General features: G+C 46.5%; 1 protein-coding gene, 1 long non-coding RNA gene and 1 gene segment (V, D, J or C); 2 read left to right on the top strand and 1 right to left on the bottom strand.

The window, feature by feature from the left end:
* The first annotated feature begins 2095 nt into the window (after positions 1-2095).
* On the top strand, positions 2096-3385 carry LOC136372335 (uncharacterized). The gene is made up of 3 exons (XR_010745472.1): positions 2096-2149; positions 2492-2608; positions 3226-3385. It is a non-coding gene; the product is annotated as an uncharacterized lncRNA (long non-coding RNA).
* A 13386-nt stretch (positions 3386-16771) lies between these two features.
* On the top strand, positions 16772-62487 carry LOC136372331 (T-cell receptor alpha chain constant-like). The segment is given in 5 exon segments: positions 16772-16820; positions 58631-58894; positions 60039-60086; positions 61126-61235; positions 61694-62487. Coding segments are annotated over 5 exon segments (462 nt in total).
* A 6644-nt stretch (positions 62488-69131) lies between these two features.
* The window catches only part of DAD1 (defender against cell death 1), a 2084-nt gene continuing 313 nt past the window's right edge, over positions 69132-70902 (bottom strand). Inside the window, exons 2-3 of the mRNA XM_066336638.1 lie at positions 69830-69980; positions 69132-69319 (exon numbers count right to left, since the gene is read on the bottom strand). Coding sequence (XP_066192735.1) covers positions 69850-69980 — 131 coding nt within the window. The 3' untranslated portion in view covers positions 69132-69319; positions 69830-69849. The remainder of the gene's footprint in view (positions 69320-69829; positions 69981-70902) is intronic.

Genomic DNA, 70902 nt, shown 5'->3' with positions numbered 1-70902 from the left:
ATTACATGTGAAATATTTTATATATGTTATGTACGTTATACATTATATACTAAAATATTGTTGCTTTTTTTTTTTTTTTTTTTTTTTTTTTTTTTTTTTTTTTTTGGTTATTAGGCACTTATACAAATACTCCTACATCAACATGACATAAAATAACAACCATTACTGTCACTGGGATATTCCAGGCATATTCTCTTGAGGGCTCAGTCAAGGACAAAGAAGGTTTTTCGTTTGGTTTGGGTTGGATTCTTCCAGATTAAACATTCATTGAGAATGCTAAGGCGCACAACTTTCTGTGATTTAAGACTCTTCTTGGGACATGATAAGACTAAAGGGAATTACAACCTTCTATCCAAGTCAATTGTCAGAACAGAAAACACAAATCCCTTCCAGAAGCAGGCAGTGGTAGGAATTCATGGCTATATTGTCAAGTATTGCAAACTAGTGGGTCACAGGTGAGGCATCTGGGCTCAGATAAAACAAATCCTCTGCTCTCTCAACTACAATTACATTGTGTACATTATTTCTTGCTGGTGATCTTGCCCAGAGAGTCATTGCAGAGAAGCAGCTTGTTTGTATTCTGGCTGTTTGGAAAGCCTGGCAAGGAGACCACATGAAAAGCCTTTCGAGGTTTTCTCACAGAATGCACAGGACTGACAGGCTCTGGCCAGCCATGGTACAGCACCTGGGAAGGAAATGTTTGATATCTCTTGGCTGTCTGGTTGCTGTAGGTGTGGACAAGTGTGTGGTTCTGCCTGTTTGGTCAGGAGAGCCGGGCCATGAAGTTCTGGCAGAGCACCATTTGGCTTTCACCTCAGGTCCTCAGCAGTGGCATAGGGCTGATGGGGAAAGGGTGTCAAATCAGAGCCCCTTGATCAAACTTCCAGCAGTACCCTGGGATGGACAAAATGTTAGAGCTGAGAGATCTCTTGACCTGACTGCAAGGCAGACACGGTGCAAAATGAAAAGCCTAATGCTCCTCTCTTTACCCAAGAGACCTCTCAGGATGCTCCTGTCAAAGCAGAGACATGTAAATCTTTGTGAATGTGTCTGACAACCTTTCATAAGGATTCTGAAGGATTCTGTTCCATTCCACGTTTTTATACTCTAAATCAAAATTTTAATCAGTGTTAAGCCCTGACATTGTTGTGACATTGTTGTGACATTGTTGTGATCTCCATTGATTCTCCAAAAAGGACATGAGCTAGAGGCAAAGGTATTTAGTTGAAAAAACAAGTCATGGTGCCACAATAAGTTATTGCATTCTAAATACTTTTGACACCAATAGTTTTCTTGTAAGACAGCTGATGCAAGTCAAAGCAATCTTCTTTCCTTATTTGTACTTTTATGGCAAGGGATAATGACATAAAAGACAGTAAACGAGAATATTACAAATTAGTCTCACCTACAATAAAAATGAATTTTCTTTCACTCAGCACTTGGGCAAGCTTGCAGTAAAATCAATCATGACCAAACCATGGGGTTTTTACACATACAATCCAAAAACTTCTGTCCTAGAGGTCCTTGTGGAGAAAACACCTAAATCAAAAAATCGTGGCACCACTAGGAAAACAACTCCTTTGCCAACAATTTTCCATACAAAGAACATCAGCTTGGAGATGTCCCCTAAGGAACAGAACACATCTGCTTCGACCACACAGCTGATCTGCACGGACAGGTTCGACAGCAGCATGATAACAATACTGCCAGGTACAGTTTGGTGGCACAGGTGCAACGTATTTCTAGGGACAGTGTCCTGTGGTGCTTGGTGTTCTCCTGCTAGTCAGCTTTGTCCTGGGCAGGCAGCAGAAACGAGAAGCAAATCTGGTATTTCAGCAGGGAGAGATGACAGATGTTTCGAAGTGTGTTAAAGTAATGGCTTCTACTGTTTAATAACTTTGGGAGGAAGAGGGAAGATACAATAAATGTGTTTAAAGTGTGGATTTCCTTATGACTACATATTTCACCCTGTAGCAGCAAACCTCCTGCAGCACAACTGGGAACAGCCTTTCCAACATCAACAATAAAAGTGTGGTGTGCTTTTGAGCTTTTTTCTACTAAATCACATTTTATACTTTGTGGGACTGTTTTTGTAGTCCTGATGGAGCCAGTAAGAGGGTTTGCAACAGCAGAGACCCCTCAGCACAAGGTGAGTGACCCAAACAGGCTATGAAGTTACATTGCTATCTGGGGGATAGAGACATGGAAATGTATTATCTCCAGGGCAGAGGAATGAGAACACAACACCTTCAGCAGACACAAGCTGCTGTTCCAAGGCAGCTCCTGCAGTTACACACAAGCCCCAGGAAGCAAAAAGCCATGCAGACAGACCCTGGGCTCCCCTGTTGTTGCTGTGTTCTCTATCGTCTGTTCCTTTGCTGCTCTTCCTTTCCCTTAAACTGTCACCTGTGGATTTTCCCACTTTGTGCCAAGATCACAACATCAAAATCTAGACCATGATCTCTCCCCTCTTGTTTTTGTCACTGAGCAGATGCTGAAGGGCAGAGGGTGAACATGCTGTCCATGGCTGTGTTGGGTTTGAGAGTCCTGCTGGCAAAGAGCATCGCCATCAACACCCTCATGAGTATCAAGTTGTTTCTTTTCTGAGGTAAGCAGGCACACAGCCTGGTTTGTAGAAGGCCTGGAAGCACATGGCAGCAGTGACTGCCTGTTCCTGTGTGTGTCCCTAGCCCCACAAGGAGCCATGCCTATTCATCTGCTCCTGATTCCATTTAACAACTCTTGCAGGTTTATGGGGAGAAAGACAAAAACAATGACCAAACCATACACAAGAATACCAATTTTCCTGCAAAAAAGCAATTAAGACAAGTCCACTCTGCCTCCCAAAGGACAAAGGAAACAGCATTTTTCTGTCTTCAAAGCTCAGTTCTTGGAGGCTGCCTCCCAATTTTGTTTGCCAAAGAAACTCAGGTATTGCCTGAACAGCCGAAGAGATATCTCATTGACTGTTTCCACTGGCAGAATACAAAGCCTGGAGTAAAATCCAGACAAAGAAGGATTCAAAGGCAAGCAACTCAAAATACAAGCATGGGGGAGTAAACACAGGAAAGGGGAGGATTTTTAAACTAAAGTATCCAAAGAAGCACAAAAGATAGTCCAGCCAAACTTTTGTGAGTGCCTCTCTCCTGATCTGACAGAAATCAAACAGTGGTTCTTAGGACCAATTCCATGAAATGTAGTTTAAAAGCCCTTTTGCTTTTCCAGTCATGGGGAATGAAGGCAAGAGGAACCTGAAGCAGAGCAGGAAAAAAGGTGAACCAGCAGCACAAGGGGCTTGAACAAGCAGGGGCAGAGCTGCTGACAGAGACCACCCAGGACACAGGGCAGCACCTTCCCCTGAAGACATTGAATACTGATCATTCCTGCCTGATGTACACTGAAGAGTTTTTAGGGCTTTTGCTGTTTCCTCTCCTCTGAGAATTGAGCAGAGTGCATTTATCCTCATCCTCCTGCTCAACAGATCTGCCCACTCTTCTGGCATTTGCACACACACAAGTGTCCAACCTGCTTCAAGAGCTTTGAAAACTCCAGTGCTCACTCTACATACATGGCCTTTGAAGAGCTCCTTTCCCAGGCATGTTGTGTTACTGCCTGGAGAACTGCAGTATTACTGCTGAGGGAATTCAAGCCCAGGAGTTGCCATATAGCTATTGGGTTTAGACCGCTTCAATTACAAATAATGTGTATTGGAGATGAGAAGAGCTGTGTAGGATCTGAAGTGATTCAACTCAACCAGATAATGTTCATTTCTTTATTAAGCCTATATTTGTTCTGCCAAATGGATTGCGCTTGCATCTTTGGTTTCTGTAGTAATGACAAAAATAAAGTTGTTCATGGCCAAAATGCTGTGGGTTTTCTGTGCTCTTTCTTCCGAAGCTGGAGGTGGCTGAAATCCAAGTCACCTAAGGCTCACAGGAATTAGCAATACAGCTTGATAATGTAGATTTCCTGTTGGCTGAATTTGTCCTTTCCAGACTCTGTGCAGGGAAGTGTCTCTCTGGCACATTCAAGAGCCACAGTGAGGAGAGTCCTTGCTGAAGGCATGAGGCAGGAAAATGCTCCTATCAGCAGAGAAGAAACCCTGTTGTTGTTTTGCACTCCGTGATAGAAGGAAGGGGCCACCAAAAATAATAGGAAGTGGTTTGATGGAGTGATAGTTCCCATGGCAACTTGGTTCTTCCCAGCACACACCTTCCCCAGCTCATGGCCCTCTCACAAGCTACAGGCAGGATGCTGTGGTCACCATTTCTGACTCAGTTACCCCAGGCAGGATTAACCCTCCCCTGCTTTTGAAAAAAACAAGTCAACCACATCCTGAGGGGAAAGAAGGCTTTTCTCCCCGTGGCTGGGTTCCTGCTAGCTTTAATAGAGTCTCTGCAAGAGAGGACACAGCAAGGTGTGCTGCATTAGAGTTTGTCAGGTCAGACCCTCAGGCCCTGCAGACACCCAGAGAAGACCCTCAGCCCTTGCAGAAGGTGTGTGAAATTTCCATGGCAAATGCAAATCATATAAAATGTTCATTCAGTGCATTACACCATCATAACATAAATCAAGGGGAACAGTTCATCAGTATTTTTATCTTGAGTTTCCAATGATATCTAGAACTTTTTTTCTCAAGCACTTCACACCTTTTCCCAATCTCTCAGGGAGGTTTGTATTCTGAGAATACTCCCTTAGACAAAACCAGTGGAATCAGATGTACAGGAGGGAAAGGTCAATGATGAGGTGTTGTTATAATCTGCAAATCAAAAAATCTTGTTGAAGTCTTAGGCTAGGATTGGATCTTCCCCCACCTCCTCTGAGAAGCACTTTAAAAGCAGGGGGGTCCTTTATGTACCTCATGGCTCAATGGGAGGGACTTCCTTTTACAGCTCTACCCCTTTCTTGGTCCTGATCTCTATATCAATCTTTCCAAATTCTATTTCAATGTTCCTGTCCTTGATTCATCCATGGAAAAAAAGCTGCAGAATGAGCATTGCTGTTGGACTGTGCCACACTTGGGCAAATTGGTATTAACTTGCTTTTGCTGACACCTCTGACAGTGAGTGTTTCACTGACCTAAAGCCCTCATTTCATGTCAGGGCCCAAGACTAAACAGCCCCCACTAAACAGTGGCTTTTGACTTTACATGTGCAATGAAGAACATGCTGCTGAAGAAAGCTGGAGAACTGAATTGTTTCCAGACCAATAGTAGGATTGTGTTTAGTGTGGTTAATTCCACCGAAAAGGACAGGATCTGCAGCTCTCCCAGCTGATATCAGCTGAGGAAAATATTGTAGAGAAACTGTGCTCCACATTAAAATACCTTCCCTTTAAAAAAGCACATTTGCATGTGCAAGAATCACAACATCTGAAAAACCAATATTGTCCTATAAAGAATCCCATGATAATAAAATAATGGAGGGTGATTAGAAGCAGTGTTCTTTGACACAATACGTTTTACATTTTAGTACTTCCTCTATTCTTCTGCAGTTTCATTTGTGTCCGTATTTCATTGTGCTCAGATAGCCTTTGAAAATCTCCAGGGCTTAAGGCACTCCAGTCCCTGCAGATACTCAAAAGCTACCTGGACATGGTCCTTGGCAAACAGCTCCAGACAATCCTGGTAGAGCAGGGGAGACCCAGTCACCTCCAGAGGTCCCTTCCAACCTCAGTCATTCTGTATTGCTGTGACACCTTTCTCATACTGTGGGAAATGATATTAAGAGGAATGACAGATTTGCCTTTACAAACAAGTGGTGAGTCTGCTGGTAGATAAAACTGGCACTGAGAGATAAAAGAATCAATGGAAAGGATTCCATTGATTGATGAATGGAAAAAAAGATATTTGCCTTTACAAACAAACTGCAGGTTTGCTGATAAATGAAATTGGACATTGAAAGATGAAAGAAACAATGGGGAAAACCCATAAGTTCCATAAATTAAAAATAAAAGGTGAGTCATATATTAAAGGGGAACCTTAGGTATTAGGCATTCGAGGAAGCCTGTACCTCTCAAGTACCTCAGACAGTGGGGGAAGAGGGAGGGAAATGTGGCCAGGAAATTGGGATAAATAGGAGGCTGCATCCTCCAAGCACTCAAGAGACCCCAGGGGAAACCTCCCATGGCCTCTCCCTTTATTTGAATGAAGCAAAAGAACTCATCTGTCTCCTTATTTGGACACATAAACCTCTGGTGTTTGTGGATTAATATTCCTAACAATAAGAAGTTTAAAAATTCTATATATATCTTTAGCCAGGGGATTTGTTCAGCTTTGCCCAGGAGGAAAGGAACTGAAGTTTCTTTTCAAAGGACAGTTTCAGCATTCAAGGGCTGATGAGGTCAACACTCTTGCTGGCTGCACTATCATCTATCTAAGGGGTATTCTCTTGGGAAGTGCAGAGATACATCGAGATTTTGGGCTGGGGGAAGGAGTTGGGCACAGCTTCCATCTCTCTCTTGCTGTCAGCATCGGAGGAGGACAGTCGAGCTGTTGCTTGCTGTGGGAAGAATTAATTCACTGCCACCACTGGAGCCCAGCCTGGGACTGCTTCTTCCTTACTGAGTGTGAGCTTTTGCTCGTTAGAGTAGTTTTTGGGCTGGGAACTCACTACAAAGGGCACTCACCATCCACTCAGGTGCCTCAGGGGAGAATACGGGACTCCAAGCCCCTGAGCCGCCTCCGAGGGACATTCTCCTGGCCATGTTTAGGCTGCTGCTGCCCAGCCCCTCCACTTCTCTGCCACTGCTCCTGCACCAGGACCAGCTGTTACTGTGGGTTTGTAAAGGAAGCTCCTTCTCCATCTCTCCTGCTGGCTGGGCCCACCATTACCCACACGCAGAGAGGAGGCCCCTCCTCTCTCACTGCCTGGGCCGCCATTACCGCGTGAGGAAGACGTGGCTCCCTCGTGAGGGCGAGCTCCCGCCACAGCGCCCCCTGCAGGCTCGGAGGAATCAGCGCACCCGCCCTGCCCGGCCGGGAGCCACCAGCGCCCCTGCTGGCTGTGACCGGAACTGCACCAAAGGGAAAGTGCCTGCAGCCGGGAGAAAGCTGTGACTGCGTGTCTGGGTCTGGTTGTGGTTGTCACTGGTGTTGTTTGTTTGCCTTGTTATACATACACATACCGGTAAAGAACTGTAATTCCTTTTCCCATATCTTTGCCTGAAAGCCCCACAATTGCAAAGTTATAAAAATTCAGAAGGAGGGGGGTCATACTCTCCATTCTGGCAAGGAACGTCCTGCCTTCCTTGGCAGACACCTGTCTCTTGCACCAGTCTCACACATTGAGTGTGGTATCTGACATCTGTCCTGCTGAGCAAGTCAAAATGCTGAGAGCTCTCTCCAGTGGCAGACAACATTAAAAGCATCCTGAAAGAATAAATCTCTTTCCAAGAGGTTACATGAGAAAGCATCAGGGAGAAGAAGGAAATCTGAATAGCAGGGAGAATATTTTGCATTTTCTCTCACATTTTTATTTATATCCAGGGAGAGGAGTGTTTATGCTCCCAGCCTGCATCTTTCTTGTGTTCCCACATATTTCTTGCTTCTGCAGAAATGTATGGGAATGATCCAAGCAAGATGCAATATCTGAAAGGTTTCTGTTCCCAAGACACAAAGGATGGAGCCAGAAAGGCTCTGGCAGCACCAGGCAGGACTCCCAGTCTCATTCCTTCACTGGATTGGCTTTCCCAGAGCCAGCAAGAATATGACAGAAGGAGAAGATCAGGATAGTATGAACATCTCTGCATTACTAAATCCCTTTGTACCTCAGCCCCTTGAAGGGGCACAGATCAACACCTCAGCCTTGCCCCTGCAGAAATCCTCAGGGTTTTTTCCCATATAGTGCCCCACAGTTGGCCCCACATATGGCCAGAATTACTTAGTCCCTTGACTTCCTCTGGCACAGCACAGACTCCTGACCTGAGCTTTATTTAGTACTTTCCTGCCCAAGGGGGACAGGGAAGGTGCTGCCAGTTGCAGTTCAGGTGGGTGTGGAGGGGATGTGGCTGATGCTCTCCTTTCTTCCTGCTGTAAGACTGAGCTGGGTGTCAGAGCTCTGTGTGTGACCATCACTGCAGCTGCTGCAGCCCCAGCTGCAAGGCTTGTGTTTGGGAGGAAGGGTGAGCATATATTTAAATGGATACTCAAAGCAAACCTCAAAACTTCTCTGAGTTTTAATTTGCTATAAGTAATTCAAATGGAATGATGTTAAAAATATGTCCTCCCTCTGTTTTAAAATTTTGATTTCCTCATAATATTCTTTTTCATTTGAACTTTTTATTTGAGAGGGCAAACCAGACTGTGCTTCAGTTTCTCTTCACCTAAACCTTTTGACATGTTTTGATAAGACAAGAAATGTATTCTTTTCTTGTTTTTTTAATCAAACAGTATTGAACTCAAAAAGAATGAACAATATTAAATTGCTTTTTGTACCACTGAATCCTTCTGTTTTCTTATAAAATACATATATTAAAATACATGAAAAATAAAAAGCACTAAAATTAAAAATTAAAAAGCATTAAAAATACAATTTAATAATCATATTCCCACATCTGCTGGGTATATTCTGACTGGCGTGTTCTGTTTCGCCCAAATTCTAAAAAGTTTCTGGTAAAATTCCATCTACTGATGTAAACTGAACTTCTTTCTCTAATCTCTCTCGCCACCTTCTGGTCAAAGTGTTTATCGTTCACACACCATTTTCAAATTCATGAAAACCAGCAAATAGCGCAAACAGAAGAAAGAAAACCAAAAAAACCAACCAATCAAAGAAACCACCTAAACCTCACAAGAAGTATTGTGTTTGCACATGCCACAGATTAAATTTCTTTGCTCTTCATTTGCATTCTGCCCCTGCCAACAGGTGCAGTTGGAAATTCTTGCTAAGGGATACAGAGGCTTTGGAAAATCCAGAATCAGGAAGCTGAAAGAGCTGAAGAACTGAAGGTAGATTCAAAGAAGCTTCATTTGAAACTTCAAACTAAAGCAGGGTGAGAGATGGAAATTATTTGTAACAGAAGAAATGGAGTAGAAGTGAGAAGCACTTGCAGCACTGCTTTCAAAATTCCTCAGTATTTCTAAAAGAGTTTTAAACTCTAAATTATTCAAGAATTTTGGTAGTCAAAATTTCCTGGGCTGGAGGAAAGATATCTTGATGGAATTAAGGGATGCATTTGTGCCCCAAATAAGCTGTTATACCTGGATCAGGTCTTCCAAAGGTAGAGATGTCTGGCTAAGCAAGCAGCAAGCCTGAACCAGCACGGAATGCAGCCCAAGCTTTCTGGCATCAGGCAGTGAAGAGGCTGATAAGAAAATGAGGGAGTGTAAGTGCCAGAGTGCCTGGTGCCTGGGGATAAGGATATTGTGGGGAAGTTGTTTCCCACAGGAAACTGCAGCTGAGGTGCCCTCAGGAGCTCCAGTCCTTGGATGAGGTGTCTGCAAAGGGGGTTCTCACTGAGGCTTCTCACATCACGTTCTGCTTGTGGACCTGGCTATTTCTGCCAACAGGTGAGTCTTTTTGCATGGCACAAACCTGTGGATATAATAATACTTCTTTAATTTAATCCAGCTGGGAATTCACGGGGCTGTGCTTTGGAGTGATCTCCTTTAGGCATCAGGATTTCAAAGGTGTCCTTTGAACAGCTGTAAAGGGTCTAATGGAACAGGCAAGAAGGGGAGGGTGGGTCTCAAAGGACAGCCTTAGATATGGTCACTTGCTGTGGGACTCTGGGAAAATGACTTATCCTTTGGTGGATAATTCACTCTGTGAAACAGGAGAGAGAAATTAAATTTCTTAAATCTTGTTCTGTAGCAAAGTGGTGCAGGGACTTGGAAGAAGATTGAATGATTTAAATGCACAGAACAGGCCTGATCTTGTCTTTAAATTAATTTGAATCAATAAAAGTTTATCTATTTTATAGAAATATATAAAATTTTCCAATTATATATGTTATAGTAGCATCTGTGGGAGAGTTCCCATTTGTTGAGCAAGTTTGTGTATTTGTAAATCTGGGTGAGATGTTTAAAACTGTTCATTGATGAGATCTGCGGTTTTTCCTTCCTCATCTCACCCAGCTTTCAGCTGAAAATATTGGTAGGGATTGCACATAAGGTATGGGTTGGAAAGGTTGTAGTGAAATCATTCGTGCACGGGCAGGAACAAAGGTTTCCAATCACTTAATTTATAATTTGAACAATAGTTGTTCCTCCCTCCCCTCCTTTACTTCCTTCCTTCCTCAGTGTGCTGTCCAGTAATTTTGGGAATGGCACTTGGGAAAATTCCAAATTCCTGTTGTGCTGTGGCTGACTTCCAGAGAAAAACTCACCTGGACATCGTAAGTAGGGGTTATTTTGTGAAGTGCTGTTACACTGACACTGGGAGTTACTGCTGTGCAGGAACCACAAATACTTCAATTTAGCTGTGATAACTCTGAGTAAAGACAAAATCCTGGCTGTTCTTGACAGCCAAGAAGAACATATCATCAGCTGCTGGTTCTAATTTTTTTCCTTTTTGTTGTTTGCTGCAAGTAAATGTACTTTGAGACTGCTTGATTGGAGTGGAAGTGATGGACTGAGCTATTCTAGAGGGGATGTCCAGATTTTTTTCCTCTGATCCTGAGTATCCATGCAGAATGTTTTTCTTCTGTATTGAAGAAGGAGACTCAGGACTCAGAAAGAGAGATTGTATTCCTAGGAAAAGTTAAAGTTTTGAATACATTTTCTTTTTGTTCTAAGGAAAATCTGCATGTATTCAGTTATTTTAGAATCCAGCACAGAATTATTGATTTCATCACAATCATGTCAGTAAGCATAGTTACCATACTGAGGAAAGTGTGGCTGGTTTTAGAGATGCTGATATTTTCATGGATTATTCATGGCATTAAATATGTAATCTCTGTGTATAATTTTCAAATCACTTTAAAACAAATATTATCAATACTTCTATGTGATAAGGAATAGTTAAAAATCATAACATGTCATGGAAACATCTTAAATCTCACGAGAGGAGGGAGCAGGGGTTTTTGTAAAGGGCTGAGCTGCTGTGGGCATGCTCATTGAGATGTTCCATTTTGTGTCTGGATTTCGGCTGACAGTGCTCTCAGGTGAGCTGCTCCTCTGTGGCTGGAGGGATGTGGGGATGATATTTCCATTTACTCCCATTTACAATTCCAAAATGTGGAAAAAAAATGACAGAAGCACAAATAACTTCTCTGCCAACTACAGCAGCCAGTTTGGGAAAGTAAAATGAAGGTAATCAGTAAAATTCTGCTCACGGCAATTGCTTTCAAAGCTTTAATCTAATATAGCAACAATGCATCTCCCTAGAGATGCCATTCAGAACAGAAAATGAAGCTGAGTAAGAAAGACTGGAAAATACAATGCATGGATAGGAGCAAATTATATCACATTATCACTTGTGCATTTAGATGAACTTAATACACAGAGATGGCCGATTTAATTTCCTTTTTATTACTTTATCATTTATTTTATTTAATTTTTTATTTATTTTAAAATTCCTTTTTCTTTTTATTATTTACATTTTATTTTAATTGAAGTTCATTTAACTTTTGAAGGCCAGTAGGAACTGAGCTCCTTATATTAAATCAGATGTTTTCAGATTGATGTCATTCTGCAAATTCAGACCTGTTTCTGACCTGACAAACTGGTTGTGGTTGTCAGTCCAGTGTTATATGATAAGGGGTTGGGAAGCTACTGCCTGTTCAGAGACAGAGACACCATGAAGAATTGTTTGTCCTGTGTGGAAGGGTTTGAAGTTATATTTGAGAAAGGAAAATTGTGATGAAAATCCTATGAGGCTTTTTTTTTTTCTGTACAGCACCAATTTGAAAAAGATCTAGAAGCAGTGCATGAGATGAAAAATTATTGATATGCATCAGTCTGCTTTCCTTCACTTCTTTTTTAAATATTTTTTTTTACAAACCTTTTTATGGCTCTGAAAACACTTGAGATAAATACCAGTATAGTTTGTGTCAAGGGATTAGATCTCATACTAAAACACACTCAGCATAAGAATGTATGAGCTTGGTTGGAGGGTTGTTTTTAATCTAAAATGGTTTTTCTCCTTAAATATGAGCAATGCACAGACCAAGTCCAAATGGGGAAAACATCTCCATGAAATCTCTTGGTTTACAGCCAAACTAGATAGGAGCCAATCGGTCCTCAGTAAATCATCAGCAGTAATCCAGTGTCCCTGAAGCCAAAGTGACCAATTTACACTGCTTTTAGCACAGGTTGGTGGTTTATGTCTCAGCAGCATTAGAGCAGCCCCTACAGCCCATCGGGTGAAAAACATCTGCTCTTGTAGTTTTATAGTGAAAGTCTAATGGAGAATTCTGAGAAAGGACAATGGTTGGAGCAGAAGCGTGTGGTTGTCTCAAACAGCTGCTCTACATGAAGATCTTGGAATTAATACTCAAAGTGCCTTAAAGAATGGGGTGTTTCACACCAGGCTGAAACAAGTGATTCTTTGTGTTCTAGTTGACACAACTCAGCAAGTTTCAAGTTCAGGTTTTTGCAAAATTTCTTGCATTTTGTGAGGTTTCTTACAGTTGTGATATACCAGTTTTGAGAAAATAATTTTTGGTCAAGGAAGAGCTTAATAATAATAGAGTCAAGGAATTGTGAAGAACAGTAAAGAATCTGATCATTCCAGAGCAGCTCTGAAACAACAGTGAAAGGTTCCTGGAATTGTGTGGCTTCCACAGATTTTTAAATTAGAGTTCAGCCTGGAATTTTGAGGTCGTCTTGGGCTAACTTCCATATCAGTGGGAATGTTGGAAGTGGCAATTCACTCAGCTTGGGGACAAGGACCGCTCTGAAGGTAAATCCAAGTGAGTATAATAGAAGAGGAGTAAGGAAAGCCAATGTGAAGAAAAAATAATTTTCTGAGTATGTGCCACTCTTCTGTGGCACTCTTCTTACGTGCATGTAAGTTGTCAGAGTTAGTGATGTGTAGCTGGTCTTGTTTAGGCCAGAAAGAGAAAATACTGAATTTGAGGACTGCAGTGCTAGTGTCTAGAAATCTCTGTGCATCTGTTGAATGAAAATAGAGGCCGAAAATGGAACTGAGTTGCTCTATAGATTGCCTGTCTATAGTTATACAAGAAGATTATAGAAGTGTTTGTGGTTTTGTTGGTGTTGTTGGGTTTGGTTTGGGGGCTTACTGTTGTTTCATTGTTTGGGTTTGAGTTTGTTTTTTTCCCCTCAAAACTGTAAATGTGAGAACAAAGGCAAATTCATATCTTAGAGAAGAATAAATCCTTAAGGCTTCATCATAATTTTGGTGCTGTTCAGGGGATGGGGGACACTTGGATGAGGAGTTTAGACAGTTTTGATGTGAGATGCCTGATGTTGCAGGCTGGTGTAAACTGGGATAAGATAAGCACTCACTGAAGTGGAAGGACAAATGGTGTGGGAAAATTTCACTCCTGTCTTGCTTTTTCTTGTTCATCTTCATGCTCACAATTAATTATTCTGATTTCTACAGTTGCTGCTATCACAGGAGGATGTACCACAATCTCCTCTATGATAGATGTGAGCTGGGCTGGTGAGATAGGATCCCACAGCTCTGGGATTCACTGTGTGGAATTGTCATGAGAATTTTTTGAAGCATCATAGAAAGGTTTGGGTTGGAATGGACCTTAAGGATCACCTCACTCCAACCCCCTTCTTCTAGACTTTGTCCTCTTCTTTAGATCAGGTTGCCCCGTTTTGACCTAGGAAACTTCAGAAGCAACACCCTGAGAGATCTGTGAACACACATCAAAGCTGAAAATCTGCTTTTACTCAAAAGCTACTGCCAGCAGTTTTGGTAAAGCTCTTTGTCACCGTGAAACTCCGGAGGTAGCTACAGGCTGACTTTTGGAAAAGGGACAAAACTCTCTGTTCATCCAAGTAAGTGCCAGAAATAAGCATAAAACCTGAACTTTATAATACTGAGGTGAGCTTTGGCCCACCCTGGAAGTGTTCAAGGCCAGGTTGGATGGGGCTCCAAGCAACCTGGGATAGTGGGTGACATCCCTGCCCATGGCAGGAGGGTTGGAGTGAGATGACCTTTAAGGTCCATGTCAACCCAAACCATGCCAGGTATCTGTGATTCAGGGGTTTAAAGATAATTTTTTCCCTAAATTATTATCTTTTCAACTACCAAGAGTTAGTGGATGTGGCACCTTCCAGATACAGAGTAAGTGAATATTCATCTTGAAACTGGTCAGATTTGTGAGTCCAGTTTACTCCCTTTCATGCAAAATATTCAAGGTCAAATCTGCCATCCCAAGGGAATTTTGCTGCCATCTTGTTCAGTGCTTTTTGAGGTGGTTTTTTTTAGAGTTAATACCCCCACGATGAGAACTGTACTTGAAAAATGTCCACGTTTTCCTATTGGTTATAAGGGATACTAGGACTGTAGTGAATTTAGACAGCTCATATGTGTAGGACATGTTTCTGGTCTCTCAGGATACCTCATTTCCCTGAACTGGCACTTCAGAGTGTCAATTTCTTTCCAAATCAAATCTTTTCAATCTTTCCAAACTTTTTTACAAGTTTTACTTTTAGAAATTGTAAAAAGCATGTGACAATTGCTCCTTTTTCAATAAGTAGGGAGAAAGACTGTTTCTTCTGGATCAGAAGTTTCCATGGCCAGGATTTTGTAAAGGTTTGCCAAGGTGTAACTTTGGAGGTGGAAATCAAGGGCTTAAATGTGAATGAGGAATGAGCATAAAAGTAAATCCAGAAAGAATCATGAGTCTTTAGGAAGGAAGTGCCTGTGGTTTTGAGGATTGCAGGCAGGTAAATCTGGGCAAAGATGTCCAGTACTAGTTCCCCATGGTGATTAACTGATGATTTGAGAAATTTCTTATTCTAAGTTTCCAGAATTGAACTGGGGAATGCTATATGAATACTTACATTTCAATATTCCAAGAAATTTGATGATAATTTATATCTAACATAGGCTTTAAAATCACTGGGATAGCAAAGGCTGTGAAGAATTTATGCATGTCCTAACCTGACCTGAGTGACCCTGATCACTCAAATCTATTGATGGAAATTTTCTTGAGCGTCTTTATCTTCCAACGTGTTTTCTTGGGGTTTTGGTTTGGTTTTTTGGGTTTTGTTGGTGTTGTGGGGTTTTGTTGTTTTTTTGTTTTGTTTTGTTTTTTGTTTGTTTGGTTGGTTGGTTGGTTTTTTGTTTGTTTTTTTGTTTGTTTGGGGGTGGTTTTTGTTTGTTTTTTGGTTTTTGTTTTGGGTTTTTTTGTGTGTGTGTGGGGGGGTTGGTTTGGTGTTTTTTTTTGTTGGTTTGGTTTGGTTTGGTTTTTTGCAACCAGCAGTTTTAGTGTTCAGAAAATATCAGTATCTGTGGATTTTCATCCTGAGGCAGACTATAAGACTATCAATAGGAGCAGGTAAGAACTTGGTGTTTTTCAGAAATACCCAACTTTCACTCATCTGAGGGTGAAATAAATGCAAAGCAGCTTTCATTTCAACTGTGGTAGCTCAGTGTTTTGGATGAGACTATTCCTGCCTGTCAGACTGGATGTGGAACAAGCCTTTAACACAAGGAGAAGCAGTCTGCTACAGCACGTTTTGGCAGTGTTCACAGGCAGCAATTTCTTTTAATTTTAAACCAGGTATGTTTGCCAGCAAATGAGGTACCAGTAGAAACTGAGTCCATTAAGGCTTTTATTACTGCACACATCAGTATTCTGAGTTCTCTCTGCACCTGGTAATTCACCTTCACAAATGGAAATAAGTTATTGGGAAAAAATATGTTGGGTTTTTTCCTTGTGAAGGATTGCCTTGTAATTGTTTTTATGGCTGAAAGTAGACATACAGTTAAGATGGAGTGATAATTACTGCTTGGTGAAAAAAATCAGTTTCCAGTTTAAAGGAGAAAGAAAAGGGAGGGATACATACAATTAGGTGTAACAGGTTGATAGTGACGTCTCTAGTTAAGCCAAGAGTCCTATTCCACAATAAACTATGGATTTTATAATTTACTACTCCCAGTTTTGCTCAGTTGGCTTCTCTTCTAGGAAAGGAGGAGTTAAAAAGACAAATATACTTGTTTGGATGGTTTTTGCAAAGCACTTTCTGGCTGTGTGAACACAGGAAACCTTGGGAAATTAACTTTTGGGCAAGGAACAAGAATTATTGTAAAACCAAGTAAGTGAAGACAGATAGTTTAATAACTACATTTCTGTGTTATTTTTTTTCCTAAATATTTAATTTGTTTGAAGGTTTAGGAAATTTTGTCTCTGTTTTGGTGAGCGTCCATAAGACTGAAAACCTTTTCATAGATCCTTCTCAAATGTATTGTGTTACCAGGACAGTGGCACGGAACGATTCAGACAAATCTTTTTTGTTCTTTTATAACAGATATATTGACACAATAATGGTTGCAGAGAAATGTTGCAATACTAAATACTGTCTTTTTGTACCCATGAAGTACCTTAAATGGGAGAAAAAAAGGTGAAATAGAAGACTTGTTTGCTTTTACAGACCCAAAAGATATACTGATCTGGGCAGGAAAGTTTTAAATACTGCCACTTATAGTTAGATTTAGTTCAGCAAAATTTTAAGCAACAGAAGTAAATTGGTGTGGATGCTATCATCAGCACAGCAAGATATTTTGCTTCGTGCTGGCTTCCACAGGTTTGGGAGAGTTGTTATTTCAGTCATTCAGCAGCCATTGAGGATCTGTTCATCTGCAGAGGTTTTTATAAAGCCCCTTGTCACTGTGTGTTTGGCGGTGACAGGAAGGTTACTATGGGTAGAGGAACGCTTCTGACTGTGCTTCCAAGTAAGTCTTCCTGGAAAAGCAGTGCTTCAACATTTGTTTGCACTCAAAAATGGTGTTTTTTCATATCCCAGAACCAGTGAGGGATCTGTGCTACTCCTGAGTTCTCAGCAGAGCTGGATGCAGAAATGTTCTTGTGCTTTGCTCCTAGAGATCTTCTCCCAGATTCAGCTGGAAAGATGAATCCAGATTCCTCCTAGAGCCTTGCAGCAGTATAAACAGACAGGATAACTGCAAGTGTCTGTTAAATTCTGTTCTGCCCTTGCAATTTCAGTGAGGTGCTTTCTATTTTGTATTTGAGTTTGTATTCAAGTCTCCACTGCCAGGTTTTCACACCCAAGCCAATATCTGACAAAGTGCACAGCCTTTTTCAGGGGCCTGTGACACTTTCCCTACCCATTCACAGGTTATGGCAGTGCTAGTTTCAAAACTGCTGCTTTGTTTGGTCAAGTTCAACAATCAATGTGTAACTGGAAGTTATTAGACTTCCAACCTGAAATTAGCTCGAATATCCGAGCCTCCCTCTGAGGCTTAGGTACTGGAGCTAATTAAAATTTATCTTGTTCTACCAGGCTGAATAACTTCATTTTCCATTGAATGTCTGGGATCAAATGGGCATTTGGGAGGCAGATATACATGAGAAACAGAAATCTGTAAAGTAAAATGAACTTTCTTTTCACTTTGTAGAAAGAAATCAGAACAAAGATTTGTTCATATAAAACCCTCCAATTTGCAATCAAATTTTAACTAAAATACCTGAGGTAAAAAAAGGAAGAAAACCAATCCAGACAGCATTTCCCATAAAATTTTTAAGTACATCTGACTGGTTGGTTCTGGGTTTTTTTTTTTTTTTTCCATTTTTAACTGTGAAAGGCACAACTTTTTCTTTATAGGCAGGTCCTGTGATTCACCAGCATGCTTTTAGCTGAGTTCAAACTTCAGAGATGACTTTTGTAGAGAACTCTCAGGCAGTGCAACTGCAGGAGGAAGAAAGCAGATATTTGGACAGGGGACACAGATACTTGTGACAACAAGTAAGTGTAATCTGGTTAAGGGAGCAGCTTTTTTTACCTGTTTACCTTCCTACTCTGCTAGGAAGAGTAGATACGTTTGAGGTATTTTTCAAATATTTTGAGATATTTTGCAAATGTACTCAGCTCAAATTACTGTTTCATCATGCAGTGTAATTCTTCTTCAGTTGTAATGGTCTCAAATACTGCAGCAGTCCTAACTTGGGCTTCCTGCCTGTGTTCTGTAGAGATCAGGCTGAATCTCTTAGTGAGTCCCCATGCCTGACTTGTGATCAGAGTGGTGTCTTCTGACAGATTTTGCCTTGGATTCACAGGTGAGAAACTGTGGTTTTGCTGAACTCTGGAACAAGCATTTCTCCTTGCCAAATGTCAGGAAATAGAGGAGGGAAGGAGCATGGTGGCAATGAAAAGTGGTATGTAGAAAATGTCAGGAGGAAACCCAAGGCAGAGCCAAGTGAGCACCACAACGTCTCGGTAATTGAGTTACAGCCTTGCTTTGATCTGGATCTTATTCAGGATGTAGTGAGTGATGTGTGCCCTGATTGGGTGCGGGAAGGAGAACTGTGTGTGGTTGCATTCATGGCATCTTCATAACTGCGTTTTGGAAAACTTCCCATAAGCAGGGCAGCCACTTAAAAATGTGCAGAACAGCTCAGGAGAGGCAACAGAGAGCTGAAATGGGCATGTCCATCGCAGAAACTCATTAGGAGGATGACTAATTACCTGACTGCAAGGGCAAGTTCACTTTTTCTTCTTTATATTTTGGTGAGCAGATGTTACCTGAATTCTTAGTGAGGAACAAGGAATGGAGGTTTGCAGTTAGGAAGTATTTTCCTGTCCGGGTAGCTTAAAGAATGGAAACATTTTATTGAAATGCCAAATATATGCCTCGATTTCCTTTGCCAGGTTCAGTAAGTCTGGGAGGGGATGATTTGAGTTTGCTCCTCTCCAAAAACCATCACAGAGCAGCAGTTTTTCCTGTTTTGTGTGCATTTGCAGAAAAGGAAAGGTTTTTACAAAGGTATTGAATGATGTGTGAATTCAGGAAGCAGCTACACAAAGTTGCAGTTTGGCAAAGGAACGAGGCTCAGTGTTCAACCAAGTAAGTGCATGACCTGAACAAGAGTATTTTGAGAAATACTGGGGAATCAGAGGCTTGGAATCATTAGTTTGGAATTACCCTGGGAGGGGAATGTCCTTCCATATCTACCGCTTCTGGGGCTGAACTGAGAGTGTGGCTGGAACATTTGGAAGAAGTCAGGGCTTTTTTTGTAAGGTCTGAAAGTTCATGAAGAGTAGGTGTTAGGAGAGGAGTCCCTCCAAGAATTACATTAATTTATACACAGACAAAAGAAGGAAAGGACTAAATTCCCAGCAAAATGGAAATCATGGAAATCAGCATGGAGTGTCAGACAGATGACAAATGTTTCACCACGCTAGAGAGCTGTCTCCATTCTCAAGTTGCTTGACTTTCATGGTATTCCTCAGTAGAAGGAGATACTGCAGACAGTGTAAAAGAATGGATTTTCCTTGTGCTTTTCACATTCTGCCCTTTTGAAGAGCATCATAGGGTCTTCCCAAAAATGGAATTCCATTAGCAAGAAAGGAGAAGATGGCTCTTCAGAGAACTGGAAAGTCTCTGTCCTAAAAAGAAAGTGATTTAGTGTATTAACAGGTATAGAAAAACCTGCTGAAGTTCTGCTTATGTGAAGTACTGAGCCAGCTGTCCTGGCCAGATGTTGTCCCTCAGCCACATCTTCCCCTGCAGAACTGCTCAGGCCAAGGGAGTGCAGAGCTCCTGGGAATGTCTGTCTTTCCAAGGCACAGCTTTGAAAATATATGTCAAATCTGGGATTTCTCTAGGGAGGGCCTTGGCTGATTCCTGGCTATGCCAAAGCCTCCCACGATCTGGGCACTTCATCGTTCTTGACCTGTGAAAAGTATTGACACCAAAACTGCAAGGGGCCAGAGTAGAGACAGACCAGCCTTCAGTTTGTGGGGATCTCTCTCACAGGAATTGTGCACATAGAGTTTCATATTGATGACAAAGGAGGTCTCCTGCCCTGGAAGCTGAAATGTGCAGGAGAGCATGGGGGTTTTTGTAAGGGACTGTTTGACTGTGTGAGCTCAGGATTTGCAGGAAGACTGACCTTTGGAAGTGGAACCAGACTGCTGGTAAAGCCCAGTAGGTATCTCCTCACCAAGGACTAACACAATCTTTTGGGTTTTTTATTTGATATTCCTTAGAATCCAGAGGGGGAAAAGCTTCTTGAAGGGAAGAGGGCATGGGGGAGGAGATCACATTCTGAACAATTAGCTTCTAACAATTAGCTCTGCAACTGCTCCTGTGCTGAAAATCAGTGAATGTGTTTGTGTTGGGCAGCACCTCAGTTGCAGGAACCCTCTGGGGAATGTATTGGAGATTGGCACAACATGAATAGGCTTTGCTTACTCAGAAGATAAGATAGAGCTGCTTTCTGGGACTTGGGTTTGCATCCTTCACTGGATTCATTGTCAACTAAACAAACGAGAAAGATTAGGACCTTGGACTGGTTTTCTCTGGAAGTCTCTGTTTAATTTTCCTTTGCTTCTTTCTCTGATGGGTCTTGTTCCTTGCTTAACTTCTGAGATTGATCAGCTGCCTCATCTGCCTGACTCCTTCTTTACACCATGGGAAGTTTTAGAAACAGCTCTGTTAGTTGTTTTACAAAGTGGTGGGAATTTCATCCCCTTTGGAAATGTCAAACAGTGAGTGCTGGCTGCTAAAGGCTGAGGCTTTTCTCCTTGACCGTTTGTGTACAAAGGTTGATTGCTGTGGGATAACTGAGTCTTCCTGGAAAATCACCTTTGGGAGAGGCACAAAACTAATTCTGCAATCAGGTACATCTGAAACAAAAAGTTGTTTTACACTGCAAGGGCAACTCTGAGATTCAGTTCTCTCCTAAACATTACAAAAATTCTCCAGGAACTTCAACTGTGTCATGCTAATAGGGTTTGGATTTCTCCTGCATTCAGAACTGTTTCTCTCTGGAAAGATCAGAGCTATGCAAAACAGCCTAATTTAGATTCAAAAGTACGTGATAAGGGTGGCATCTGTTTTCCCCTCGGTCTTTTGTGGAAAACACACCTATTTGTGTGGCCCCCAAGTTGTCTGTGGTTTTTGTTAGTGAGTGTGTCACTGTGTGAATTCAGGAGGTAACTGGAAGGTGACCTTTGGAAGTGGGACACAGCTGAGAGTGAAACCAGGTAGGTGGAAAAGCTGAAGGGAGTCATGGATAGGAAAACCTAATTCCTCTTTCCAGGACAGCATTGCAACAGCCCTTAAAATTCCACTGTTCTTTCCTTCTGAGAGCAGCTGCAGGTCAGAGCTTGAGCTTGCATTAGATGGAAAATAAAATCATTATGACCCTAAACACCTCCTTGAGAGGCTGGATTCTCCTCTGGCATTTGTGTCACTGAGAGCTGTGACATTTTTGAGTCGTTTTCTTCACTACTGCCTGCTCCCAGAAACCCCCCAGACCTGCAGACCTCTCACTGTCCTTTCATTCCCATTGGCCAGGACCCAGGCAATGTTCTCATTGATTCCCAGAGGCTGCAGATTCTTCTCTCTTGGGAAAACTGTCTTAGCCTTGGCTCTGTTGCTCCTACTTCTGCCTACAGAGAGGTTTCCATCCAGGTCTGCACTTAGTGGTAGAAAAAAAAAAAAAAAAAAAACAAAACAAATCCAAACCTGGGCTGTAATGGAAAGAGGTTGGAACATGAAGGGCATTTTTTTATATGGGGAATCAAGAAATGTGTTTTGAAGCTGTGCAGGAAGGTCCAGGAGGAGATCTCTGCTTTTCATGCCGATCTAATGATGTAGGAGGGATTTTGCTGTGGGATTTCTTTGCATAGATGAAGGAGAGGTCTTCTATTTCACCTTCTCTTCCCCAAGGAGACCTTTGGCTTTGGGCACAAAGAGCAGTGCTCGCAAACTGCTGGAATTCTAGAAACTGAGCATTTAGGGGTTTACTATATAGTAATACATGTGAGGCAAGATGGAGGATTTCAGGCATTGTCTAAGTCATTCCTTTTCACCTTTTTCAGCCTTTTTCTTTATGGGTTTAGATGGTTTTTTGTAATTGGTTGATAGAGTATGCATTGTAGACTTTAAGAGTTAGTCACCGGGTTTAAAATTAAAATAATTTAGGTGGTGTTTCATAACTGGACAAGTTGTCCAGGATTTGCATTCACAAGTCTGAGAGTGCTCTTGTCCCCCCAGGCTGTGGCTGAATCCCCCTGGCATTCAGCACTGCCTGCTGGGCTGTGGGTGCCCAGTGCTGCCAGGGCTGGGGAAGGTTTTTGTTAGCAGAGGAAATGCTGTGTGAACACAGGACCAGGTGGTTACAGGATCAGGCACCTTCCTTTGGCTCTGGAACCAGACTCACTGTCAGGCCACGTAAGTCCAAAGCTGCTGCTGCACTTTCTGTGGTGTTTGAGGTCATTTTTTGGGTGGCTGCCAGCAGCAGCCAGGCTGGGGCTTTGGTCATCTTTGTGTGTCCAGAGCCAGGGCTGGACTTGGCTCTCAAGGAGTGTCCAAGCCAAGCCTTCCTGCTGAGTTTGGCTGGGATGCTTCAAGTGGCCACAGGCCTGCTCCCAAATTCCCAGGTGCCTATGGTCAGGCTGTGCTGTGGCCCTGCATCCCAGGCAGGCACAGCACGGTATCCCCTGGTAGAAGGGGATCCTGCAGACAGTGTAAAAGAATGGATTTTCCTTGAGCTTTTCACATTCTGCCCTTTTAAAGAGCACCACAGGATCTCCCAAAGCATGGAAATCCATGAGCAAGAAAGAAGTTGGCTCTTCAGACAGCTGACATGTCTCTGTTCTATATTTTAAAAAAGTGATTTAATAAGTATGAACAGGTATAAAAATGCCTGTTGAAGTTCTGCTTCTGTGAAATACTGAGCCAGCTGTCCTGGCCAGATGTTGTCCCTCAGTCACATCTTCCCCTGCAGAACTGCTCAGGCCAAGGGAGTGCAGAGCTCCTGGGAATGTCTGTCTTTCCAAGGCACAGCTTTGAAAATACATGTCAAATCTGGGATTTCTCCAGGGAGGGCCTTGGCTGATTCCTGGCTATGCCAAAGCCTCCCACGATCTGGGCACTTCATCATTCTTGACCTGTGAAAAGTATTGACACCAAACCTGCAAGGGGACAGAGTAGAGACAGCCCAGCCTTCAGTTTGTGGGGATCTCTCTCACAGGAATTGTGCACATAGAGTTTCACGTAGATGACAAAGAAAGTCTCCTGCCCTGGAAGCTGAAATGTGCAGGAGAGCATGGGGGTTTTTGTAAGGGACTGTTTGACTGTGTGAACTCAGGATATGGAGGAAGACTGACCTTTGGAAGTGGAACCAGGCTGCTGGTAAAGCCCAGTAGGTATCTCCTCGCCAAGGACTAACACAATCTTTTGGTTTTTGTTTTTTTTTTTTTGATCTTCCTTAGAATCCAGAGGGGGAAAAGCTTCTTGAAGGGAAGAGGGCATGGGGGAGGAGATCACATTCTGAACAATTAGCTTCTAACAGCTCTGCAACTGCTCCTGTGCTGAAAATCAGTGAATGTGTTTGTGTTGGGCAGCACCTCAGTTGTAGGAACCCTCCTGGGGAATGCATTGGAGATTGGCACAACATGAATAGGCTTTGCGTACTCAGAAGATAAGATAGAGCTGCTTTCTGGGACTTGGGTTTGCATCCTTCACTGGATTCATTGTCAACTAAACAAATGAGAAAGATTAGGACCTTGGACTGGTTTTCTCTGGAAGTCTCTGTTTAATTTTCCTTTGCTTCTTTCTCTGATGGGTCTTGTTCCTTGCTTAACTTCTGAGATTGACCAGCTGCCTCATCTGCCTGACTCCTTCTTTACACCATGGGAAGTTTTAGAAACAGCTCTGTTAGTTGTTTTACAAAGTGGTGGAAATTTCATCCCCTTTGGAAATGTCAAACAGTGAGTGCTGGCTGCTAAAGGCTGAGGCTTTTCTCCTTGACCGTTTGTGTACAAAGGTTGATTGGTGTGGGATAACTGAGTCTTCCTGGAAAATCACCTTTGGGAGAGGCACAAAACTAATTCTGAAATCAGGTACATCTGAAACAAAAAGGTTGTTTCACACTGCAAGGGCAACTCTGAGATTCAGTTCTCTCCTAAACATTACAAAAATTCTCCAGGAACTTCAACTGTGTCATGCTAATAGGGTTTGGATTTCTCCTGCATTCAGAACTGTTTCTCTCTGGAAAGATCAGAGCTATGCAAAACAGCCTAATTTAGATTCAAAAGTATGTGACAAGGGTGGCATCTGTTTTCCCCTTGGTCTCCTGTGGAAAACACACCTATTTGTGTGGCCCCCAAGTTGTCTGTGGTTTTTGTTAGTGAGTGTGTCACTGTGTGAATTCAGGAGGTAACTGGAAGGTGACCTTTGGAAGTGGGACACAGCTGAGAGTGAAACCAGGTAGGTGGAAAAGCTGAAGGGAGTCATGGATAGGAAAGCCTAATTCCTCTTTCCAGGACAGCATTGCAACAGCCCTTAAAATTCCACTGTTCTTTCCTTCTGAGAGCAGCTGCAGGTCAGAGCTTGACCTTGCATTAGATGAAAAAAAAAATAAATTATGACCATAAACACCTCCTTGAGAGGCTGGATTCTCCTCTGGCATTTGTGTCACTGAGAGCTGTGACATTTTTGAGTCGTTTTCTTCACTACTGCCTGCTCCCAGAAACCCCCCAGACCTGCAGACCTCTCACTGTCCTTTCATTCCCATTGGCCAGAACCCAGGCAATGTTCTCATTGATTCCCAGAGGCTGCAGTTACTTCTCTCTTGGGAAAACTGTCTTAGCCTTGGCTCTGTTGCTCCTACTTCTGCCTTCAGAGAGGTTTCCATCCAGGTCTGCACTTAGTGATAGAAAAAAATCAAATCAAAACAAAACCAAACCTGGGCTGTAATGGAAAGAGGTTGGAACATGAAGGGCATTTTTTATATGGGGAATCAAAAAATGTGTTTTGAAGCTGTGCAGGAAGGTCCAGGAGGAGATCTCTGCTTTTAATAGTGATCTGATGGTGAAGGAGGGATTTTGCTGTGGGATTTCTTTGCATAGATGAAGGGGAGTGCTTTCAGTCAGTCACCATCTCTATCCAAACTGGACAAGACCATAAACTAGGGAAAAACTGCACAGGAAATGTAGTTAAAATTGCCAAGGAGTTTACTTGGGTAGACTAAGTTAAATAAAATGAAAAGTAGGACCTTATGAGGCTTGAAAAAGGAAAAATGTGGGGAAAAGGGTTTTTGTTTTGAAGGCAATCACTGTGTGAACAACTATGGAAACCAACTCACCTTTGTAAGCAGAGTGCAGCTAAGGGTAAAACCAAGTAAGACTTCAACCACTTTTTGCTTAATATTGTAGATATGAAGAAGAAAGATGCAAAAAGTCATCCTAGTGATAGGAACTGAAGACAGGTCTACTACAGAATGTCCCCAGTTACCCTGTCAGTGACCTCTGTCCTTCCTTTCAGATGTCCAGGCTGGGCTCCTGACCTCATTTGCTCAGGACATTTCCTGCCATGGCCATACCAGAGCAGGGGCTGCTTTTCTCTCTCAGCTGCTGGGTGAGCTTGTATTCTTGCTGAGCTGAAAGCTGCTTGGTGAGCTGTGCCACAAGCTGCCATTGGGACACAACTTCCAGTTTCAGCTGATAAGTTCACCCACTTTCTTGTTAACTCCTTCTGTGTGGGGGCAAAACTGCCCCATGCCCAGTGAGAAATTCAGGAGAACCTTCCTGGGCTGGTGGTTCTTCTGTTCTGGGCTTCTATTTCACCTTCTCTTCCCCAAGGAGACCTTTGGCTTTGGGCACAAAGAGCAGTGCTCCCAAACTGCTGGAATTCTAGAAACTGAGCATTTAGGGGTTTACAATATAGTAATACATGTGAGGCAAGATGGAGGATTTCAGGCATTGTCTAAGTCATTCCTTTTCACCTTCTTCTTCCTTTTTCTTTATGGGTTTAGGTGGTAATTTTGTAATTAGTTGATAGAGTATGCACTGTAGAGTTTAAGGAGTTAGTCACCGGGGTTAGAATGAAAATAATTTAGGTGATATTTCATAACCGGACAACTTGTCCAGGATTTGCATCCACAAGTCTGAGAGTGCTCTTGTCCCCCCAGGCTGTGGCTGAATCCCCCTGGCATTCAGCACTGCCTGCTGGGCTGTGGGTGCCCAGTGCTGCCAGGGCTGGGGAAGGTTTTTGTTAGCAGAGGAAATGCTGTGTGAATACAGGAACAGGAGCTTATGCACCTTCCTTTGGCTCTGGAACCAGACTCACTGTCAGGCCACGTAAGTCCAAAGCTGCTGCTGCACTTTCTATGGTGTTTGAGGTCATTTTTTGGGTGGCTGCCAGCAGCAGCCAGGCTGGGGCTTTGGTCATCTTTGTGTGTCCAGAGCCAGGGCTGGACTTGGCTCTCAAGGAGTGTCCAAGCCAAGCCTTCCTGCTGAGTTTGGCTGGGATGCTTCAAGTGGCCACAGGCCTGCTCCCAAATTCCCAGGTGCCTATGGTCAGGCTGTGCTGTGCCCCTGCATCCCAGGCAGGCACAGGATCTGGGAAAGGCACTGCATCCCCTCTGCTGCCCCTCAGAGCAAGGCCATGACTGGGCAAAAGCTGGAGGAGATGAGCTGCACTGCAGGGGCTTGCTGGACTTTTTGTTAAGGCAGGAAATGCTGTGTGATTTTGGCTCTAACTACGGCAAGGTGACATTTGGCTCTGGGACCAGACTGTCCGTCCAGCCCAGTGAGTGAGCACCTTTTATGTGTGTCCTTTGTCCAAAGTCCTTCAGGTGCTGCAGGTGATGGAGCTCCGAGCTGGCAGCCAGCTCCGGGCTTGTGTCCATGGCTCTGCTCTGTGCCCACAGCTCCAGCTGCCCTTGGCCTCAGGGGCTCCCGTGCCCCCCTGGCCAAGGCAGGGGCTCAGGGCCTGGGGGCTGCAATCTCTCTCCCAGCAGTTCTGGGCTGGGGCTGGGCACTGAAAGGAAAGGCCCAGCTGCATGGAGAGCAAGGCTTCCAGTGCTGGAACACCTCTGGCACTGCACAGATGCCTCCTGGGCTGCCAATCTGGGCGGCTGGCAAGGTGCCCTGTGCCAGGGACCCTGATCCAGGCTGGCTCCAGGTGTTTCTTCCCTTCCCTTTGGCCACTGCAGTGCAAGCAGCCTTTGGGGCAGGGATCCTCAAGTGCTCCCTGAGAGCTCAGGGAGAGCTTCTTCCATCTCTGCCGTGTTTAGTGCCCACTGTCCAGGGCAGTTTTCCGCAGGCATTTGAGCAGGGCAATGGGCTTTGGGCAGAGAGAGGCCAGAGGAGATCTCTGGGCATCGGTGTGGGTGTTCAGAGCCTCTGGCAGGGGCAGCTCCAGCCTGGATGGATCCCAGCCCTGCAGCAGCCCCTGAGGGGGCTGCATGGATGGACAGGCCCATTTTGTAAGGAGCTCTCACACTGTGTGAGCTCTGGAGCCTGGGGAAAAGTGACCTGGGGGAGTGGAACCAAACTTGTCATTGCCCCAGGTGAGTTGTGTCCCCTGTGAGCCAAGGTGGGCTCCACACAGACAATGTTGAGCTCCAGCTGCACCCACAGCAGGGCAGGGCCTTGGTGGAGAAATCTGGGCTGGTTTTAGTATTCCGAGGACAGAAGTGGGAGACTTTGTGCTGCACCAGTTTGTCCTGGAAATGTGTCCATGGTGGGGAAAAGGAGTGTTGGAAAATCACGAGTAAATGAATTGGAAGTGCAGGGCTGTGTAAGACTAAATAAGATTTCTGTGATTTGGGACACTGAAGGCAGTGGAGAACGTCAATCCAAGCTGAAATTTGGATGCAATTTCACCCATCAATTCTGTGCTGGGGGTTGAGCTCCAGCAGCCCCAGCCCAGGACAAGCAGCCAGGAGAGGAAAGGTGAGCTGAGCCCCCAGGGAAAGGAGATCTTGGTGCTGAAGTGGAAAAGCCCTGGCCAGAGTGGCTTTCCCAGCAGAGCAGGAGCCCTTTGGGCCCTGTGCTGGGCAGTGGCAGTGCCAGGAAAGGACAGGGATTTAGCCATGAAAGTGTCTGAGGAAGGAAGCCCTGGGCTTTTCTCTTTGCCTGCTCTGGCTGGTGCAGCTCCCATGGCCAAAGGCACCTCCTGTGCCAGGGCTCAGCCCTGAGCTCCCAGCAGAGCCCAGAGTGGCTGAGAGGCAGCCTGAGCCCTGGGCTCCTGCTGGAGAGTCTCACCTTGGCTGTCACCAGCACGGCCAAAGCCCAGCTGGGGTCAGGGACAAAGCTGCACCTTCTGCCAGGGACCACTGCTGCTGCTGCTGCTGCTGCTGCTGCTGCTTCCCTCCAGGCTGCCTCCTCTTGCTGCATCCCTGCTCCTGTGCAGCCTGAGAGGAGCAAGAGCAGTCAGGGCTGGGGGACAGAGACACACAGGATTTGTGTTTGCCCAGCTCTGGCGGGAATGGGCAGAGCCTGGGGGAGAGGAGCTGCTCCCAGGAGGCTCCTGGGCCTTTTTGTTAAGGCAGGAAATGCTGTGTGATTTTACTTCTGGCTACTACAAGCTGACCTTTGGCTCGGGGACCAGACTGATCATCCAGCCCAGTGAGTGAGCAGCTTCCCTGTGTCTCCTCCGTCCCAAATCCCCCCGTGTCCCCTGCAGCACTCTGTGCACACTGCTCTTCTGGGAATGCCAGGGCAGGTTGGAAGGAGAACAGAGATGCTCCTTCATTTATTGCTGCTCAGGTGAACCTTCTGCAGAGGTCCTGAGATGGGGGAAATTCCCAGAAACTCTCACTTGGCCACGAAACTGTACTTGAAACCAGGGTTCAGGCATGGATTTTCCCTTGTCCTGGGGATCAGCGGTGCCTTGGAGCCTGTTGGATCTGACAGCTGGGCAAGGGCTTTGTCCAAAGGCATTTGCAGGGCTGGCAGGGACAATTTGAGATTAATTGTGTCCAAAATTTCACAGTGCAGAGGAAGGCAGCCATTCCCTGTGCAAAGGGAACTGTGCCTTCAGTGGGAGCCCATGGACAGCCAGAGGCTTGGGAAACTGGAGGGGAAAATCTTAAATGTGGATTCTCGGTGTAATTGAAAATTTCCTGGACACTTCATGCTTTGAGTCTGTGCAAGTGATTTTACAAACCTAGAGGCAACACAATTTGCTTTTCTAGCTTTAAAATACAGGAAATTGACCTTTCTTTACATTAGGATTTAGAGTTTGGTTTCAAATCCTTCAATGATTTGAGGTCATTATTCCATGAGAGGGATGCTGTGGTGTAATGACTGCTCTGGACAGGCTTCAAACACTGTCTGGCTTCTCTTTGCTTCCTCTGGAAATCCCAGACTGCAGGGCAGCTCTTGCAGAAGTCAGAGCTGGATCAGGCACTGAAATACCCACAGCCCCAGCTTTCCATGAGGCATTTTTGGCTCAGTGACCAGGTCACACAACCTGTATTTGTGGATGTGTCTCTGGTGGCCTCAAGGGGGGTTTTTGTTGGCTCCTTTCTCACTGTGTGAATGATGGCTACAAATTCACCTTTGGGAAAGGGACAAAGCTGCTTGTGAAACCAAGTAAGAAACAGGGTTTTATGTATTTACCTCATTTGTGGTGGGTGCAGGTTTTGAACAGTACAAGGGCTTTTAGCAGCATGTCTTGGGAGCACAAGGAATCAGCTGGTTAAAATGCCAGGAGCTGTGGATGTTTCCTGTTAGTTGTGGGCATTGGGAGGATGTGTTTGGACACTCCCTGCCAAATACACTGCGGTGAACAGGCACAGGGTTTAAGGGTTGAAAATAGCACTGCTGGAATATGGGTTGGACTTAATCGTCTTAAAGGGCTTATCCACCATGAACAGTTCCATGTTGCTGTGATTCCAACTAGGAATCATCACAACATGAAGTGCAGCCTGCAAAGGAGGGTGGACATTGCAGGAGAAGAGAACAGAAAGGTGACACAGGCTGGTGAGACTCCACAGCTGCAGTCAGGAGGCTCCACACACAGCCTGGGAGGTTGTGTGTGCACAGAGTGATGGACAGATGCTGCTGAGAGAATACACAGATGATGAATCTGCCAGGCAGAGGAATGTGGCTGAAGGAAGAGGTTATTTGTGCTGAGGGGACAGCCAGTAATGTTGGTGAGCATGTGTGGATCTGCTGGAGGGCAGGAGGGCTCTGCCCAGGGCCCTGGACAGGCTGGATCCAGGGGCTGGATCCATGGGCTGAGTCCAGCAAGGTGAGGTTTAACAATCCCAGGTGCCAGGTCCTGCACTTTGGCCACAACAGCCCCTGCAGTGCTACAGGCTGGGGACAGAGTGGCTGGGCAGTGGTCAGGCAGAAAGGGACCTGGGGCACTGATGGACAGCAGCTGCACATGGGGCAGCAGTGTGCCCAGGTGGCCAAGAAGGCCAATGGCTCCTGGCCTGGGTCAGGAATGGTGTGGCCAGCAGCAGCAGGGCAGTGATTGTCCCCCTGTGCTCGGCACTGCTTGGGCAACACCTCGAGTGCTGTGCCCAGTTCTGGGCCCCCCAATTGAGGAAGGACATGGAGGGGCTGGAGCGTGTCCAGAGAAGGGCAACAGGGCTGGTGAGGGGTCTGGAGCACAAGTCCTGTGAGGAGCAGCTGAGGGAGCTGGGGATGTTTGTCCTGGAGAAAAAGAGGCTCAGGGGAGAGCTCATCACTCTCTCCAAGTCCTAAAGGGTTGCTGTGGTCAGGTGGGGTCAGGCTCTGCTCCCAGGTGACCACTGAGAGAACAAGAGGACACAGATTTAAGCTGCACCTGGAGAAGTTCAGGTTGGATGTCAGGAAAAAATTCTTCACTGAAAAAGAGATTGGGCACTGGAGTTTTCTGCCCAGGGACGTGGTGGGGCCACTGTGCCTGGAGGTGCTGAACAAAGCCTGGACATGGCACTCAGTGCCATGCTTTAGTTCATAAGGTGCTGTTGGGTCATAGGTTGATGACCTCAGAGGTCTTTTCCAACCCAGCTCATCCCGTGATTCTGTGATTCTGTGAGCTGCTTCCAATAGAACCTTGCACTGCCATGTGCTCCAGCCTTCACCCAGCACAAACACCACCCAGGGCACCATTTTGCAAAGCATTGTGCCACAGTGTAATTCTGGAGCTTTTGTCAAGCTTACATTTGGAGCTGGAACTAAACTCAAGGTTTCTCCAGGTATGTTTGAACTCCCTTGTGGAAATACTTCTCTCAGCTCACAAAGTATTTTGCCTATTTTACCAGCCCTCCATATCTTACTAACATTGAAACATGGAAATGAATTTTCAGTTGGTATGAAGAGCAAGTGATTTCCATGGCTGCAGGTTTATTCTCCCCTCCCCATTCCTGACAATGAACATAGCTGGGGTTTTCCATGTGCAAGAGGATTTGTCTTGGAAAGTCAACAGGAAATGGGCTCCTACATCAAGCTCCTCAAGGAGAGGAGAAGCAAAGTGAAATGCCGAAAGCCAGCACAGACCAGCAAAATGCAGAGGGGTGAAATGGGTTTCATAAAGCTGTAGTGGGTAAAAAAGACTTGTCTTGAGTGTGGATAGGAATAGTTGGAGATAACCAGACTCATAATTGTATGTGAACACAAGAAATGCTCATTTTGGGTCTGTGCTTTGGAGATCCTTGTGCCATAGCTGTAGGGGGGGGGTTTCTGTAATAATTTAAACAGAAATGTTTGTTATAGAAACACAGGACAGTCAGGAGGCTCAGGGAGCTTGACCTTGAGCATGACACCAAGTTCATGTCACAGCCAGCTAGTGTTGAGTCCTGGGGATTTACCTTGTCCTGCCACATCCAGAACAAAAAGAATCTTTTCAATGATTCTTCCAGCTGAAGGCTGGAGCACATTACAAATGAGGATCTGGAGCGGGTGGGGAACAGCATGAGCAGCCTTAAAAGTGAGAGTGGGATAAATATTTGGAGAGAGGGGAAATAGTGCAAGAAGCAAAGGTAATTACTGAAAGACTTGGTGGAAGGATGGAAAGGTGAGCCTTACCACAATTTTTTTTTTCTGAAGAAAAAAGGATGGATAGAAGTGTGCTTTGACTTTTACTACTACAAATGTATGATAAAACTTCCCTCCAAATCCTTACACCTCTTCTCTTTTTTGAAACCCGTTGTAAAAGGGAAAATAACTCTTGACAAGACACAGTTGAAGGAAGGTGCCCTGTGCCAGGGACCCTGATCCAGGCTGGCTCCAGGGGCTTCTACCCTTCCCTTTGGCCACTGCAGTGCAATCAGCCTTTGGGGCAGGGATCCTCAAGTGCTCCCTGAGAGCTCAGGGGGAGCTTCTTCCATCTCTGCCGTGTTTAGTGCCCACTGTCCAGGGCAGTTTTCTGCAGGCATTTGAGCAGGGCAATGGGCTTTGGGCAGAGAGAGGCCAGGGGAGATCTCTGGGCATCGGTGTGGGTGTTCAGAGCCTCTGGTAGGGACAGCTCCAGCCTGGATGGATCCCAGCCCTGCAGCAGGCCCTGAGGGGGCTGCATGGATGGACAGGCCCATTTTGTAAGGAGCTCTCACACTGTGTGAGCTCTGGAGCCTGGGGAAAAGTGACCTGGGGGAGTGGAACCAGACTTGTCATTGCCCCAGGTGAGTTGTGTCCCCTGTGAGCCAAGGTGGGCTCCACACAGACAATGTTGAGCTCCAGCTGCACCCACAGAAGTGCAGGGCATTGGTGGAGAAATCTAGGCTGGTTTTAGTATTCCGAGGACAGAAGTGGGAGACTTTGTGCTTCACCAGTGTGTCCTGGAAATGTGTCCATGGTGGGGAAAAGGAGTGTTGGAAAAGTGACAAGGAGTAAGTGAATTGCAAGGGCAGAACTGTGTAAGACTAAATAAGATTTCTGTCATTTGGGACACTGAAGGCAGTGGAGAACTTCAGTCCAAGCTGAAATTTGGATGCAATTTCACCCATCAATTCTGTGCTGAGGGCTGAGCTCCAGCAGCCCCAGCCCAGGACAAGCAGCCAGGAGAGGAAAGGTGAGCTGAGCCCCCAGGGAAAGGAGATCTTGGTGCTGAAGTGGAAAAGCCCTGGCCAGAGTGGCTTTCCCAGCAGAGCAGGAGCCCTTTGGGCCCTGTGCTGGGCAGTGGCAGTGCCAGGAAAGGACAGGGATTTGGCCTGGAAGTGTCTGAGGAAGGAAGCCCTGGGCTTTTCTCTTTGCCTGCTCTGGCTGGTGCAGCTCCCAAGGCCAAAGGCACCTCCTGTGCCAGGGCTCAGCCCTGAGCTCCCAGCAGAGCCCAGAGTGGCTGAGAGGCAGCCTGAGCCCTGGGCTCCTGCTGGAGAGTCTCACCTTGGCTGTCACCAGCACGGCCAAAGCCCAGCTGGGGTCAGGGACAAAGCTGCACCTTCTGCCAGGGACCACTGCTGCTGCTGCTGCTGCTGCTGCTGCTGCTCCCCTCCAGGCTGCCTCCTCTTGCTGCATCCCTGCTCCTGTGCAGCCTGAGAGGAGCAAGAGCAGTCAGGGCTGGGGGACAGAGACACACAGGATTTGTGTTTGCCCAGCTCTGGCAGGGATGGGCAGAGCCTGGGGGAGAGGAGCTGCTCTCAGGAGGCTCCTGGGCCTTTTTGTTAAGGCAGGAAATGCTGTGTGATTATAGTTCTGGCTACAACAAGCTGACCTTTGGCTCTGGGACCAGACTGATCATCCAGCCCAGTGAGTGAGCAGCTTCCCTGTGTCTCCTCCGTCCCAAATCCCCCCGTGTACCCTGGAGCACCCTGTGCACACTGCTCTTCTGGGAATGCCAGGGCAGGTTGGAAGGAGAACAGAGATGCTCCTTCATTTATTGCTGCTCAGGTGAACCTTCTGCAGAGGTCCTGAGATGGGGGAAATTCCCAGAAACTCTCACTTGGCCGCGGAACTGTACTTGAAACCAGGCTTCAGGCATGGATTTTCCCTTGTCTTGGGGATCAGCAGTGCCTTGGAGCCTGTTGGATCTGACAGCTGGGCAAGGGCTTTGTCCAAATGCATTTGCAGGGCTGGCAGGGACAATTTGAGATTAGTTGTGTCCAAAATTTCACAGTGCAGAGGAAGGCAGCCATTCCCTGTGCAAAGGGAACTGTGCCTTCAGTGGGAGCCCATGGACAGCCAGAGGCTGGGAAACTGGGGGGAAACCTTAAATGTGGATTCTCGGTGTAATTGAAAATTTCCTGGACACTTCATGCTTTGAGTCTGTGCAAGTGATTTTACAAACCTAGAGGCAACACAATTTGCTTTTCTAGCTTTAAAATACAGGAAATTGACCTTTCTTTACCTTAGGATTTAGAGTTTGGTTTTAAATCCTTCAATGATTTGAGGTCATTATTCCATGAGAGGGATGCTGTGGTGTAATGACTGCTCTGGACAGGCTTCAAACACTGCCTGGCTTCTCTTTGCTTCCTCTGGAAATCCCAGACTGCAGGGCAGCTCCTGCAGAAGTCAGAGCTGGATCAGGCACTGAAATACCCCCAGCCCCAGCTTTCCATGAGGCATTTTTGGCTCAGTGACCAGGTCACACAACCTGTATTTGTGGATGTGTCTCTGGTGGCCTCAAGGGGGGTTTTTGTTGGCTCCTTTCTCACTGTGTGAATGATGGCTACAAATTCACCTTTGGGAAAGGGACAAAGCTGCTTGTGAAACCAAGTAAGAAACAGGGTTTTATGTATTTACCTCATTTGTGGTGGGTGCAGGTTTTGAACAGCACGAGGGCTTTTAGCAGCATGTCTTGGGAGCACAAGGAATCAGCTGGTTAAAATGCCAGGAGCTGTGGATGTTTCCTGTTAGTTGTGGGGATTGGGAGGATGTGTTTGGACACTTCCTGCTAAATACACAGGGATTAACAGGCACTGTTTTTAAGGGTTGAGCATGGCATTGCTGGGGTTTGGCTTGGTATTAATCGTCTTAAAGGGCTTTTCTACCCTGAACAGTTCTCTGTTGCTGTGATTCCAACTAAGAATCATCACAACATGAGGTGCAGCCTTCAAAGGAGGGTGGACATTGCAGGAGAAGAGAGCAGAAAGGTGACACAGGCTGGTGAGACTCCACAGCTGCAGTCAGGAGGCTCCACACACAGCCTGGGAGGTTGTGTGTGCACAGAGTGATGGACAGATGCTGCTGAGAGAATACACAGGTGATGAATTTGCCAGGCAGAGGAATGTGGCTGAAGGAAGAGGTTATTTATGCTGAGGGGACAGCTAGTAATGTTGGTGAGCATGTGTGGATCTGCTGGAGGGCAGGAGGGCTCTGCCCAGGGCCCTGGAAAGGCTGGATCCAGGGGCTGGATCCATGGGCTGAGTCCAGCAAGGTGAGGTTTAAGCAGATCAGGTGCCAGGTCCTGTACTTTGGCCACAACAACCCCTGCAGTGCTACAGGCTGGGGACAGAGTGGCTGGGCAGTGGCCAGGCAGAAAGGGACCTGGGGCACTGATGGACAGCAGCTGGACATGGGGCAGCAGTGTGCCCAGGTGGCCAAGAAGGCCAATGGCTCCTGGCCTGGGTCAGGAATGGTGTGGCCAGCAGCAGCAGGGCAGTGATTGTCCCCCTGTGCTCGGCACTGGTTGGGCAACACCTCGAGTGCTGTGCCCAGTTCTGGGCCCCCCAATTGAGGAAGGACATGGAGGGGCTGGAGCGTGTCCAGAGAAGGACAACAGGGCTGGTGAGGGGTCTGGAGCACAAGTCCTGTGAGGAGCAGCTGAGGGAGTTGGCGACGTTTCTCCTGGAGAAAAAGAGGCTCAGGGGAGAGCTCATCACTCTCTCCAAGTCCCAAAGGGTTGCTGTGGTCAGGTGAAGGTCAGGCTCTGCTCCCAGGTGACCACTGAGAGAACATGAGGACACAGATTTAAGCTGCACCTGGAGAAGTTCAGGTTGGATGTCAGGAAAAAATTCTTCACTGAAAGAGAGATTGGGCACTGGAGTTTTCTGCCCAGGGACGTGGTGGGGCCACTGTGCCTGGAGGTGTTGAACAAAGCCTGGGCGTGGCACTCAGTGCCATGCTTTAGTTCATGAGGAGCTGTTGGGTCAAAGGTTGATGACCTCAGAGGTCTTTTCCAACCCAGCTCATCCCATGATTCTGTGATTCTGTGAGCTGCTTCCAATAGAACCTTGCACTGCCATGTGCTCCAGCCTTCACCCAGCACAAACACCACCCAGGGCACCATTTTGCAAAGCATTGTTTCACATTGTAATTCTGGGAGTTATGGCAAGTTTACATTTGGAGCTGGAACCAAACTCAAGGTTTCTCCAGGTATGTTTGAATTCCCTGGTGGAAATACTTCTCTCAGCTCACAAAGTATTTTGCCTATTTTGCCACGCCACAATATTTTACTAACATTGAAACACTGAAATGAATTTTCAGTTGGTATGAAGAGCAAGTGATTTCCATGGCTGCAGGTGTATTCTCCCCTCCCCATTCCTGACAATGAACATAGCTGGGGGTTTCCATGTGCAAGAGGGTTTGTCTTGGAAAGTCAACAGGAAATGGGCTCCTACATCAAGCTCCTCAAGCAGAGGAGAAGCAAAGTGAAATGCTGAAAGCCAGCACAGACCAGCAAAATGCAGAGGTGTGAAACGGGTTTCATAAAGCTGTAGTGGGTGAAAAGGACTTGTCTTGTGTGTTCATAGGAATAGTTGGAGATAACCAGACTCATAATTGTATGTGAACACAAGAAATGCTCATTTTGTGTCTGTGCTTTGGAGATCCTTGTGCCCTAACTGTTTTGGGTGGGTTTCTGCAATAATTTAAACAGAAATGTTTGTTATATAACACAGGACAGTCAGGAGGCTCAGGGAGCTTGACCTTGAGCATGACACCAAGTTCATGTCACAGCCAGCTGGTGTTGAGTCCTGGGGATTCACCTTGTCCTGCCACATCCAGAACAAAAAGAATCTTTTCAATGATTCTTCCAGCTGAAGGTTGGAGCACATTAGAAGTGAGGATCTGGAGCTGGTGGGGAACAGCATGAGCAGCCTTAAAACAGAGGGCGGGATAAATCTTTGGATAGAGGGGAGATAGGGCAAGAAGCAAAATTAATTACTGAATGACTTGGTGGAAGGATGGAAAGGTGACCATTGACACAAAATGTTTTTTCTGAACAAAAAAGGATAGAGAAGTGTGCTTTGACTGTTGCTGCCATAAATATATGAAAAAAGGTCCACTCAAATCCCTACACCCCTTGTCTTGTTTGAAACCCCTTGTAAAAGGGAAGATAACACATTAAAAGATAGAGTTGAAGGAAGGTGCCCTGTGCCAGGGACCCTGATCCAGCCTGGCTCCAGGGGCTTCTTCCTTCCCTTTGGCCAGTGCAGTGCAAGCAGCCTTTGGGGCAGGGATCCTCAAGTGCAGAACCTGGGGGAGAGGAGCTGCTCTCAGGAGGCCCCTGGACATTTTTGTTAAGGCAGGAAATGCTGTGTGACACCAGCTACACCAAGGTGACCTTTGGCTCGGGGACCCGACTGTCCATCCAGCCCAGTGAGTGAGCAGCTGCCTGGCAGCTCCCAAATCCCTCCCCTGCCCTGGCAATGCCTTCATCTCCCTCCTTGCCTTGCCCCTTGGTCCCCCTGAAATGCCTCCTCTGCCAGCACAGGCTGGGAGTGCCCTCAGAGTGCTCTCCAAGGGCTGAGCTGCACACAGGGAATGTCCCCTCGGACTCTGGGTGACCATGGCTAAAGTGTCCCCTGGGCCCTGTGGCACAGCCCTGGGCAGCCCCAGCAAAGGCTGCCGTGCCCAGGGCACAGGAGAGCCCTGCTGGGGTGGGTTTGTTCTGGCATTCCCCTGGCATCAGCTCCTCCCTGGCAGCTGGGGCAGAGCCAGGGGGAGACCTTGTGTGTGCTGCCCAAATCCCCTTTTAGCCCCCGAGGGCAAGGCAGAAATGGGCAGGGCAGGGATGTGGGCTGTCAGTGTTGGGAAGCCTTTCTGGCAGCACAGGGAGCCCTCTGAGCTCTCTCTGGCCAGGGAATAGCTGTGAGCTGCTGTGGCAGGAGGCCTCCAGGCAGAAAGTTGTCTTTGACAAGCGGGGAAAGCTCTGAAACACAGAAATGTGTGAGAGGCAGAGGAGTGCTGGTGCCCTGAGCAGCCCTGGCTGCTCCTGCAGGTGCTCCAGGTCCTTGTGGGTAGCTCTGGCTGAGTCTGGTGTGTGGGGCAGGATGTCGTCCCAGCTCAGGAATTGCTGCTTTCCCTTGCCTTTCACTGCCTCCTCTCCCCTCTGCTGGGAGAGCCAAAATCCCTGTGGCAGGACTGGGCAGAGCCTGGGGGAGAGCAGCTGCTCTCAGGAGGCTCCTGGGCCTTTTTGTTAAGGCAGGAAATGCTGTGTGATTATACTTCTGGCTACGGCAAGCTGACCTTTGGCTCGGGGACCAGACTGATCATCCAGCCCAGTGAGTGAGCAGCTTCCCTGTGTCTCCTCCATCCCAAATCCCCCCGTGTCCCCTGGAGCACCCTGTGCACACTGCTCTTCTGGGAATGCCAGGGCAGGTTGGAAGGAGAACAGAGATGCTCCTTCATTTATTGCTGCTCAGGTGAACCTTCTGCAGAACTTCTGAGATGGGAGAAATTACCAGAAACTCCCACTTGCCCATGGAACTGTACTTGAAACTATGTTTCAGGCATGGATTTTCCCTTGTCCTGGGGATCAGCAGTGCCTTGGAGCCTGTTGGATCTGACAGCTGGGCAAGGGCTTTGTCCAAAGGCATTTGCAGGGCTGGCAGGGACAATTTGAGATTAATTGTGTCCAAAATTTCACAGTGCAGAGGGATGCAGCCATTCCCTGTGCAAAGGGAACTGTGCCTTCAGTGGGAGCCCATGGACAGCCAGAGGCTGGAAAACTGGGGGGGAAAATCTTAAATGTCATTTCTCTGTGTGGTAGAAAATTTCCTGGACACTTCATGCTTTGAATCTGTGCAAGTGATTTTACAAACCTAGAGGCAACAAAATTTGCTTTTCTAGCTTTAAAATACAGGAAATTGACCTTTCTTTACCTTAGGATTTAGATTTTGGTTTTAAATCCTTCAATGATTTGAGGTCATTATTCCATGAGAGGGATGCTGTGGTGTAATGACTGCTCTGGATAGGTTTCAAACACTGCCTGGCTTCTCTTTGCTTCCTCTGGAAATCCCAGACTGCAGGGCAGCTCCTGCAGAAGTCAGAGCTGGATCAGGCACTGAAATACCCCCAGCCCCAGCTTTCCATGAATTATTTTGGACTCAGTTTTCAGTGACCAGGTCACACAACCTGTATTTGTGGATGTGTCTCTGGTGGCCTCAAGGGGGGTTTTTGTTGACTCCTTTCTCACTGTGTGAATGATGCCTACAAATTCACCTTTGGGAAAGGGACAAAGCTGCTTGTGAAACCAAGTAAGAAACAGGTTTTTATGTATTTACCTCATTTGTGGTGGGTGCAGGTTTTGAACAGCACAAGGGCTTTTAGCAGCATGTCTTGGGAGCACAAGAAATCAGCTCGTTAAAATTCCAGGAGCTGTGGATGTTTCCTGTTAGTTGTGGGGATTGGGAGGATGTGTTTGGACACTCCCTGCTAAATACACAGGGATTAACAGGCACAGGGTTTAAGGGTTGAACATGGCATTGCTGGAATATGGGTTGGACTTAATTGTCTTAAAGGGCTTATCCACCCTGAACAGTTCTCTGTTGCTGTGAGTCCAACTAGGAATCATCACAACATGAGGTGCAGCCTGCAAAGGAGGATGGACATTGCAGGAGAAGAGAGCAGAAAGGGGACACAGGCTAGTGAGACTCCACAGCTGCAGTCAGGAGGCTCCACACACAGCCTGGGAGGTTGTGTGTGCACGGAGTGACGGACAGATGCTGCTGAGAGAATACACAGATGATGAATCTGCCAGGCAGAGGAATGTGGCTGAAGGAAGAGGTTATTTATGCTGAGGGGACAGCCAGTAATGTTGGTGAGCATGTGTGGATGTGCTGGAGGGCAGGAGGGCTCTGCCCAGGGCCCTGGACAGGCTGGATCCTGGGGCTGGATCCATGGGCTGAGTCCAGCAAGGTGAGGTTTAAGCAGATCAAGTGCCAGGTCCTGCACTTTGGCCACAACAACCCCTGCAGTGCTACAGGCTGGGGACAGAGTGGCTGGGCAGTGGCCAGGCAGAAAGGGACCTGGGGCACTGATGGACAGCAGCTGGACATGGGGCAGCAGTGTGCCCAGGTGGCCAAGAAGGCCAATGGCTCCTGGCCTGGGTCAGGAATGGTGTGGCCAGCAGCAGCAGGGCAGTGATTGTCCCCCTGTGCTCGGCACTGCTTGGGCAACACCTCGAGTGCTGTGCCAAGTTCTGGGCCCCCCATTTGAGGAAGGACATGGAGGGGCTGGAGCATGTCCAGAGAAGGGCAACAGGGCTGGTGAGGGGTCTGGAGCACAAGTCCTGTGAGGAGCAGCTGAGGGAGTTGGCGACGTTTCTCCTGGAGAAAAAGAGGCTCAGGGGAGAGCTCATCACTCTCTCCAAGTCCCAAAGGGTTGCTGTGGTCAGGTGAAGGTCAGGCTCTGCTCCCAGGTGACCACTGAGAGAACATGAGGACACAGATTTAAGCTGCACCTGGAGAAGTTCAGGTTGGATGTCAGGAAAAAATTCTTCACTGAAAGAGAGATTGGGCACTGGAGTTTTCTGCCCAGGGACGTGGTGGGGCCACTGTGCCTGGAGGTGTTGAACAAAGCCTGGGCGTGGCACTCAGTGCCATGCTTTAGTTCATGAGGAGCTGTTGGGTCAAAGGTTGATGACCTCAGAGGTCTTTTCCAACCCAGCTCATCCCATGATTCTGTGATTCTGTGAGCTGCTTCCAATAGAACCTTGCACTGCCATGTGCTCCAGCCTTCACCCAGCACAAACACCACCCAGGGCACCATTTTGCAAAGCATTGTTTCACATTGTAATTCTGGGAGTTATGGCAAGTTTACATTTGGAGCTGGAACCAAACTCAAGGTTTCTCCAGGTATGTTTGAATTCCCTGGTGGAAATACTTCTCTCAGCTCACAAAGTATTTTGCCTATTTTGCCACGCCACAATATTTTACTAACATTGAAACACTGAAATGAATTTTCAGTTGGTATGAAGAGCAAGTGATTTCCATGGCTGCAGGTGTATTCTCCCCTCCCCATTCCTGACAATGAACATAGCTGGGGGTTTCCATGTGCAAGAGGGTTTGTCTTGGAAAGTCAACAGGAAATGGGCTCCTACATCAAGCTCCTCAAGCAGAGGAGAAGCAAAGTGAAATGCTGAAAGCCAGCACAGACCAGCAAGATACAGAGGGGTGAAACGGGTTTCATAAAGCTGTAGTGGGTAAAAAAGACTTGTCTTGTGTGTAGATAGGAATAGCTGGAGATAACCAGACTCATAATTGTATGTGAACACAAGAAATGCTCATTTTGTGTCTGTGCTTTGGAGATCCTTGTGCCATAACTGTAGGGGGCGGGTTTCTGTAATAATTTAAACAGAAATGTTTGTTGTATAAACACAGGACAGTCAGGAGGCTCAGGGAGCTTGACCTTGAGCATGACACCAAGTTCCTATCACAGCCAACTTATGTTGAGTCCTGGGGATTTACCTTGTCCTGCCACATCCAGAACAAAAAGAATCTTTTCAATGATTCTTCCAGCTGAAGGCTGGAGCGCATTACAAATGAGGATCTGGAGCTGGTGGGGAACAGCATGAGCAGCCTTAAAAGTGAGAGTGGGATAAATATTTGGATAGAGGGGAAATAGGGAGAGAAGCAAAGTTAATTACTGAATGACTTGGTGGAAGGATGGAAAGGTGACCATTGACACAAAATGTTTTTTCTGAACAAAAAAGGATAGATAAGTGTGCTTTGACTGTTGCTGCCATAAATATATGAAAAAAGGTCCACTCAAATCCCTACACCCCTTGTCTTGTTTGAAACCCCTTGTAAAAGGGAAGATAACACATTAAAAGATAGAGTTGAAGGAAGGTGCCCTGTGCCAGGGACCCTGATCCAGGCTGGCTCCAGGGGCTTCTTCCCTTCCCTTTGGCCAGTGCAGTGCAAGCAGCCTTTGGGGCAGGGATCCTCAAGTGCAGAACCTGGGGGAGAGGAGCTGCTCTCAGGAGGCCCCTGGACATTTTTGTTAAGGCAGGAAATGCTGTGTGACACCAGCTACACCAAGGTGACCTTTGGCTCGGGGACCCGACTGTCCATCCAGCCCAGTGAGTGAGCAGCTGCCTGGCAGCTCCCAAATCCCTCCCCTGCCCTGACAATGCCTTCATCTCCCTCCTTGCCTTGCCCCTTGCTCCCCCTGGAATGCCTCCTCTGCCAGCACAGGCTGGGAGTGCCCTCAGAGTGCTCTCCAAGGGCTGCGCTGGACACAGGGAATGTCCCCTCGGGCTCTGGGTGACCATGGCTAAAGTGTCCCCTGGGCCCTGTGGCACCATCCTGGGCAGCCCCAGCAAAGGCTGCCGTGCCCAGGGCACAGGAGAGCCCTGCTGGGGTGGGTTTGTTCTGGCATTCCCCTGGCATCAGCTCCTCCCTGGCAGCTGGGGCAGAGCCAGGGGGAGACCTTGTGTGTGCTGCCCAAATCCCCTTTTAGCCACAGAGGGCAAGGCAGAAATGGGGAGGGCAGGGATGTGGGCTGTCAGTGTTGGGAAGCCTTTCTGGCAGCACAGGGAGCCCTGTGAGCTCTCTCTGGCCAGGGAAAAAGTGTGAGCTGCTGTGGCAGGAGTGCTCCAGGCAGAAAGTTGTCTTTGGCAAGTGGGGAAAGCTCTGAAACACAGAAATGTGTGAGAGGCAGAGGAGTGCTGGTGCCCTGAGCAGCCCTGGCTGCTCCTGCAGGTGCTCCAGGTCCTTGTGGGTAGCTCTGGCTGACCCTGGTGTGTGGGGCAGGATGTCGTCCCAGCTCAGGAATTGCTGCTTTCCCTTCCCTTTCACTGCCTCCTCTCCCCTCTGCTGGGAGAGCCAAAATCCCTGTGGCAGGACTGGGCAGAGCCTGGGGGAGAGCAGCTGCTCTCAGGAGGCTCCTGGGCCTTTTTGTTAAGGCAGGAAATGCTGTGTGATTTTACTTCTGGCTACAAGCTGACCTTTGGCTCGGGGACCAGACTGATCATCCAGCCCAGTGAGTGAGCAGCTTCCCTGTGTCTCCTCCATCCCAAATCCCCTCATGTCCCCTGGAGCACCATGTGCACACTGCTCTTCTGGGAATGCCAGGGCAGGTTGGAAGGAGAACAGAGATGCTCCTTCATTTATTGCTGCTCAGGTGAACCTTCTGCAGAGCTTCTGAGATGGGGGAAATTCCCAGAAACTCCCACTTGGCCACGGAACTGTACTTGAAACCAGGGTTCAGGCATGGATTTTCCCTTGTCCTGGGGATCAGCAGTGCCTTGGAGCCTGTTGGATCTGACAGCTGGGCAAGGGCTTTGTCCAAAGGCATTTGCAGGGCTGGCAGGGACAATTTGAGATTAATTGTGTCCAAAATTTCACAGTGCAGAGGAAGGCAGCCATTCCCTGTGCAAAGGGAACTGTGCCTTCAGTGGGAGCCCATGGACAGCCAGAGGCTTGGGAAACTGGGGGGGAAAATCTTAGATGTCGTTTCTCTGTGTGGTAGAAAATTTCCTGGACACTTCATGCTTTGAGTCTGTGCAAGTGATTTTACAAACCTAGAGGCAACACAATTTGCTTTTCTAGCTTTAAAATCCAGGAAATTGACCTTTCTTTACCTTAGGATTTAGATTTTGGTTTTAAATCCTTCAATGATTTGAGATCATTATTCCATGAGAGGGATGCTGTGCTGTAATGACTGCTCTGGACAGGCTTCAAACACTGCCTGGCTTCTCTTTGCTTCCTCTGGAAATCCCAGACTGCAGGGCAGCTCCTGCAGAAGTCAGAGCTGGATCAGGCACTGAAATACCCCCTGCCCCAGCTTTCCATGAAGCATTTTGGGCTCAGTTTTCAGTGACCAGGTCACACAACCTGTATTTGTGGATGTGTCTCTGGTGGCCTCAAGGGAGGTTTTTGTTGACTCCTTTCTCACTGTGTGAATAATGGCTACAAATTCACCTTTGGGAAAGGGACAAAGCTGCTTGTGAAACCAAGTAAGAAACAGGTTTTTATACATTTTATATATTATATCGTTTGTGGTGGGTGCATGTTTTGAACAGCACGAGGGCTTTTAGCACCATGGCTTGGGGGCACAAGGAATCAGCTGGGTGGAATGCACCATTGTGATTTCAATTCCTATCCTCCTTCTGGCCTTGTCTGTGCCTCTGGTGTCTGGGGGCACTGGAGACAACCTCACGGGCAGATGGAAATCTGGACCCTCGGAGAGCAGGACTCCATCAGGTGCTGTGCCCACAGACCACGCTGCTGCTGTTCCCCTCTCCTGGGGCCATTCCAGCACAGCTTTGGGGCAGGGATCCCACCTGGGAATGTCCTGGCAGGGGCTGCTGTGCCAGGCCTGACTGCAAAGCTCTCCTGGTTTTACTGCTGAGGAGCTGAAGCAGCTGCCGCACTCCCGGGCACTTGCACAGATGAATATCCTGCAGTGAAAGCCCCAGGGCAGGGGGTGAGAGAGGAGCTGCAGGAAAAGTCCAGCCCAGGGGATTTATTGAAAAAATATGGATATTGATCTAATATGGATAACCAACTATGATGGACAAAGACTCTCTAACAGTTTGAAGTTAGAAAGTGTGTGTTTATTACAATGCCAGGCAGTGTGTGGGATAGCTCCCAAATACACACCACAATTTACAGATGATCACAGGGGCTTTTTAAGTACAAGAGTATTGAATACCCAGAACAGAAGTGCATATTCATAACTCTGGTCCATCCCATTCGCCTCTTTGTATGGTAATTAGCCAAAAAGCAATTAAGCCTGTGTAGTTTGTTCTTTGAAATGAGTCAGTGGTCCTTCTTATGGGGTGGGGTCTCATAATGATGAAGTAAGTTGGGTCTTCCTCGCTTTGATTTTTTAACCTTTTAGTGTTGGTACCACTTGAATCCTATTTTCTCAAGACTACCTGAGTTATGATCCCATTGTATTCTTGGCGTCTATTGATTAAGTTGACAGGCCTCCTGATTTATCAGTTCCTTAAATCTGGCTTCTGTTAACAAAGAGAAGTCTACCTCTGCAATATCTTGTTTAACTAAACTCCTTAATTCTTCAAAATTCATGTCTCACAGGCAGCCAGCACTGCCCAGAGATGACTTAACTCTGATGGCTGCTCCAGCTGGGCAAAGGCAAAGGGAACCGCTGCTGCCTCTGAGGCCAGGGCTGGGGAATTGAGGTTGCCTTGCTGCAGGGAATGGCAGCAGAGTGCAGCCTGTGGGGCCAGGGAGCTTTGCTGGGGGCTGGATTTGCAGGTGCTTTGTGCCCGAGATCAAGGGCAGGGCTGCCAGAGGCGTTATTGCAATGAAATGTGTCAGGGTGTAAATGTGGCAGCCAGAGTCGTTTTTGGCAAGGGGACGGTGCTCTCAGTCCTGCCAGGTGAGCAAGGCCTTGTCCTGCACAGTGGAATTGCTGCATTTCTCTCTTGCTCTGGCTTCTTTGGAGGGGCACAGATTTGGGGAGAGAACAATGGTTTCAGCCCTGCCTTTGCCCAGGTGTCCCTTGGATTTGGCTTTCCCACAGGGACCCTGCCCTCTGCTCTGCTCCAGCATCAAGATCCTTTTTTCCAGAGCCTCTGGAGCCTGGGAGCATTTCCAGGAGCAGCATTTGCTCTTTGGAGAATGTGCTGTGGGCACGTTACTGACCTGCTGAGGGTGCATCAGTGCAGAGGAGCAGAGGGGAGGTTCAGGAGAGAGAGACAGACTGATCAACTTGTGCTCAGGGCCGGTGTGTGCCTGGGGAAGGGGCAGCTCTGGGCTTGTGTCCATGGCTCTGCTCTGTGCCCACAGCTCCAGCTGCCCTTGGCCTCAGGGGCTCCCGTGCCGCCCTGGCCAAGGCAGGGGCTCAGGGCCTGGGGGCTGCAATCTCTCTCCCAGCAGTTCTGGGCTGGGGCTGGGCACTGAAAGGAAAGGCCCAGCTGCATGGAGAGCAAGGCTTCCAGTGCTGGAACACCTCTGGCACTGCACAGATGCCTCCTGGGCTGCCAATCTGGGCTGCTGGCAAGGTGCCCTGTGCCAGGGACCCTGATCCAGGCTGGCTCCAGGGGCTTCTTCCCTTCCCTTTGGCCACTGCAGTGCAAGCAGCCTTTGGGGCAGGGATCCTCAAGTGCTCCCTGAGAGCTCAGGGGGAGCTTCTTCCATCTCTGCCGTGTTTAGTGCCCACTGTCCAGGGCAGTTTTCTGCAGGGATTTGAGCAGGGCAATGGGCTTTGGGCAGAGAGAGGCCAGAGGAGATCTCTGGGCATCGGTGTGGGTGTTCAGAGCCTCTGGCAGGGGCAGCTCCAGCCTGGATGGATCCCAGCCCTGCAGCAGCCCCTGAGGGGGCTGCATGGATGGACAGGCCCATTTTGTAAGGAGCTCTCACACTGTGTGAACTCTGCAAACTGGGGAAAAGTGACCTGGGGGAGTGGAACCAGACTTGTCATTGCCCCAGGTGAGTTGTGTCCCCTGTGAGCCAAGGTGGGCTCTACACAGACAATGTTGAGCTCCAGCTGCACCCACAGCAGGGCAGGGGCTTGGGGGAGAAATCTGGGCTGGTTTTAGTATTCTGAGGACAGAAGTGGGAGACTTTGTGCTTCACCAGTGTGTCCTGGAAATGTGTCCATGGTGGGGAAAAGGAGTGTTGGAAAAGTGACAATGAGTAAGTGAAATGCAGGGGTAGGGCTCTGTAAGACTAAATAGTATTTGTATAATTTGGGACACTGAGACTTGTGGAAAAATTCAGTCCACTCAAACACAGGGTTAATGTTTTCAAGGCAGAAGCAAAATGAAGTTCAGGCTGTTGCCAACAAGCAACAGCAGTGATCTCTGGGTTACTGCTGAGAACTGTAGAATGGAGCTATGACCAGAGAGCAGAAATGGGAATGCCACGAGCTGTGGATGTTTCCTGTTAGTTGTGGGCATTGGGAGGATGTGTTTGGACACTCCCTGCTAAATACACAGGCGTGAACAGGCACAGGGTTTAAGGGGTGAACATGGCATTGCTGGGGTATGGCTTGGACTTAATGTTCTTAAAGGGCTTTTCCACCCTGAACAGTTCCATGTTGCTGTGATTCCAACTAGAAATCATTACAACATGAAGTGCAGCCTGCAAAGGGAGGCTCTGCTCCCAGGTGACCACTGACAGAAAAAGAGGACACAGCCTTAAGCTGCACCTGGAGAAGTTCAGGTTGGATGTCAGGAAAAAAATATTCTTCACTGAAAGAGAGATTGGGCACTGGAGTTGTCTGCCCAGGGACGTGGTGGGGCCATTGTGCCTGGAGGTGCTGAACAAATCCTGGACGTGGCACTCAGTGCCATGCTTTAGTTCATGAGGAGCTGTTGGGTCATAGGTTGATGACCTCAGAGGTCTTTTCCAACCCAGCTCATCCCGTGATTCTGTGATTCTGTGAGCTGCTTCCAATAGAACCTTGCACTGCCATGTGCTCCAGCCTTCACCCAGCACAAACACCACCCAGGGCACCATTTTGCAAAGCATTGTGTCACAGTGTAATTCTGGAGCTTTTGGCAAGCTTACATTTGGAGCTGGAACCAAACTCAAGGTTTCTCCAGGTATGTCTGAATTCCCTGGTGGAAATACTTCTCTCATCTCACAGATTATTTTGCCTATTTTGCCACCCCACAATATTTTACTAACATTGAAACACTGAAATGTATTTTCAGTTGGTATTAAGAGCAAGTGATTTCCATGGCTGCAGGCGTATTCTCCCCTCCCCATTCCTGAGAATGAATATAGCTGGGGTTTTCCATGTGCAAGAGGGTTTGTCTTGGAAAGGCAACAGGAAATGGGCTCCTACATCAAACTCCTCAAGCAGAGGAGAAGCAAAGTGAAATGCTGAAAGCCAGCACAGACCAGTAAAATGCAGAGGGATGAAATGGGTTTCATAAAGCTGTAGTGGGTGAAAAAGACTTGTCTTGAGTGTGGATAGGAATAATTGGAGATAACCAGACTCATAATTGTATGTGAACACAAGAAATGCTCATTTTGGGTCTGTGCTTTGGAGATCCTTGTGCCATAACAGTTTTGGGTGGGTTTCTGTAATTATTTAAACAGAAATATTTGTTCTATAAACACAGGACAGTCCGGAGGCTCAGGAGCTTGACCTTGAGCATGACACCAAGTTCATGTCACAGCCAGCTGGTGTTGAGTCCTGGGGATTTACCTTGTCCTGCCACATCCAGAACAAAAAGAATCTTTTCAGTGATTCTTCCAGCTGAAGGTTGGAGCACATTAGAAATGAGGATCTGGAGCTGGTGGGGAGCAGCATGAGCAGCCTTAAAAGTGAGAGTGGGATAAATATTTGGATAGAGGGGAAATAGGGCAAGAAGCAAAGTTAATTACTGAATGACTTGGTGGAAGGATGGAAAGGTGACCCTTTCCACAAAGTATTTTTTCTGAAGAAAAAACGATGGATAGAAGTGTGCTTTGACTTTTACTACTACAAATGTATGATAAAACTTCCCTCCAAATCCTTACACCTCTTCTCTTTTTTGAAACCCTTTGTAAAAGGGAAAGTAACTATTGACAAGACACAGTTGAAGGAAGGTGCCCTGTGCCAGGGACCCTGATCCAGGCTGGCTCCAAGGGTTTCTTCCCTTCCCTTTGGCCAGTGCAGTGCAAGCAGCCTTTGGGGCAGGGATCCTCAAGTGCTCCCTGAGAGCTCAGGGAGAGCTTCTTCCATCTCTGCCGTGTTTAGTGCCCACTGTCCAGGGCAGTTTTTTGCAGGCATTTGAGCAGGGCAATGGGCTTTGGGCAGAGAGAGGCTAGAGGAGATCTCTGGGCATCTGTGTGGGTGTTCAGAGCCTCTGGCAGGGGCAGCTCCAGCCTGGATGGATCCCAGCCCTGCAGCAGCCCCTGAGGGGGCTGCATGGATGGACAGGCCCATTTTGTAAGGAGCTCTCACACTGTGTGAGCACTGGAGGCTGGGGAAAAGTGACCTGGGGGAGTGGAACCAGACTTGTCATTGCCCCAGGTGAGTTGTGTCCCCTGTGAGCCATGGTGGGCTCCACACAGACAATGTTGAGCTCCAGCTGCACCCACAGCAGTGCAGGGCCTTGGTGGAGAAATCTGGGCTGGTTTTAGTATTCCAAGGGCAGAAGTGGGGGACTTTGTGCTTCACCAGTGTGTCCTGGAAATGTGTCCATGGTGGGGAAAAGGAGTGTTGGAAAAGTGACAAGGAGTAAGTGAAATGCAGGGGTAGGGCTCTGTAAGACTAAATAGTATTTGTATAATTTGGGACACTGAGACTTGTGGAAAAATTCAGTCCACTCAAACACAGGGTTAATGTTTTCAAGGCAGAAGCAAAATGAAGTTCAAGCTGTTGGCAACAAGCAACAGCAGTGATCTCTGGGTTACTGCTGAGAACTGTAGAATGGAGCTTTGACCAGAGAGCAGAAACGGGAATGCCATGAACTGTGGATGTTTCCTGTTAGTTGTGGGCATTGGGAGGATGTGTTTGGACACTCCTTGCTAAATACACAGAGGTGAACAGGCACAGGGTTTAAGGGGTGAACATGGCATTGCTGGGCTATGGGTTGGACTTAATGTTCTTAAAGGGCTTTTCTACCCGGAACAGTTCACTGTTGCTGTGATTCCAACTAGGAATCATCACAACATGAAGTGCAGCCTGCAAAGGAGGGTGGACATTGCAGGAGAAGGGAGCAGAAAGGTGACACAGGCCGGTGAGACTCCACAGCTGCAGTCAGGAGGCTCCACACACAGCCTGGGAGGTTGTGTGTGCACAGAGTGATGGACAGATGCTGCTGAGAGAATACACAGATGTTGAATTTGCCAGGCAGAGGAATGTGGCTGAAGGAAGAGGTTATTTATGCTGAGGGGACAGCCAGTAATGTTGGTGAGCATGTGTGGATGTGCTGGATGGCAGGAGGGCTCTGCCCAGGGCCCTGGACAGGCTGGATCCTGGGGCTGGATCCATGGGCTGAGTCCAGCAAGGTGAGGTTTAAGCAGATCAGGTGCCAGGTCCTGTACTTTAGCCACAACAACCTCTGCAGTGCTACAGGCTGGGGACAGAGTGGCTGGGCAGTGGCCAGGCAGAAAGGGACCTGGGGCACTGATGGACAGCAGCTGGACATAGGGCAGCAGTGTGCCCAGGTGGCCAAGAAGGCCAATGGCTCCTGGCCTGGGTCAGGAATGGTGTGGCCAGCAGCAGCAGGGCAGTGATTGTCCCCCTGTGCTCGGCACTGGTTGGGCAACACCTCGAGTGCTGTGCCCAGTTCTGGGCCCCCCAATTGAGGAAGGACATGGAGGGGCTGGAGCGTGTCCAGAGAAGGGCAACAGGGCTGGTGAGGGGTCTGGAGCACAAGTCCTGTGAGGAGCAGCTGAGGGAGCTGGGGATGTTTGTCCTGGAGAAAAAGAGGCTCAGGGGAGAGCTCATCACTCTCTCCAAGTCCTAAAGGGTTGCTGTGGTCAGGTGAGGGACAGGCTCTGCTCCCAGGTGACCAGTGAGAGAACAAGAGGACACAGACTTAAGCTGCACCAGGAGAAGTTCAGGTTGGATGTCAGGAAAAAATTCTTCACTGAAAGAGAGATTGGGCACTGGAATTGTCTGCCCAGGGACGTGGTGGGGCCACTGTGCCTGGAGGTGCTGAACAAAGCCTGGACATGGCACTCAGTGCCATGCTTTAGTTCATAAGGTGCTGTTGGGTCATAGGTTGATGACCTCAGAGGTCTTTTCCAACCCAGCTCATCCCGTGATTCTGTGATTCTGTGAGCTGCTTCCAATAGAACCTTGCACTGTCATGTGCTCCAGCCTTCACCCAGCACAAACACCACCCAGGGCACCATTTTGCAAAGCATTGTGTCACAGTGTAATTCTGGAGCTTTTGGCAAGCTTACATTTGGAGCTGGAACCAAACTCAAGGTTTCTCCAGGTATGTTTGAATTCCCTGGTGGAAATACTTTTCTCAGCTCACAAAGTATTTCGTCTATTTTGCCAGCCGTCGATATTTTACTAACATTGAAACATTGAAATGAATTTTCAGTTGGTATGAAGAGCAAGTGATTTCCATGGCTGCAGGTGTATTCTCCCCTCCCCATTCCTGAGAATGAACATAGCTGGGGTTTTCCATGTGCAAGAGGATTTGTCTTGGAAAGTCAACAGGAAATGGGCTCCTACATCAAGCTCCTCAAGCAGAGGAGAAGCAAAGTGAAATGCTGAAAGCCACCACAGACCAGCAAGATGCAGAGGGGTGAAACGGGTTTCATAAAGCTGTAGTGGGTGAAAAGGACTTGTCTTGTGTGTGGATAGGAATAGTTGGAGATAACCAGACTCATAATTGTATGTGAACACAAGAAATGCTCATTTTGGGTCTGTACTTTGGAAATCCTTGTGCCATAACTGAGGGGGTGGGTTTCTGCAATAATTTAAACAGAAATGTTTGTTGTATAAACACAGGACAGTCAGGAGGCTCAGGGAGCTTGACCTTGAGCATGACACCAAGTTCATGTCACAGCCAGCTGGTGTTGAGTCCTGGGGATTTACCTTGTCCTGCCACATCCAGAACAAAAAGAATCTTTTCAATGATTCTTCCAGCTGAAGGTTGGAGCACATTAGAAATGAGGATCTGGAGCTGGTGGGGAACAGCATGAGCAGCCTTAAAACTGAGGGTGGGATAAATCTTTGGATAGAGGGGGGATAGGGCAAGAAGCAAAGTTAATTACTGAATGTCTTGGTGGAAGGATGGAAAGTTGACCCTTACCACAAAATATTTTTTCTCAAGAAAAAACAATGGATAGAGAGGTGTGCTTCGACTGTTACTGCCACAAATGTATGAAAAAAGCTCCCCCCAAATCCCTACGCCTCTTCTCTTTTTTGAAACCCTTTCCCTTTGTAAAAGGGAAAGAAAGTACACTTGATAAGATATCAACATTTCTGGTAAATGTATCAAATTTTCAAGTTCCTTTAACATATATTTATGATTGTTTAATATCTAAATTGAGTGAGTTTACTTTTGGAAGGTAATTCCATTTCTTTAAATAGTAGTAATTTTAAAGATAATTTCAACATTATTTGTTCTAAAAATTAAAAAACAGTAACATAAGTGTAGAATTCCTTCTGGAAACCTCTGAGGAAAATTCTCTTCTTTTAAACGACCCTCCCTGACCCTCTTCAAAAAAATCTGAGTGAAATGAGATTCTCAAATTTATATGGAGCCATCATCAAGCTAAAGGAGCTATAAATCAGAGCTCTGAGTTGGTGTAGGTGTCTCCAGACACCATTATGGCCATATCTGTGTGCAGTTGGTTCAGATCTTGCTCTGGTCACATTGGAAGAACCTCCCTTAATCCATCCTGAAACCTCAGGGTTTAGTGGCAGAATAAGCAATGATTTCCCTGCCCCAAAGAACTGCACACCAAAAAGAACCTTCTACTCAAAAACTAAATGGCAACTTTGCTCTGGCATCACTCTTGGCTTATTTGGATGGCAAATCCAAGAGAATGGGATGATGGAGGTTTCACTGCACCATCAGTCCCTAGGGAAGCTGTGAAGTAACAGTAAATAAATTAATTTTTGAGAGAGGAATCTGGCTGGCAAAATAAATCAATGAGGGATAAAGTGGAAAAATAGAAATTGTGGTGCAGGTGGCTTTCTGGAAACAATGGGACAAATATCATTGAGGGGAATAATAAGAAGAGTGTGTTTGGGAGTGCAAAATGCAAAATACCTTATGAACAGAAAATCAGTAGGTGGAAAAGTCCTAGGTAAATGGATCTGTCTATTCATAGAGATAAAGAGGATTTCTTTTGGTGGAGTATTTAATTGATGAAGGTTCCATTCAATGCTGCTCTGGATATTGTAGAGGCCTGTGCTATTGTGTAACACTGGAAATTACAAATTCACATTTGGATCTGGGACAAGACTTCTGGTTTTGCCAGGTACATTTGCCCTGATTTTTTTACTAATTTGTGAGTTTGTTAATACACAGCAGGATCTGGGGAGGGGCAGTTCTCAAAAGCACTATTGCCCACCTCAGGCAGTGGCATTTAGCTCAGGGCAGGTGTCCAAGCTGCAGGCTCAGGCTTCCAGTGCTCCTCCTCTGATTGCACTCCTGGGATTAGCTAAGACAAAGCCTGGTTCTGCTCTTCTGCAAAACCAGTCATGTGGATTTGTTCTCTCCTAAAGGATCAATCCATGTGCTTCCACTGGCCTCAAGAAAAGGCATGGATTATGTAAGTCAGATGGAAATGCATTGAAAAGCAAAGATGTTTATAATAATGTGATGGGTTGAGTGCACACTAGAATTATTTACACATGGTTCTCACCCAACAATCAATTACATTGCTGCCCAAGAGCCAGGGACGTGCACCCACAGAAAGCCAGCTCCATCCTGGGCTGCATCCCCAGCAGCATTGCCCAGGAGATTGAGGGGTTGATTCTCCTCCTCTGCTCTGCTCTGCCCTGGTGAGACCCCACCTACAGAGCTGTGCCCACCTCTGGGGCCCCAGGAATGACAGAGACCTTGGAGTGGATTCACAGGAGTGCCAGAAAAACTCTCAGAGGGTGGGGCAGCTCTCCTGTGGGGACAGGCTGAGGAGGATGGGCTGGTTTAGCCTGGACAAGGCTCCAGAGACTTTATTTCAGCCTTTCAGTACTTCAAAGTACTTACAGAATTATAAGAAAGATGGAGAATAAGTTTTAAAAACCACCTGTAGTGACAGGGCAGGCAGTAATGGTTTTAAAAGATGGTCGATTTAAACTGGAATTAAAAAAGAAATTTTTTTACTGTGGCAGTGGGGAAACACCACCACAGGTTGCCCTGAGAGGTGGTGCTTGCCCCATTCCAGGAAACATTCAAGGTCCGGTTGGGTGGGGCTCTGAGCAATCTTAGTTGAAATTGTCCCTGGACATTGCAGGAGAGTTGACTTAGATGACCTTTAAAGTTCTCTCCAAACCACTCTGTGGTGCTGTGATTTAGAAAATATATAATCTTTAGAAAAATTAGGGTGATTATCACCATTTTAGCTGGTCTTTGCTTGTATCAGAATATCACCAAGGAGCATTGCACTACAGCATTTTTAATATCAGTTTTGGGATGGGGATTGCCTGCTTTCAGCTGGGGTATCTAATGTGTGGACACTGTGTTACCCACAAATATTGCAGGGAATTCTGTTTGTGACTGGGACTCGCAGCTTTGCTGAGCTGTCACAGCTCCAGGAGCATTTGTAGTGCTCCAGGCACTGCACAGCTTAAAGACAGTGTAACTTTTTCTCTTCTTTTTCTGTTAGAGTCAGGATTAAATGCACCAGACCGTGCTTCTTGTTTGAACTCAGATGTTTATTAATTCTTGTCTATATTACAGTCTAACAAGCTCTGAGTTCTACAGCACTTCTAGCTAACAAAATACAAAATGGCCCCTTATCTTTCTCAACAAGGCCTTTTAAGGATAAGCTGTCCAACTATGAAATGACACCTAAATTATTTTTACTTTTAACCCAATAACCAACCGCCCATGGCCCACAATGTGGATTTTTCTATCCAATTACAAAACACCACCCAGACCCATGAAGAAGAAGGTGAAGAGGAAGACAGGTCTATGTTTAAATCCTCCATCTTGCTCTATAAATATTACTATATTCTAAAACCTTAAAATCCAAGTTTTCCACCATGTGATATCACACACTTCTATCCAAACTACACACCTATAATCCCAGTGCTGTCACTCAGTTTTGGAAGCTTTTTCCACGGCCTCAGGTCACATGTAATGTTTTTGGGGGGTTCAGTGGCTGTCAGAACAGAAAGTTCTAAAAATTCTCATTACCCAGGGCTCCAAGAAGACAGAGTGTGAATTCCCAAGAAATAGAATTTTATCAGACTGCCTGTGAGGGTCCAAGACTTAGACAGGGGCACAGTGCACTGAAACCTGTGAGGACACAACTGTACCCAAGGCCAGCAGGGTCCTCACAGAGGTTTCCTAGGTCATGTGAGTTATGAGGGTGGAGAGGGATAAAACTGACATAAGGAAAAAAAGAAAAGAACCTTGTTGCTGATCAAGGCATGTGGGTGGTAAATACTCAGGAAAAAAGCTGGACTGAAAGGCTGTAGCCACAACATCATGGCTCAGTGATCTGGAATTTTATGTGGTATTGCAGGGGGGAAAGTAAGTCATTCCTTGTATTGCCCCAAAATACATAACACCCCACAACTGTAACCAGTGAACGAATGAACTTTTTTTAATTTGATCTCTATGAGTTCAAATTCTGATAATTTTCTAGTAGATTTGTTTGGTACTTTGATGGGGTTCTAAGCCAGTATGCTCCATCATTGCTCCCTGAAGTTACCCCCCGGTCTGGACTGTCTGCTGACCTGGCTGCCAGCATGCATTGCAAAAACCTGCCCACATTTTTGTAGAGGCTGGCACCAGTGTGCCAACCAGGGATACAGGAAACCCACCTTTGGAACTGGGACCCAGCTTGTTGTTACCCCAAGTAAGCCTGAGCTTTCTGTTCCATATTAACACCAGGACTGGTACATCATCTGTGTATTGGGTAGATGTGATGCTGTTTCTCTGGTCCTAGAATTAAGATCCAGACATGGTTAAGGGATAAAAGGGTTTTTATCTCGGTATTTAATAAGGATCCTCAGGTACAAGAGTTCATCAGGGTAGAATCCACTGAAATGCACACGGTAGATTAAATAGACCTTGCAAATTAGCATATCTGACAAAGATTCCCTAATGAGAAGCTTAAGTGAATGCTGTGACATTTCCCTATTCTAATGTGCTCCCCCCAGATGGGCTTCTCTTGGTTTGCAGAATGTGTTCTGGAGAGAACCTTGGCTTCCCAAGACAGTGAAGGGTTTTCCAGCCTCCAGCTGTGAGGCCTTTGGGATGTTTGGTCTTCTGGCCTGGCAGAATACCAGGACTATGCTGAGATATCAGGATAAAGAATTACAAGTGTGCATGCTAAGAGTACTGAGAATACATAAAAGGTATATAAAAAGAGAAGAAAAAAAATCACCATGGCATCAGATGGACCAGGGATTATGTGGAAAAATATTAGATTTTAGATTAGATTTCATGGAAGCAGATTAGATTTTCAGCTTCCCTTGGCAAAAGCCAGCTGGAATAGAGAGGCTGTCTGGGAATGCCAGGAGGGCTTGGCTGTCGTGTGGCAGTGACCCACTGCAGGACAGAACAGGGGGAGAAGCTGGTGATGTCCACCCAGGTTTAATAGCCCTGCCATGGAGACTGGAGGTTCTTCTTAATAAGGGCTCAGAGATTGGAATTTTTAAGTCTTATCCTAAGAGAATTTGTCATGATCTTCCTTTTTAAAATCCATAACCACTGTATGATTCTAAGATTTTTTTTTCTAGAAACAAAATCTCTACTATATATAATTGAATATATATAATTGGCAGCATGGAAAGATCAGAGCTCATCGTTGTTTACTTCTCACTCTTTTCTGTAAATAGAGGTATAAATATACAGCATCTCCAGCACAAGCACCAGCCCATTAAGACAGAATAACAGGTCACAGGGCTGTGGTTAGGGTAGATGTTATTTACCAAAACTATCTCAAACCTTCATAGCAGTGGGCAAACACACCAAGGAACTTACAGGAACTGAACTGCAGCACCAGAACAAAGGCAGCCTCCACTCTGGGTTAGAACAGGAAACTAATATTTTGCAAAACTGCTGAAGCTTCCTGTGAAAAACAGACTTTATTGTTTCCTGTGTTCAAGATCAAAGCATTGCACAGATTGAGAGGGAGAAAAGCATCCTCATTTGGAGAGAGGTAGATATTTATCTCTTCAGAGAGCACAGTACAGTGATGAGAGATAAGGAGAGCAGCTTGACAAATTCCTCCTCTTCTCTTTCATTTCCATGCACCCCATGGCAGTGATCTACCCTGGCTCATCTGTATTTTATACAGGGATCTATCAGCAAGCTTTTTACCAGCTCCTGCCTTCCTCTCCCTTACAATCACTATTTCCAAAACCCTGGGAGTGTGGCAGGTAAGGGAGCCCCAAGAGACATTAGGTTGTATTTCTGCCTAGAGTCTCATCAGGGTCTTCAAAGCCAGGGCAAAGCTAGAAGAGATGAATTCCAATCCAGGAAATGAGCCAGAGAAAGAACCCTTGGGCTTTGTGGATTATTTTTTTTCTGTGAGGATACTAATAAAGAAGTATGGCTCTTTCTCTGAGGTGGCAACAGCGGGGAACAGAACAGATGAAGAACACTTATTTCAGTGATAAAGAAGATTTTGGGAAATTTTCTAGACTTTTCCCATGGGAAGAAATGAAAATTGTTTCATCTGGGAGCTAAGATGTATTCAGTATTTTTACAACATTTATCAGTGAGGCATGTGAAGAGGGAAAAAACAAAGATTAATCTCAACTCTCAATCCTACCCAGTAACATTTTATCAGTTTATAAATGAGAACAGAAGCTCTCATTGAAATCTGTGAAGGTCAAAGTGGCTGCAGTATGTCTGTAATATTTAATCTAGTCATCCTGAGAGCACTGCAGTGTCTGGAACATTTTACTGTTAGCCATGAGCAAGGATTTAGGAATGCACCTTCTCACAGAATCAGATTAAATGTACGCTCAGAGTACAAGTTTATAAAGCTAAATATGCAAAAAAGGGTTTTAAGGTTGTGTTTTGGTGCGTGTGGAAAATCCCAGCGTGACTGACTCGCTGGCAGAGTTTGAAGCAAGGAAGGAGTGATGGGCTGTGAGCAGGGCTGGAGGTGCTCTGGGTGTGAGCAGGGCTGGGCTGCAGCTTCCAGTCCTGCTGGCTGTGCCCCACCATGGTCCCACAGGACACAGGAATGTTGCCTCATTGCCTCAGATTTCTCCCTCCTACTTCCTTAGTGGAAATAGGAATTAGGGTCAGTAGACTGGTACAGTCATAGCAGAGAGATCTTAAAATAGGTGCCTTCTATCTGCAGCCTTTGCTGCCTCAAACTCTTCTCTGCAGGGTAAAATTTTGTAAAAAAAAAATTGGTACAAGAGGTGGAACACGATGAAATACTTGTATGCTTCCCCCTTTTGCCCTTGAATGCAGCCCCCTGTTCCTACTTTGCAGTGGCTTCTTGAGCTCTCTGCTGTAGGAGCACCATTTGGAGACTGCTGGTAAATGTGGATGCCCTTAAGGTTTAGTGGTTTATCCACTGCCCCTCAGGACACAGGGAAGAAGTGGGAGTTTTGCATTTGGTGGATTTGACCAAACATTTGCAGAAAAAGCAGAATGGGCCCTGGGCTGTCTCAAACATCACAAAATCACAGAATGGTTTGGGTTGGCAGGGTCCAGCCAAGGGCAGGGACAGCTCCTGCTGGGCCAGGCTGCTCAGGGGCTCTGTCCAGATGTCACACATGTCCCTGGCTGCACCCAGGCCAAGGTGCCAGAGCCCAGTGGGCTGTCACCAAGAGGAGTGGTGGGTTAGGTAGGGACATCCAGGCTGTGGAAGTCCACCAGCCTTTTGAGATGCTCCAGGAATTCTGCTTGGCCACTCTGTGTCTCTGTGATTTATTTTACACAAAGTAAATCAACAGAAGTAGCTTCTGCATCATCTGCTGTTAATGCTTTGGTTGTCTAAAGGTGCCCTGGCAAAAGATCCCAATGATCAGGCAACTTCCCTCTGGAATAGTAGAGAAACCTGCTGTTTTCCAAGCATTTCAAACCATTTCCAGGTGGCTGAGTGTTAAGACTGAAGGAGCTATGAATGTGCAATCTGACCTAATGACTCTTCTTTTCTCCACTTGCAGATGTTACTCCATCTCCCTCAGTCTACAGGCTGACCTCTGAAGATGACCAGGATCTGGAAATGTGCCTTATCACCGATTACTCCCCTGAAAAGCTCACTGTTAACTCTGCTGAGCATCACACATCTGCTGTCGTGGGGGTGACAACAGAGGACAGCAGAGAGGAATCCAGCTACCTGTTCACATACTGGGCCAGGAGAGATCAGCTGCAGTGTGCCGCCAGCCACGAGGGCTTTGGAGAGCTGAAGGGCGAGGACCCTGAGAGTGGTAATGGCATTTCTGGGGCTGTGGGCAGGGCTGGAGGTGCTCTGGGTGCTCTGGGTGTGAGCAGGGCTGGGCTGCAGCTCCCAGCCCTGCAGGCTGTGTCCCACCATGGTACCACACGACAGAGGAATGTTGCCTCATTACCTCTGTTTTCTTCCTCCTTGTTCTTGGGTGGAAACAAGATTAAGAGTCAGTAGACTGGTACAGCCATGTTGGAACCCTGGGCACAGAAAATTTTAGACTTTCTGTGCTGACAGGCACTGACCCTCAAGAAAACACTGTACTTGACCTGAGACCTTGGAGAAAATTAAATTAAATTAAATTTTAATTTAAAATTAAATTAAAACTTAATTATTAAATTCATTATTAAATTTAAAATTAATTCATAATCTTCCAAAATTAAATGATAGCACTGAGATTATGAGTTGTAGTTTGGATAGAAGTGTGTAATATCACATAGTAGAAAACTTAGAATTTAAGGTTTTAGAATATAGTAATATATACAAAGCAAGATGGAAGTTTTAGAGCTAGTTCTTTTTCACCTTCTTCATGGGTCGAGGTAGTATTTTATAATTAGTTAAGTCCACATTGCAGGCCATGGGTGGTTAGTTATTAAGTTAAAAGTAAAAATAATTTAGGTGTCATTTCTTAATTAGACAGTTTATCCTTAAAAGGTCTTGTAGAGAAACAGGCAGAGCCATTTTTTTAGTTTGTTAGCTAGAAGTGCTGTAGAACTCACAGCTTGTGAAACTATAATATAAATAAGAATTAATAAACATCTAAGTCCAAACATGAAATACTGTCTCTCAAGCATTTTATCCCAATTCTATCAGAAAAAAAAATAAAAACAACATTCAGTGGTGCCCCATGTGAGGAATGAACTCACAACCTTCACAGTCATAGCAGAGAGATCTTAAAAACACACTGTGGGGGCATAGAAAACTTGAAATTTCTTTGCCCAATGGGACACTGAAGTTTAATTAGATCATATTTTTTACTTGCCCTGAAAAAAGGGAGAAAAGAGTGTTTATGGGAGGACTTGTTGGCCAGAAACTCTAATTTATTCCTTCTAAGCAGAGGATATCTTTATAGACCTCTGAAGAAGTGCATTTTTGTTATTAATCAAATTTATTGTTACTCTCTGCAGGTGCCAGTGCTGTCTGTTTCACAGGGATGTCCCTGCACTTCAGGACAGGTATGTAACACAGCATTTGGGGAGAAAAGTTTGGCCTGACTAAAGTAAATGTCCTCCCAAGTTTTTGCTGGGGAAGAATTCTTTTTGAAGCAGCAAAAAGTCAGACAGAAAATTTCCAAAAGGGGCCCCACAGGCTTTAAGCATCAAGGCTGAAAGTCGTGGTGTTAATGCAGCTTTCCTGACCCAAGCTGATAATTTTTATGCAGTGTGGCCAGAGCCCACAAGCTCTTGCTCTGACTCACCCCAGAGAGGCTCCAGGTACTGCTATGAGTCAGCACAGCCTCATTTCATCCTTTGGGGGAGTTGGGTTATTTTGGGTGCACAAACACCCAATGAAACAATCGCTGAGCTGGTGGTTTCTGTGCTCAGGGTGCACTAAAGCTGAGGTGCACCCACACCAGCTCTGCCCCAGCTCACTGGGGAGGGCTCAGGGCAGTGCTGCACTCCCAGGATCTGCTGCTGTGCCACTTCAAAAAGCAGAGCCTGTGCCTGCCCTGCTCTCAGAGCAGCTGTGCTCTTGCAAATCTTTCCAAAACACCGTTTTGGGAAAATACCCGTCAGTAAACACCAGCCTCTGAAAGGTTCTCAGTGACAAACTTACAGTGAGGTTTTGCTGACAGCTCCCTCCTTCTCCAGGATAGATCAATGTATTTTCAAATGGAAATGGTTTTGAAACTTCAGATCAACATAAAATTCAAATACAATTGTGTTCCATGATTAAAATCAAAATTGCTTTCCCCTTGCCCATTTAAAAAAAAAATTTAGAGAGAGGAAGAAGGGCTTCTTCCAGCATCCTGAGTTCATAATGCACATTATTTAAATCCAGCTAAGTGGCTGGCAGACTGGCATATTGGATAATTAAGTGGTAATTGAATGGAATAAGTTAAAGTCTCTGAGTCCTACTCCCTATCTCGTTTCCTGCTCTACCAGCTGACTCCATCACACAACAGAGCAGCTCCCTTAAAAAGGGCTTTTCAGTCTGTCTGGAACACAAGGATGTCTCAGTGCTCTTGTGACTCTCTTTTTCTGTTTTTTCCAGATCAACACTTGAACACACTGTCTTTGTCACAGCTGGGCCTCAAAATAGTCTTATTGAAAGGAATAATTTTTAATGTGCTGATGACGATGTTTATGTGGAAGAAAAAAAAGGTGAGTATGCTTGGGGGGGGTCTGAAAACATCTGTCAGAAAATATCTGGATTGGTCCTTCAGCTATGAATGCTCCTTCTCTCTGGAACAGCTATTCATACAGTCTATTCAGACTTCTTTTTTCTGCCAGCAGCAAAATCTCTCCATTCCTTTGGCCATTTTCACCCACTGCTCAAATGCTCTTCTTTGTTCATAAGAATTTTTTTTCAAGATATTTCTCCTTTCTATTTCTACATCCATCCCTTGCCCTGACTGCATTCATCCATCAGATTTCTCCCCTCGCCTGCCTCCAGCTGGGAAAGTTTGATGGTTATTGACTTTAATATAAATCCTAATATATTAGTTTTTCCCCAGTGTCTGTTTCTTCTCTTTCTCTTGCCTGGACACTTCAGCTCTACAATTGTGCAGCTGCCACTGTAACCCAAATAATGCTTTAACACATCTTTTTTGTTCTTACAGGACTGAGAATGACCAGAGTGGTGCAGTCCTGAAGTACCAAAACCAACAGCTTTGAGACAGCACCATGAGCAAGAGAGAGAGCACAGGGATATTCCTCGTGCAAGGGACATCATTTGCTGTTCCTATAAATCACACCAGCCATCATATTCTAAAAAGCTTTATTTGCATTGCTTTAAAACTACTCCAAATGAAACATTTCCAGCATTCTGCCTTCCAGATGCCTGGGTCATTCACCACACAGTGCCTCTTTTGCATGAAGCAGAATTTGCTATAATTATACATTGCCAAGCTGTTACTTGCATTAAAACCATGACTTTGCCTGGAGCAGAAGTGTTGTTTGTTAAAAACTGCAAGCTAAGTATCACCTGAAAGGGAATTTTTCCTATTTTGGTAGCTTTAGGGTATTCATGTCTCTTAGGGTGCACCCCCAGAAACCTTTTCAAGTGCAAATGAAATACTTTGAAAAGCAAAGAGACACTGAATCAGGATGCATTGTCCTGCCACCCTTTGCTAGACCAGAGCAAGATATCCCCTTTTTTTTCCCTAGAGGATGAGCTGCAGGTCTCCCAGAAGTCCCAGATTCAGTGAAATTGTCACTTCAATATCACAGAAAAAAAATAGAAAAAAAATTTTTTTTATTATTTTTTTAAAGTCTAAGTGTGCATAACAATTTAAACCAGTTTAATATTTGGCTTTGTGTTTAGTAAAAATTCAAACCGTTTCTGTTCTTTTTTCTTACTTCTAACAACCTGAGATCTCCCAAGTTCTTTTTGTAATAAATGCATAAAAATATACGGAATTAGTTACCTGTCTTTGTGTGCCCACCTTGGACCAGTGCTTGCCTGTGGCATCTGCATGCTGCTAATTCATGAACTGTACTGGCACCCACAAGATGTCTTGGCATTTCTTCAGGCTGTTATCAAACAATTCTTAAAAAAAAAATCAGAAACTTGTTTGTCTCTTGTATTTGTTGTTTGAGGCTTTTGGGAAGAAGGAGGGAAGGGGTTGGACCCACCATGGAGGGTGGGAACTGTTAGGAAAAATAATCCACAAACTCCGGAGCTTTGTGTCCGAACAGCACACAGAGCGGTCCTCTGACTTCAGTCCCATCAAGGGAGAGGCCGTGGGGCGTCGCCCCTGCGGTCTCTCGGATTTGGGAGGTCGCAAGCTCCTGCTGATCCCCATTTCCCGGGCACGTTTCCCTCCCTCTTTCCCCACTGGCTGAGGTACTTGAGAGTTACAGCCTTCCCGGAGGGCTTAACACCTAAAGGTCCTCTTTAATGTACATCCCCTCTTTCAATTTTTAATTCTTATGGAATTCATGGGTTTTCCCATTGTTTCTCTCATCTTTCGTGATCCACTTTCATTTATCAGCAAAGCCACAGTTTGTTTGTAAAGGCAAATATCTTTTTTTCCCTTCATCAATCAGTGGAATCTTCCCATTGTTTCTTTTATCTCTCAGTGCCAGTTTTATCTACCAGCAGACCCACTGCTTGTTTGTAAAGACAAGTCTGTCATTCCTCTTGGAACAAAGTCCTTCTGCAGGACATCTGTGCTGTGTCCCTGTGAGGACAGTGGGCAGAGGGAGAAGGGGGGAGCCCTTCTGCCCCAAGGGAAGGCTCTGTGCTGGGTGGAAGCAACAAAAACATGGCTTGGCCACAGAGAGAGGACTGCTCACAGCTCCAGGGTCCTGGAGGCAGATTGCTGCTGCTGTGGGGTACACAGGACCCTGAGGTGTCCTGTCCCCAAGTCCCTCACTCCTGTCACAGCAGCACAGGGCACCTGCTTTACAGCGGTGACAGGAATGGACCCCCTTTGCCTCCAGGTTCTGTCTGTCCCTGGTAAGTCTGGGAGGGAAATGTTCTCCTTTCGTGACATCAATTTCTCCAACATCTTCTGATGCCACAGTGATGCCTTTCTGGGGCTACCTAAAACCAGAGGCCAGACCTAATTAAGGGATTAAAAAGCTGTTCTATTAATTGAAAGCCCTTCAGGTACATTTTGGGCAGATGAAGCTCCCCAGTGGCTACACCCAAAAATGGACCCTGGGTGACGAGTTTTCACACTTTTATACACTTTTGTCCATTTGGATCTTGGGGGTTAATCTTCCAGTTCCAGCTTCAGGTAATGAAGTAATTTAGCCCCAGTTTGCTCCCCCAAACCCACTTTTGTTTCCATTTCTCAGGGGCTGAAGCAGTGAGGTGTCCTTGATTGGCAGGCCTGGAGAGGAATTGTTGTGTCTGACCAAAATGGGAAAGCAACAGCTCACACTGTGTATGGAGTTTAGAGTTATACACTAAAGAATTGCAAGATTACAAATACATGAAAAATATAAAAGCTAAAATCCTAAGGCATCAGCAGAAGTTCCTCTGTGAGGGAGAAATGAGAATGCTCTGACAGAAACACACTCTCCCAGCAAAGCTTGAACTTTGCCTGTGCCTCCCACCAGTTCCCAAAGTGGCAGGAAAAGCCTCTCTGGAGCAGTGAGGGTTGTCCCTCACCCAGCCGGGTTCACAACCTGCACAAGGAGCTGGTTTTGGAAAGGGTCACAATTCAAACACCTTTAGCCAAAAGCCCTGGTGCTTCCTGTGGGAGAACCATGCCAGGATCTGACCCCACCCTGCTGAGCAGCAACACAACAAAGCCTGTCTGGTGTCCTGCCTTGGTCCTGCACCTGAGCAGGTGACCTGTCACAGGTGACAGTTACTGACCCCTCCTGACAAAGAACAACTTAAACTTTCCCTATTGACTGGATTATTTTACAGTACAGCTGTTCAGGGACTTGTTCTCATGTCTCTCCAGCTGTAGGAAGCCTGTGGTTCCTGAAGTGCTGGATTCCAGGCAGCTCTTGGAGCCTGCATTGCACTCATGATGGAATCTGCCATGTCACTGGGAAACAGACTGAAGAAGCTGCCTAAACCAGATATGAACTATAAAGCAAGTCATAAGTCATTGCATTTCACATATTTCCAACTGATTAACCTCATTCTAGAAAATTTCAGGGATGTGGTAGAAAACTTTCATTACTCATTTCATATTAATTTACCTTTAGCATCACTTTTTAATATTAATAACCATATTTGTTGTTGGTTTTTTTTTTTTTATGTTGCACTTCAAACTCACTCCCAGATGAAAGGGCAAGAGCTAAGGACTGTGCTGCCTCTGTTTCCACATCTCAATCTTTCCTCTTCCAGGTTAAACTGACCCCAGCGACAAGATTGTGTCAAGTGGGAGATGAGTTAAATATTTTGACTAAAATGGCTCCTGGCACATGACCTGCAAAGCACTGAATTTGCAAGGTCTGCTTCAAAGACATTTTCAGATATCAGGCTGCCAATCTCCCACCACCACAGCGTGCCCCCCCTTCCCTGCATTTGCTTGTTTATTTCGAGATACAAGAAACCACAGATTAAAGCAAAGCCAGGAAACAACAGCAGGGCAGGAGGTGGGAAGGGGCTGGTGGCCCAGGTGGGGCAGGAAGAGGCCACAGCACAAGTTCCATGACGCCACAATCGAGATCTGGGTCACCACCAGTGCTCGTCTACACCCGACCACAAAAACCACATCCTCTGGAAAGTGCAGCACCAAGGAGGTGGAGGTGGCACGTGGCAGGGAGGGGGAGAAGCTGTGGAAAAGAACAGCAGACGTTAGACCACAAGCCAAAGTGGAATGAGGTTAAGTTGTCCTCCCCTCCCACCCCTCACCACAGCCGGCACTTGGGGAGTTGTTTTGGGCACAGCAGAAAGGATTGAGCTATGTATAGAGTGGGCAGGGAAAGGAGGGGAGAAATGCATTACAAAGCCTGGTGGGGAGAGCTCTTAGAATTGTGTCAGGTTTCTGAATTTGCTGATAGGTCTCTGCACTCTTTTTACAGATTAAATCTTGTGCAGAAAAATCCTTCCACTTCTGCTGACCCAGATGAGAAGGAAGGATGAAAGAGCAGATCAGAGTCCTCTCACAGTGTCAGGGAAGAAGGTTTTCATGATGCACCTTTAGCATCCTCTCCCCATCACCTCCTGTGGGTAGATGAATTTGTGGGGTTTTTTCAGGGTTTTGTTGGAGAAAATATCCTGCCCAATATTTGTCTCTCTCATCAAACATGGCCCTGTGCACAAACCACCCTCTCTCATATTCCTCCTCCTCCCTGTGTGACCAGGGACCTGAGTGTGGACTTTACAAGGACCGGAACTTGAAGGTGTCAGTGGATCTGTTGAAGTTTATTCCAAAGCAGGAGGAGCTATGATAGGACTTGGAAGGGACTTTAAAGAACACACATTCCCACTCTCAGCCCTTCCACTATCCCAGACTGCTCCAAGCCCCATCCAACTTGGCCTTGGACACTTCCAGGGATCCAGAGGCTGCCACAGCTTCTTGGGCACCCTGTGCCAGGACCTCCCCACCCTCAAAGAGAATAATTCCTTCCCAATATCCCATCTAACTCTGCCCTCTGGCACTTTGAAACCATTCCACCTTGCCCTGTCACTACTTTGTGAAAAGCCCCTCTGCAATTTTCCTTTTCCCTCAAGAATTCTGCTGTGGAGCTAAAGGTGACAGGAGGAATTGTAGGCAGGTAAGAAGCAGGAAAAGGGATTAAAAAAGGAAATGTCCACAGCAAAGCCCCCCATCTCTCACTCAGCCCCTGTGCAGTTCTGAGCAGCAGCCAGGGGAGGATGGACCTGAGTGTCCTCATCAGTTATATTAAAACAGACTTCCTCTGGAATTCAGGGGAAGAAAATCTGTTCAGATGTCAGGAGTGGTTGGTTGCATGTTTCCTTGTTGTTCATCTTTTTTTTTTTTTAGCCAAGTGCAAGATTAGCTTGTCTTTTCACAATCTCTCATTTTTCTTATCTTTTTTTCTTCCCCCTTTCCTCTTTTTCTCTCTTTCTTTTTAACAGATTTGTTTTCTGCTCAGTTAAACTTGTGATCACAAGAACACGAAGTAGTATTTTTCTCCTTCTGGAGAGACTCTTGCAGTGTGATGGGCAAATAGCCAGGAATAATTATACCAAATTATTGGTGGAAAAAAATTGATGGAAAAAACCTCTCCCTCCCAGTTGTTGGAGTATAAATTCCTTCCTCTGGGCCAAATCCAAACAGGCCCAGGAATGCCCAGAAATGTGAGGATTGAATTAGAACCTCCAGAGAAACTAAAATACATAAAGCCACACAGACATGAGGTTAAAATGGCAGTTTAGTTTTAAAGAAATAGAGGATTTTTAAGTGCCTTAAACAAATAAGAGCCTGTGTCACTAAGTAAGAAAAAGACCTAATACCTAGTTTAAAGTTCAGAAACATTGCCTTTTGCAAAGTCAGTTAAATTCTAGTCATAACAAAAATAATGTAGCTTTGCTAGGACATTCTTGGATAGAACAGATAGGGCTATATGTGTAGAATTTGTGTAAGAATTTATGAATATTAACATACATCCATTTTAGCCTAGGATATGTCCAAAGCTATTTTAAGAAAATGTTCATGTTTAAGTCTTTTTCTGACCCAGAGATGAGGCTCCTCAGAGGCATTTTAAAAACTTTTATTCCATTTTCAGTCTCATGTGAAGGATGAGATGGTATAGATGTTAGAATTCATGCCATCACAATCAGAAGCCAAATTATTTCCTAATTACATTATAAATGTCCTTTGGCCTATCAGCTTTTGTCACACAATGCTACTAATGTTTTTAACATAATAATCTAAAAATATCCCTTGTGGGTCCTACTACAATGCACCTTTCATAGTTCTATTTCTCCAAAGTATCTAGGCTTATTTGCAAGGCCATCATTTGAAACTTGTTTCTAGTTCAATTTCCTTCTCAACAATGTCTGTTCTATTCCATGGCCTTTCTAAGTCAGGATTTATCTCAAAAGTTTGCATACAGATATATCCTATGTGAACCTTCTGCCAGGCTTTGAGAATTCTCTAAAAATCCATTTCCCACAGGTGGCAAACAGGAGCCAGAACAGAATTCTGAGAGGTGCTGAAGCCATCAGAGACCCAAAGTTCCCTTTCCTCAGTGCACACAAACATTTCCATGTCACAGAGTATCAGGGATCTCAGGATTTTACCTCCCCCTCATTTCAGCTGCAGAGAAAACCAGACAAGCATGAAGCAGGATCAGTGTGAGGACAGAACCTCACAGATGAAGGTTCTAGTGAGACCTGAACAGATTTGATCAGTGGACAAAGCACAGTGGGATGAGGTTCAAGGCCAAGGTCCTGCACTGGGGTCACAGCAAGCCCCTGCAGCTCCAAAGCATTTGGCAGGGCTGGTTTCTAGCTGGCTCAATGTGGGCCAACAGTGTGCCCCAGTGGCCAAGGCAGCCAACAGCATCCTGGCTTGTATCAGCAGTGCAGACACAAGGGATCACCCCTGTACTCGGCGTTGGGGAGGGCTGCCTTCAGTTCTGGACTCCTCACTTTAAAAAGGACTCTGAGGGACTGGAGTGTGTCCAGTGAAGAGCAACAAGGCTCACAAAAGGACTAGAAAACACTTCTGAGGAATGGCTGAGGGAGCTGGGGCTGTTTAGTGTGAAGCTGGCTCAGGGAGGGTCACATCACACCTCTGAAAGGCTGCAGGGAGGTGGGGTCAGTCCCTTGTGCTGAGACTGCAGTGAGCAGACCTGGGGAACGGCCCTGACCTGAGAAAGGGGGATTCAGATTGGATCAAGGCTTTGGAAGGGGCTGCCCAGGGAGGTGGTGGAGCCAACAACCCTGGGGTGCTGAGGAGGTGTCAGGATCTGGCACTGGGTGTTGAAGTTTAATTCCAGTGAGGGGTGGATGGCTGGACTGGATGATCATGAAGGTCTCTTCCAACCCTGATCCTGTGGGGATCCTTGATTCCTGAGGGGAACAGGCTCAGAGCAGGACTGATCTTGTGATCCTGAGGGGGGAGCTTCTCCCTGGCCCCAGGCCAGTTCCAGAGCCACTCTGAGGCCCTGGCAGCTGGGCAGTCCATGCCACCATCCCTGTGTTTATCCACACAGCAGAGTGCAGGGACAATGACACTCTATCACCCACAGCCCTTAGTGAGCCTCTAAGTCCAGCTGGGACATCCAGATGTGGCCCACCCAGATGTGGACACCCAGATGTGGTCTCTGAGGGTCTGTGGGAACTGGGTGCACCTGGGGATGTGCTGGAGGACACTTCCTTCCCTTTGTGACCACCAACCACAGCCTCATCTGAATTTTCCACAGCTTTGAAGCCTGGGGGCACATTGGCAACAGACTCTGGAAGATCAAAAGGCAGGAAAGAGGGAGATGAAAAGGGTGGATGACAACTGAATTTCCATGATCATTTGTTTCCTACTTCACTCCAAAACTGGGGCACAGAAAAAAAGCCTGCTGGGTAGAAAGGAAGGAAGAGAGGTACCACCAGGGAGTCATGCCTGGGAAGGGTACCTGGATGCAGGAGAAGCTCTGTATTTGTCACCAACATGAAAAGACTGCAGTATCATAAAGGATTTTATTGATGGAAAGCATCAGTTACACAGTGAGACTGCAGACCCCACCACAGGACAGACTGGGGAGGAAAAATCTTGAGCCCTGTGTCCCTTTCCTCCACCAAGGAAGAAGGGGAGAGTGTGCTGGGCACTCCCCTATGCCAGGCTTTGTCATCAGGAGCAGTTCAAGACCTGGAAAGAGAGCAGGGAACATCAGCAATGTTACTGCAGAGCAGAGGGGACAAAGCTCCCCCAAGCCCCAGTGATCCTGTGGCCCCCTGCACAGTAACAACGGGCCATGTCCCCACTCTCTAACACCCAAGTGTCCCTCCCCAGCTGCCTCATCTGCAAAGAAACTCTATACTTGAGCCCCAGCCATACCACAGCCTCACAGAGCTCAGGACTTAGAGCTCCCAAAGCTTCTCCTGCAAAGAACAGGGAATGTCTCTTATGAGAGAGGAATGTGGGTAGGTTTCTGTAACAGCCCTAGTTAAACTCTTTAATTATAAAAGCCAAAAAAGATATGCTCAAAATCAGAAAGCCATAAATCTTCACTCAGTACCAACCCAGAGGACAACAGTTCAGCTATGCTTGGCCAAGAGGAAGCTGGGAACTCAATTCCTGGTTTCCCTCTCGTTCCAGTTCTCCCCAAAAGCTCTGCAGCCCTGTGGTTGCCCCTTTGGTGACCCCACAGATCAGTACCTGGCAGCCTCTCCCAGAGCTCAGCCAACAAAGTTGATGACGACGAGATGGAGGATGGTGTTGGCAAAGAGGAAATCGGCGAACGCCCGCTCGGGTGAGATGCCCTGGAACTCGCCCTTGTTCTGGGGGTTGATCTGGATCCGGAGGCAAACTGCACAGCAGAGAGAGAGAAAGAGCCCTCAGTGAGCACAGAGGGGAACGTGGTGGGAAGCACAGCCTTCCTGGGCAGCCCAGCCCAGGATGGGTCACTGTTCCACCAGGGAAAAATTACTCCATCCTTACTACAGAGGAGCAGGACACTCTCAGGGAATCTGAATGGGGCTGCCATGGAGTCAGTGCTCCCACAGCACCACACACACCACAGGGTGCCCAGAGTCCAGAGGGGAACAGGCTCAGAGCAGGACTGGACTCCCACAGAGGCGTGGATATTCCTGCGTCCTCTATTGGGTGTGTTAGAAACACAGATTTGGGTTGGAAGGGACCTTAGAGATCATCTCATTCCAATCTCAGGGATAGCCTCCACTGTTCCCAGGCTGCTCCAAACCCCATCTAACCTGGCCTTGGACACTTCCAGGAACTGGGGCAGCCACAGCTGCTCTGGGCACCTTGTGCCAGGGCTGACCACCCTCACAGGGAACAATTCCTTCCCAATGTCCCATCTAACTCTGTCCACTAGTAGAGAGAAGCCATTCCCTTATCCAAACTCCCTCTCCAGCTCTCCTGACGCCCCTTTAGGCCCTGGAAAGGGCTTCCAGGTCTCATTGCAACCTTCTCCTCTCCTGAACAGCCCCCACTCTCCCAGCCCATCCACCCGTGTGCTGAGGAGGGCTGCAGACAAACAGGGCGGGTTTGGGGTGTTCTGGGGAGCAGCACCGTGCACGTGTCACTGCTGGACTCGGTCCCACCCAACCCCTTGGCTGCAAAGACGGCTGTAGGGACAAGGTGCAGAGCGGCCGAGGAGCTCCTGCCCCGCCGGGAGCAGAACGGGGAGCTCGGCAAAGGGGCGAGCTCCGAGCGCTGCTCCGGGACACCCGCTGGTTTGTAACGATCCCCGCCACGCCCGCGGCCTCCGG

This window comes from Sylvia atricapilla, chromosome 27 (genome assembly GCF_009819655.1).
Source record: "Sylvia atricapilla isolate bSylAtr1 chromosome 27, bSylAtr1.pri, whole genome shotgun sequence".
Lineage (NCBI taxonomy): Eukaryota > Metazoa > Chordata > Aves > Passeriformes > Sylviidae > Sylvia > Sylvia atricapilla.
The sequence above is the reverse complement of the archived record's forward strand: the minus strand, read 5'-3'. Positions and strand labels throughout refer to the sequence as shown.